Genomic DNA, 72,089 nt, shown 5'->3' on the forward strand with positions numbered 1-72,089 from the left:
TTTATTTCTATCTTCTTTGCTTCCACTTCCTCTGAAGTCTTTTTTGTTTCAACGATCTTCACCTCTTTTTCCTTCTTCTCTTCCACCACCTTAAGGGTCAGGATCTGTGCATGCTTGCGAACTTTCTTTTGTATATATTCCACCAATTTATGCGACTCCATTGTTCCTTGAACAGTTAAAGCTTGCGCTTGCAAGTCCGATCTAACGCCGTAAACATCTACACTTGTTGCATCATAAAAAAGAGAAAACATTATACATTTCCAAAATAAAAGTCATGGTCAAGCTCAAATTTCTCTTGCTTTCTCAAATGATTCGTGCATGAGTTATCGAGTGTGTGGATTTTTACCTTTGAGTTTTAATAACCTCGCCTTTAGATCATTTTCACATTTAGAACAATGCAAATGAACCTTCAGTGTTGTGGTTGTTGAAACTTTCGTCTCCCCTACTTTGGGTTGAAGAACTACCATTTCAACCTTTTTCTTGCTTATTCTAAGAACCTCCTCATGAAGTAGTTTTGGATTTATTTGACCCATCACCTTGATTTCACTGCTTTCGATATCGACATCAACTATCTGAACTCCTGCATGCTCATGTGTAGTATAAATAAGCATCATGTTTTAGTACTCTATTTTAAGCCTCTTATTATTTTTAGAGAAGAATCAAGAAATATCACCTTGGGTTCTTTGGAGACGCTTCTGGATTTCCCTTGCACATTGTACGCAATGAAGATTGACCTTGTACAAAACAGTGACCACTCCAACTCCTTCTGCAACCCCATTAGGCTGAACCATTTTAACCTTGGTAACACTTGAAAGATCGACGGAAGGAGACTACAAGAAATCTATCAAAATGGAATGTATAGCTAAATTTAGCACTATTTCTTCTGTTTTTGGACATAGTTTACTTTTAAGTTGGTGAGGTTGGATGAAAGTAGTTAAAGTTTGATGCATTAGCTTGGAATATTGAACACTACCATCCATCTTGTATATGCATGTGGCTCGGTATAGTTTTCTTTTAACCAAAACTTAGACCATTTCTTTGTTCACTTAATCAAACAAGATAAGAAAAACTCCAACCTTTTCCTACTATTAGTACCAGCTCTTGAATATGATACTGATGTTTTCTTGCATAAGGAAGCAAGTTTTTCTTCATTTGACTTAAATCTCACTTGAGCTGCATATCCATTAAGGACTTTTTTTTCCTTTTGTTTTGTATTTTCTTTGTTCAGTGCTTATTTAGGCCCATGTTATATGCAAACAACCGGCACTTGTTTCACCCTTGAGGGCCTCGAGCGTATGTATGTATGTTGCATTTTTTATATCATGTCAAACGGTGTAGGAGACTATACAAATTATCCGTTCAAGAGCGATTAGGATGTACACGTACTTACGAACATACATACGTAGAGTATCACGACTCAAGTTGGATGCAATAATGTCATAACACGCAATGGCACGAGATCAGAAAGAGATAGAAAGGAACTTAGTTTGTATTATACTGTTGATTAAAATTACAAGAAGACAAGTAAAGCTTTGCCTTACTCTTTCTTAGTTTTACATTGTTTTCATATATACAATACAACTTGGCGTCCTAAGAGCACAAGCAAGCAAAAACAAAACCCAAAAATTTTCAGTACCACAAGCATCAACATCCTCTCCACTCTGTAACTCTATCTATCCAACTCCTTTATATGGTGGGGTGTACATTGTCGAAGTTTTAGATTGGGGGATGAGCTTGGACTTGGCTTCATAACCTTAAAAATATTAAAAACCTTTAGCTGTAGTGTTAGATTTTTCAATAATCTTTAGCCATGGTTTCAAGGATGTGAGGCTGTGTGTGGTTTTAGGGTTCCATGACTGGATTGCTAATGTGGGTCTCCTAACTAACATGATATTAGAAGATTTCTGAAATGAAGTTTGTGGTGAACAGAAAGTAGGACAAAAGCAGGATTTGGCATGGGGTGCTGGAAAAAGTGAGAGACAGTGAATTTAGTGAGAGAGTGAGGAACCAAAATTCAAGAACAAGAATGACAATATAGCAGACACAACCAAAACAATGGCCTAGGAGTGGGGAAATTAAGCTTTCAGGCGGAGGACTCAATCACTACAAAAGAACAAAAAGTATGATGACATCAAGGATCTCTCAAAGCTTAACAGGAGGAGGGAGAGGGTACAAACTTATTTTGAGTATTTCCAATTTGTGAGAATTCACGGATTAGCCATTGTGGTGGAATATTATATTCGGTTGATAATTATGGAATTATCAAAACTCCAGCAAGAGTTATCAAATTGTCACGGGAATTACCAAATTCCATATGATTATAGGATTTTCTTTTATTGTTTAATAAGATAACACCTTTGTCGACGTAAAATTATGGGTTCGATTGTAAATGGGACTAGGATCCAAAATGTAATTTAAAATGGTTTTTTTTTTTTATTTCGGTTCGGGTAAATAAGAAGTTGCAAATGTGGTGGCCAAAAATAATACTCCATCCGTTTCTAAAAAACGGAGGTAATATTTGTTGCAGCTAGATGCATTAACATGCGACATGAATTTTGTTTATAGGTTGCAAAAATTTGAGGAAGAATGAAATGAGGGTACCAAATTACGTGGGGTTGTACCATATTACATACACGGAAAAATAGCAATTGCCCTTTGGGTTGGTACACCCCCAGCAATTTGGTACCCCATTAGCATTAGCAGCCTTGCAACTAACGTTGAAGACTAGATTATGCAGAATCCAGTCTATACCTTTTTGGACCCTTTTCCCCAAGTAATGCACGTTAGTTTGTTCATGTACTTTTGGTTGATGATTTGCTCAGATGAGCTTGATGTCTTATCTCAATCTGGTCCGGCTATTTCTGGCATTTGGAAATGCCATATAAGCTAAAATGTGGATATGAAAACCCATTTTGATTAATTAAACGTATACTCAAAAAAAAAAAAAAAAAAAAAAAAAAAAAAAAAAAAAAAAAAAAAAAAAAAACCACTGTGATAGTCTAAAGTCTAACCAGGGTACCATTTTTGGGACCAAATCACCAAAAAGAATTGTAAGAAAAGGCGGGAAGTATATATGTATTAATAATTGTGAATTGTACCAAGAAAGCGAGTCCAAGTAGGGTAACTCGCATCAACACCGTCCAATTCACATCCCGTGATAGACGTACGGTCATCAATGGGAGCATAACGTAAAAATAGGTATTTTTCCCAGTATAGTCGTGTATTCTACTCTCCTCCCATCTGAAGTTTAGAACCGGCCCATCCCATTTGAATTGACACAGTATTTTCAGATGCACCCATAAATATTGGGGTGTTAAAATACCCATTCCTCACATGTATGCACATTAATAGCCCTCTTTTAGACCACTAATCAAGGGAGCCACAACCACTATCATGGCACCATATTAGGTAAATCAAGAAAAGTGTCTTGTTCACACTCTTTCAACATGAATTATACACACCTGCCGGAATTATATTCTGTAATCCAATGCAAGTAAAATCTGATTCATTTGAGTGTTATTCGTCTGAGTGTTATTAATCGAAATCTGACTAAAAATTTCTAAACTATGGAGCTAAAATTTTATCGAATTCTTTCAGATATATGCCCAGCAAATCAGGTGTAAAATACTTCGAAACAAATTGTTTATGACTCATCCTTTGAATCGGATAAATAATCTGCATCAGATTTCGAGTCAGACATCAGAAAATTCTAAAACTAACAATCTAATACCGAATTAAATTCTGAGTCAGATCCAAACAAACAACATGCTAGATGACCCTTTAGTTAGTGTTTGCAATATACTATTACAGCTTGGATTTGTCCTAAGTTGATACTTCCTTGCAACAATTTCACTTGCTCTTTGGTTTCATCAGTGACAACTGTTTGTCTTAACGTACGGCAAACAATTTTATAATTCAAAAAAAAAAGTACAAGGCCATTTGGGGAAATTAATATTTAAATCGATGGTAATTTAGTCAAAGCACATGAGAAATCTCCCAACAACAACAACAAGAAGAAGATCCATCTTCTTCTCAAAACAAAACAAACAACACTTCTCCACTCTCCTCTCATCCTCCTCCTCTGTCTCTCTCTGCTACTCGCGAACTCCGCCGGCTTTCGCCGGACGGAAAACCCAAAGCTATCATCAGATTCCGGCACCACCCATGAGCAAATCCCACCAATAATTATGACCCAAACCCATTCCAAGCTTTCAAAAGAAGAACAAAACATTGGTGGTGGTGGAGGTGGTGGTGGCGGAAGAGTAACAACAGATATGAGAATCATAGTACCATTACAAGGTGTTGTACAAGGTAGAGGAGGTTTAGTCTTAGGTTCAATTATCCCTTGTGCTCTATTCTACTTCTTGCAGCTTTATCTCAAAAGAAACCGTTCTTCATCATCATCTCAACCTGATGATAATAATAATAATTCTTCACCGCCTAATACGTTATCACCGTCACCGTCCTCGGGACAACTATCTGAAGTTGGTGGTGGATTGAATCGTTCATTATCTCGTACACATTTGATGTCTCCTAGAAGTGGTGGTTCTGTTCATATATCTTCTAGGGCTAATTCAATTGTGAAATCTAATGATTCTGCTTATTATATTGGACTGAGTAAATCTAAAGAAGATCCTTATGATGCGGTTTTCAATCCTAATGGCTTTATTCAACTTGGGTTAGCTGAAAATAAGGTTAGTTTTGCTTAATTCTATGTTAATTTTATGTTTAATTGAAATTATATTTGTATTGATGGAATTGTGTTTAGTGAGGATTCTTGAATAATGGGTTTGTTTTGTTTGTGTAGTTGTCATTGGATTTGGTTAAAGATTGGCTTACTGAGAATGCCAAGGAGTTGGTAATGGGTGGAAATGAGGAATTGAGTATCAGTGGGATTGCTACATATCAGCCTTTTGATGGATTGACAGAGTTGAAAGTGGTAATGTCGGTTTCTTTTTTATGTTTTGATTTCTTTCTTGATTTGGTTATGGTTGGTGATAATTTGAATTTGCTCGGTGCATAAATTGTAATAGTAGGGCCGATAAAAGTAATAATCATGACGCGATAATAAATGAACTTTACTGATGGTGATTGTGTTAGTTAGCTGAAATAGTACTTGTAAAAATAAACCTCAGCCGAATTGATGAATATTGGTGGTCCCTGATCTGGTGAATGATTGGTTTTCGTATGCTCAATCTATGAATGATGGTGTGGTCGTCCTTAGTCTAAGCTTCTGGTGGGTTTGATTTGTGCTTGCGTTGTATACACAAATTTAGATGAGCATTTCTTTTCTGTATACAAACGTACTTCTTAGAGCTTGTATTGGAAGAAAGTCTTCTCCTACAGAATTGCAGTTTCTTTGGTGAAGGTTGATTCATTATGTAGGAAGTTGAGAACTTTTGAACCTTGAGGAGATAATGGCGTGAATAGTATACAGAACTTTCTTCAAAGCAATCATATTTCCGTGGCTTATTAACACTTACTATTAACCTCATTAAAAGGAAACTAATTGAAATTCAATATTGAACTGTACAATCTGAGGATTTTGTTCACTAACAAATTGCTGAGGACTTGCCCCAGTCAGCCTTGATTTATTTAATTTTCTTTTACCATTCTGTCTGATCTTAAGATGTACACTGTATGGTCCCAGAGAGTGTTCCCTTTTCATGACACGTGTTCCTGTTCACGCTGCAAGTTGTATCTCCATTCTTGATCTTATGAATATATCATGTGATTTATGACGAAATTTTTTAGTATGTTTCAGTTTTATCTTTCAAGCATAATTACGTTCCTTGGGTAAACAAGGAATGTAATTGCTAGTTTGTTTTTCGTGGCAGTGATTGTTATGACTCGTGGCTTAACTATGAGAATACCTAATAGCCTTCTGCCGTGTTTGGACAAAGTCACATGAATACACTTTTCTTTAGGTACTGTTTGTCTAATCATTTAACACCTGAGTTTGTGTGTATCCTTGTGGCAAAAGGATGTTTGGTTTTTATCTGGATACTGTGGCATACATTATTTCTTGCTCAAGAAAGTACATGTCCTCTCATCTGCTGTTATTAACATCTGCACCAATCATACCAATGCTGCAGGCTGTGGCAGGATTTATGTCTGAAGTCATGGATAGTTCAGTTTCATTTAGTCCGTCCCACATGGTATTAACTGCGGGTGCGACCCCTGCAGTTGAGATTCTTAGTTTCTGCCTGGCTGATACTGGAAATGCATTCCTTGTGCCTTCACCGTATTACCCGGGGTAAATTTCATATCTTCTTTTTCAGTTTCTTGATTTTGGATTTACTTGGAAAGAGTAGCATACTGTATACCACTTTCCATGGCATGGCAAATGTAACTTAATTTAGACTTTAATTGAAACACAATGCTTCACTTCATATTTAGCTTTGAACTCCTGTACGAAAAAAATCTTTAATGTGCACTAAATTTCTGCCATGTAACTGAAGCATGAAGACATTTTTGCAGGTTTGACAGGGATATAAAATATCGAACTGGAGTGGAGCTAATTCCTGTTCCTTGTCGTAGCACCGACAACTTCAGTTTAAGTATTAGTGCTCTAGATCGGGCATACAACCAGGCCAAGAAACGGGGGCTAAAGGTTCGTGGAGTTCTCTTCGCAAATCCAGCAAATCCAGTTGGCAATCTATTGAGTCGGGAAATGCTGTTCGACTTGGTAGATTTTGGTAGAGAGAAGAACATCCACATTATCTGTGATGAAATATTTGCTGGGTCGACCCATGGAGATGAAGAGTTTGTGAGCATGGTTGAGGTTCTTGATTCAGTAGATTTTGATAAGAGCAGGGTTCATGTAGTATATGGGCTATCTAAAGATCTATCTCTTCCTGGATTCAGAGTCGGGGTTATCTATTCCTACAATCAGAACGTTCTTGCTGCTGCAAAGAAGTTGGCTAGATTCTCTTCAATCTCAGTTCCTACACAGCGCCTTCTGATTCCAATGCTCTCGGATACCAAGTTCATTCGGCAGTTTATTGGAACCAATAAAGTAAGACTTAGGAAAATGTATTTAGAGTTCGTTGGTGGGTTAAAGGAAATGGGAATTGAGTGCGCAAAGGGCAGTGGTGGTTTTTACTGTTGGGCAGATATGAGTGGATTAATCCGCTCTTACAACGAGAAAGGAGAGCTCGAGCTGTGGGAAAAATTGTTGAATGTAGGTAAGATTAATGTAACTCCAGGTTCTTCCTGTCATTGTATAGAACCTGGATGGTTTAGGTGTTGTTTTACTACTTTGACAGAAAAGGATATTCCTGTAGTTATGGAACGAATTCGGAGAGTTTCCGAAATTTGTAAATCCCGCAGTTAATTGCAATTGGTTTATATTCACTTCATGCACAGGTTATAGTAGGGGAAAGCAAAATTTAATTCAAGAGTTACAGGAGTTCTTGAAATGGAAGCTTTTGAAGCTAACCGGCCAATATTTTATTAATTTTCGAAAGTTGGACGTCGTATTAAAAACCAAAACAAGAAAAAAGACAGAGACAGAGACATTATATGAGGTAATCTACTATGTTGGTTGTCCTTATTTCAGGGGCATGACCTGAGATATGAGAATCCCCCAACAGAATTGGATCCTCTATAACAGAAACAAACTTATATTCAAAAGATATAGAGGGCAATAAGAAATTTGGCACCATTGTTGCTTGTGAATTCCTTCATTCCTTGCCTTCTTTGCTAGTGCATCAACTTCTCTATTACTACCGTAGAAAACTTCTTGTCTACAGTGATTATTGCTTGATTTCTCGATTATATTGTGTTTGACTTGTTTTTTGTACAATCTATGATTCCTTCGATCCAAAAGTTTTGAAATTCTATGTATTTTGTATATTGTGAATTTGTGCACACATCTTGATCGGCTGGAATCCGACTTAGATTAGATTTATCTAATCAGAAAATCGTATTGATTGGCAACTAGCATTTGGTGGTAGTACTCTACCTGAATATGATAGTCTTGAGTCTGAAGCTAAGTTACTGATTCGGATTCATCATAACCGACAAAGGAGTTTATTAGATTAAACGCAAGAGCGTTTGTCAACAACTCAATACATCTTTTACCAAAGATAATTGAAGTGGTTACCAAACAGATTCATTCCTTTGTTGTTTGGGAATACAATCAAAATGAGTAAAGCAACTTGAGATAGTGACTTCTATCTCGAGATTCACGTGTGTGACCAAAAGGTCGAAGATCGCAGGGATACTAAGGAAACTAAGTAGATAGGGGTAGTCTACTTGGTCTCAACTATAGGAAGTTGGCATTAGATTTTGTATAGCGGCTTAGTTTTGAGTGTATTCAAAACTGGACTAGGTCCCGGGAGTTCTCTGCATTTTCTGTTTCCTCGTTACAAAATCTTGTGTTATGTTATTTATATTAGAGCATTGCTCGGTCGAACTCACGAATGTTGCTATCTCAAGCTTGTTGTCAAATTTAGTTGTCAAAACTATATCTTGATTTCTAGTCTACAAATACTTAAGTCTCGAATTAGGATAGAAGTGTAGTTGAGGTTCTAGTCTACATATAGTTAAGTCTCGAATTAGGATATAAGTATAGTTGAGAAACGAACATCACGGCAGTCATCATTGCGTTCTACCGTTTGAAAGCGAAGATCAACCGAAGATTTTGGAGAATTTGTCAACATAAGGTAAGTGAAGACTGAACCGCCTATTTGTCAAGTTATATTCATCGTTTTATCTATGAGACGATGTCCCATAACTAATTATACTATTGTAAGCATATCAAGAATTTCGAGTCAAGATTCATCTTGTAATTAGTTCTCGAAATATGACTAAGCTTAATGAACATTTGTTCATACTTGATGAATTTTGGTTAAAGAAAAGTTATTGTTTGCAATCAAAATCATGATTCAAGAATTATCATTCGAAAATAGCCTGGAACAGTCATATGTGTCATTGATGTTATTCAGGAATATTTTGAATCGATTTAGAGAGAAATATAAAAATATTGTAAGTTCGGATATAAGACAGTGTACATACCAGTCTTACAAACTGGAAAAACTGTTATAAGTCTGAAGCCGTAATACATGTGCAGTGTGCATGTAATGGAGTAGTTATATGTCGACGAACATATTTTTGGTACACATATTAGAATGCACACCTTTAAAAGTATGTGAACTCGTGAATCCGGATCGGTATGTAAACCATTACGTGTACTAGAAAAGAAGTGTTGGTTACGGAACCGGTTTGGTATCCATATGTACACATACCATAAAAGTTCTGTAGACTACGGAACTCGGTTATGTTTAAATGGTATTCATACCAACACGAATACCGAAAAAAATCTGTGAACTCCGGAACTCGATTATGTCTTAAGGTTTACATACCAGTCCACGTATCATGACATAACTGTTCACGAACAGGTTAAGTATTTGTGCCTTATACGGCTACTTACCATGTCGATTAAATTCATATATATGCACGTAAATTATTTCTCCGAGATAACTAGCATTTGAATAATCTCTAAAAACACCATAGACGTATTTGATCACTTAATTATGACTCGAGTTAAGTATTAAGTGTTATATAAGAATTCTCAAGCTTATAGTTCAGTTGGCTAGCTTCAGCTAACCATTCATGAGCGTGGTATTTTACACGGTTCGGTTACGATTCATCCTAACCAGAGTGTATATCTTGATTATGTTAATCAGATTCAAAGATTCATCTAACGGTGGATATTGTTTGCATGGTTCCAAAGCTATCTTAGCTTAAACCTAAAGCAACCTATGATTTGAATGTCTATAAGGGGAACCTCAAAAAACCGGGATGTTTGAATCCCGACACTACTTTTCTTAGTGTGTCCTAGTTGTAACTAGAGTCCTCCTCTTCCTAAAACCCTTTTAGGGTTTAGCGACTACAAAGACTTCATAGAGATTTATGAATCCTGGTCCATCTATTGTTTATCTTGATAGATCAAGTATCCTGATCTTGTTTGATTCTTCAGCTGCTCACTTGATTAGGATAGAGAGAAATCATCAAAGTTCTCTTCATCTGAGACTTTGTTGATTCCACAAGTTTAATACTTGCAAGGTGAATAATAATCTAGGCTGCACTTTGGGTCACATAAGTCCATATTTTGAGGTTAGATAGACTTTTTCTATGATATCGATTTTCATCACCTTGATCTAAAATCAAAAAGGAATCACATTTATAAGCTTATCTGTGGGAGGAAGATTGGTTTAAAGTCTTCAATCGAGTTGAAGCAACTCTTACTTGTTGTGACGTTAGCTAAGGGAATCAATTCCGCGGAGTCCTGTTGGGATTCAAGATGCGTAAGAAGTGCGACTGGAACTGAATTACTGTGAGGGTTTAATTCGGTCTCAACTATATTCCAGTCCTAAGTTAAGTGGTAGTAGGCTAGTGTCTGTAGCGGCTTAATAAAGTTTGGTGCTCAATCTGGACTAGGTCCCGGGGGTTTTCTGCATTTGCGGTTTGCTCGTTAACAAAACTTTTGGTTCCTGTGTTATTTATTTTCCGAATTATATTGTTTATTTCTATAATTGAAATATAACAAGTTCTGCGTTAATCAGTCAAAGTGGATACATCCATTCTTGTTTGTTGGATACGACTTGATTGATACTTGGAAATTGATATTTGGAATCACCAAGTACTCCCACCCGGAAATCAGGCTCACGGACTAGTCTCCGTAAACGTTCTGATTGTGAGAGATAGAGATATATAACTCTAAATATTATTCCTTGATTGATATTCATGAAGTTGAACTCTCGGAAAATTATATTTAAGTTTGTCCATACAGGTTTCCTAAGAAAAAGTTGGAGGTGTATTTTGGTATCCCCGCGTTTTCAATTGGTTCCAGAGCAGGCAAACACGTTTAAGACCTAACAAGTCTGTGTTTGAAGTAATCTTGTTATATGGACATGAGAAAAATATCTGATGAACGTCACACTAGTTTAAAATAAACTGTTCTTATGGATTCTGTAAAATAGTATGAGTTCTCAAACTCTCATATAGACGAACTTTTTGTTCCCATAAAACAATTGAATATTCATAAGTGTTATCCCTATTATCTTACTGATGAGTCTGACTCATAAATGGAACGGGAAGCAGCCAAAGAAAGTACTGAAATTTTCAAGTGTGTTGAGGTCCAGTCTTCTGAGGTTAATCGGCTGAAACACTAAGTCAACAATCTCATTGGTATAATTTTTGAATGTGAAACTAAAACAAGGATGCTTCTTGAGGAACATGCCGAAGTGAAATTGAAAGTTATTTCATTTTAGGCTAAACTTAAAGATAACACCTAGAACGATTGTCGAGTAAGAACACTACTCCACGTTGCGATAGTGAATCCGAATAAATTACCATGAAAAGATCTTCTGTATAAGGAAATGATTTGGTAAAAGTAAGAACACGTGTTGTTCATGATATGCCAACAAAATCACAGTCAGAAACTAATAAACAAAGTATTATTACTTTGACAGGTGATGATCAGTTAAAATTCTCTGACCAAGAAAAAATTGTGTCTCCAAGGAGGAAAAGTTCCTTACAAAATAAGTATGATAAAACTACCTACTCTGATTTCAATGAAACTCAGAAAGTGTGCTTTTACTGCAACACTAAAGGACATGTTTAGAGAAAGTGTAAGATGAGGTCGGAAACTATCAGTTTGGTCGTCTTCAGAACACCTTGGATCTAATTATGAAGGGTGTAACTGATGTTCAGATATCTAAACCTCTTGATGTGAAATCGCATTCAAAAAAATATGTTTCTAGGAATATCATTACTTCATGTTCCATGAATATTCGAACAAGTCAAAAAGGTAGTATGCAAAATCGGTTTAAGAAGAACTCGGTGAAACCGTCACAAATATGGCTTCAAAAGGATACACATACGCCTCCTAAGAAAGTTGATGTTTCCATCAATGAAAAATTCAACCAGCTAACATGAATTTGATTATTACATGATATAAGGATCGTATTGATAAACTGTCATTTTCATCAAGGCAAGCAATCTCAGGTAAGGGTTCTAATCATGTCTCTTATTATGAAGACAGTAATTTCTATGATCGTTTTTCGTGTTCTAAAAAGTTTTTCTTAGAAAAAAAAAGAGTTAAAAACAAAAGTAAACGACGGCATAATTCTTTTGGTGAGCGTACGGCTCACCCTTGTGCAAATTACGCAAAAGTCTTGGAACCTTATCCAGGAAAATCCTGTTGGATAAGGATTACTAAGTGACAGGTGTATTGTTTATCTCAAGTAGTACTGAGATGTGATGAGCTATAATATTTCTTTTTCATATTGCAACCTTTACGTATTCTCATATGAAAATTTCAATCAGACACGAATGTTAAAAATTCTTGTTGAGCCAAGCTCCAAAGGAAAAGCATTCTCTGATAAAAATATTTACATGAATAATAATTTTCTTATGATCGAAACTCAAGTGTTTATCGCGCTAAGAGTGCATTGATATTCAAATAAGAATAACTGTCATAGAAAAGGTAGAAAATTGCAGTATTAAAAATTATTATGTGCTCTCGAATTATTATTTTTCGATCCTCCAAGGTTTAAGTCTTATACTCTTTGGGAACGACGGGTACCGTACCATGAGAAGGCACACGTACTCGTCTTTTGTGTCTGTACGAAAACCATAATGTCTAGTTAGATCACGAACCAACCGCCACCCTAGAGAAGTTTTTCTTACAAAGTCCTTTATATACCTTAACTTGTGATTGAGAATTCTTATCCACGGAGTTCTGCAACCAAGCATGTATTATATGTCACGAATCTTCGAAATCATGGAGAAAGCTCTTAATTGAGATGGAATTGAAACAAGAGGAAATAAAAGAACTCTGGTTGATGACGAAGTTGTTGAATCATCTGAAGATCTTCCTGGCGTGAATTTCTATTTCGCATATGATCATCAAGACGTTGAGCGTGAAGAGATGATTTTAGCTAATATTGTTTATGATTTTCTTAAACAATTTAAGGAAGCAAAACTAGAACTTGTTGAAACACTTAAAGGTCTAGACATGTTAAAGACTGAGCTGAAAAATGTTTATGCTGACCTTGTTCTCATGAAATCTCATGTTCGTGATCTTCTCAATGGGGATATCTTCTCTGAAGATCTCGTGGATACAGTTGATGACAAATTCAAGGGTCTCAATACCGATGAAGAGTCTGGAAAAATCTAGTTTAATTTGCTTTCCTTTATTTTCATTTTTTTCCCTGGAAACTTCTTGTGAGAATCTATTCCTACTTTTGAGAAGGATAACTAGGGTTTGGTATAGAAAAATTTGTGATTACACAAGCTATTTACAACATTTTTATCTCGCATGTTTTAGATTTATTTATTTAATTTCTAGAGTTTTTGGAAGATGAACTTGCACTATGTAGTCATTATTGGTTTAATTATTGCAAAATTCTTATGAAATATATGTGCATTTATGTTTTCGTGAATCGAGCTGATATTTCATATATGATCAGAAGTTAAATCTATTATATTTTTAATAAACTGAAAATAAAACAAACTCTTTGAGAAATTTTATTGCAGTATTGATCTACTCGTGATCACATTTCTGTGTTATTACTGCAACATACACTCCGTAATATTTTCTTATGTTGAGTCATACAAATTAAAATTATCTCTTTGTTCGTAACTGGCGTTGAGATTAATTTAAGTCGATATTCAGGATACAAATCCATGTGATTTGTTGTTGTCCGTAAAAATCCTTCTTTTTCATAAAGTAAGGTCACTCGTGTTGTTCTCTTGGGAATGACATCAAATGGGGGAGAGTTCTTAAATGAACTTGTGCTTAATTGTTATATCTTTGTGGGGTGTGTGTTTGTGGAATTTAAACAAGATGCTTGTATCTGAAATCTCCTAGATGAGCGCTAAATATTTTCTTACTATGTGATATCATCTAAATAAAGTTGATGTGTAACTCTCTTTAAATCCTGATGTATCTTTTGGTTGAATTCATTATGATCCCATGATTTTCGTACCTTTTCCAATTTTTATAGACAAAAAAGGGGAGAATTATGTGGTAGTTTCGCGCTACATACATATGGTTTACGGATCATTATGTAAGGGGGGAGGGGATGAATCAATAATCTATAGGTTTCACCTATTATGCAAAAGATGTAAATATTGATTAAGAGGGAGAAACATATATATCACTTTAGTATTACTTCAAAGTTGGGATACAATTGAACTTTGAAGAAGATAATAATACTATCTATCTGCATAACAACGATTGAGAATTTTTTTTCTTCTATGGATACGGATCTTCAACAACAACGATGATGAGTTGAACACATTCAGAATCATTGCAACTTGAAGTAACGGATAATTCAAGGAGTTGAAGAAACCATTGAAATCAATATGGATTCAGGGAGTTTTACACCTTTATTTTTTACAACGTATGTATTGAAACTTTTGTCACTAAAATTGAAAAAGGGGGGAGATTGTTAAATCATTTCTCGGTCAAACTCACAAGTGTTTCTATCTCAAGCTTGTTTTCAAATTTAGTTGTCAAAACTATATCTTGATTTCTAGTCTATAATGAGTTAAATATCGGATTAGGATAAAAGTGTAGTTGAGAAACGGACATCACGACAGTCATTATTGCGTTCAACCGTTTGAACGCGAAGATCAACCGGAGATTTTGGAGTAATTCTTCAACAAAAGGTATAAGTGGAGACTGAACCACCTATTTTTGAAGTTATATTCATCTTTCTATCTATGAGACGATGTCTCGTTTCTAATTAGACTATTATGGACATATCAAGAATTTTGAGTCAAGATTCATCTTGTAATTAGTCCTCGAAATATGACTAAGCTTAATGAATATTTGTTCTTACTTGATGAATTTCGATTAAGGACAAGTTATTTTTCGCAATCAAAATCATGATTCAAGAATTATCATTTGAAAATAGCCCGGAACAGTGATATGTGTCATTGATGTTATTCGGATGTTTCGAATCGATTTAGAGAGAAATATGGAACTACTGTAGATTCGAATATAAGACAGTATACATACCTGTCTTACAAACTGGGAAAATAGTTATAAGTCTGAAGACGTAATACATGTGTTTTGTGCATGTAACAGAGTAGTTATACATCGACAAACAGATTTTTGGTACGCATATTAGTATGCACATCTTTAAAAGTTTGTGAACTCCTGAATCTGTGTCGTTACGTAAACCATTACGCGTACTAGAAAATAACTGTTGGTTATGGAACCGGTTTGTTATCCATACCGGTACAAGTACCAGAATAGTTTTGTGAACTCCGGAACTCGTTTATGTTTAAATGGTATCTATACCAGTATGCATATCAAAAAAATATGTGAACTCCGAAACTCGGTTATGTCTTAAGCTTTACATACCGGTACACATACCATGACAAAACAGGTTAAGTATTTGTACCTTGTACGCCTACTTACCATGTCGATTAAATTCATATGCACGTAAATTATTTCTCCGAGATAATTAGCATTTGAATAATCTCTAAAAACACCATAGACGTTTTTGATCACTTAATTGTGACTCGAGTTAAGTCTTAAATGTTATATGAAAATTCTCAAGATTATAGTTCAGTTGGCTAGCTTCGGCTAACCATTCATGAGCGTGGTCTTGTACATGGTTTGGTTACGGTTCATCCTAACTTGAGTGTATATCTTGTTTATGTTAATTAGATTCAAAGATTCATATAACAATGGATATTGTTTGATTGGTTCCAAATCTATCTTAGCTTAAACCTCAAGCAACCTATGCTTTGAATGTCTATAAAAGGGGAACCTCAAACAACTGGTATTTTTGAATCCCGACACTACTTTTCTTGGCTTGTCCTAGTTGTAGCTAGAGTCGTCCTCTTCCTAAAACCCTTTTAGGGTTTAGCGACTACAAATACTTCATAGGGATTCGTGAAGTTAGGTTCATCTATTGTTTATCTTGATAGCTCGAGTATACTGATTTTGTTTGATTGTTGAGATGCTCACTTGAACAAGATAGATAAAAATCATCAAATTTCTCTTCGTCTCAGACTTTTTTGATTCCAAAAGTTTCATACTTGTGAGGTGAGTAATAATCTAGGCTGCACTTCGATTTGCATAAGTATGGATTTTGAGGTTAGCTAGAATTTGTCTATTGCTTTGGATTTCCATCACTTTGATCTACGATGAAAAAGGAAATTACACATATATGCTTATCCGTGGGAGGCAGATTGGTTAAAGTATTCCATTGAGTTGAAGCAACTCTTAGTCCTAAGTATTCAATTGGTTTAAAGTATTCAATTGCGCGGAGTCCTGCGGGGATTCAAGAGGCGTAAGGAGCACGACTGTAACTGAATTGTTGTGAGGATTTAATTCAGTCTCAACTACAGTCTAGTCCTAAGTTAATTGGTAGTAGGCTAGTGTCTGTAACGGCAGGTCCCGGGGGTTTTCTGCATTTGCGATTTCCTCATTAACAAAATTTCTGGTGTCTGTATTATTTCTTTTCCGCATTATATTGTTTATCTCTATAATTGAAATATCACAAGTTGTGCGTTAATCAATCAAACTAGATACATCCATCCTTGTTTTTTGGATTCGACTTGATTGATACTTGGAAATTGATCATTGGAATCACCAAGTACTCCCACCCGGAAATAAGACTCACGGACTTGTCTCTGTAAACGTTCTAATTGTGAGAGATAGAGATATATAACTCTAAATATTATTCCTTGATTGAGATTCATTAAGTTAAACTCTCAGGATCATGTTTAAGTTTGTCCATACAAGTTGCCTAATAAAAATTTGGTGGTGTATTTTGGTACTCTCGTTGAAAAGACGAGGTACCCAAATATACTACAATCTTTTATTTTGATCGCAACCAATTCAATACCCACCGTGTATAAACCTCTTTAAGCAACAATCACTAAAGGAATATTTCAACACTGTGTCCACTTGGAACAGGGTTAGTCCGGACTGGCCTAAAAATGTGAGAAATCAAATCCAAGTCTCGAATCACAATACACCTTGTGTGATCGTCTATGGATACAAGATCGATACAATACAACAACAAGATGTTCACTTGATAATAGTTACGATACAAGACCGCCTAGTTAACGTACAAGTGTATTTACTTTTAGATATAATATAAAGACAATTATAATGCGGATATAAAGTAGCGCACACACCAAAATTTTGTTAATGAGGAAAACTACAATCTTGTAGAAGAACCCCGGGACCTAGTCCAGTTTTGAATACTCAATGAATTAAGACGCTACAAAAAGTAAACCTGCAACTTCGTATAGACGAGACCAAGCAAACTAAAATCCTAGTTACTCGGCTTCAAAATTATTCTTGTTTTGTTAACATATAGCAGAACCGAAGTTCTCAATAGACGTTTGATACTAGATATCCTAGCAGAACATGCGTTCTTTTTAGGACTAAATATAGTATATCTTCTTAATGGTTCACAATAACTTTTTCTACCAATATTTCAACTGGAAAGACAATATTCCTTTGGATCGTGTTCCAAACAGTGAAGGATCAAAACTGTTTGGTAACCAAGCTCACTTTCTAATCAGAATACCGAAATATATGATAAAAGCACAGTATACGGATCTTCTATTTTTAAGATCCGTTACCAGATCCGAAGCTCCTAAGTTACGAGATCAAACAAGAAAATGATTACCTAAATAATCAATCTTGATTACAGGGTTTATGATAAAATCAGAAACAACTTGTTAATCTCAAAAGGCTTATATTTATCGGAAATCAACCACCTTTTTATCCCGGAAAATCAAGTCACAGAAAGTCACACTAAGATAAAAACATAAGAATAAAGTCTTCAAATCTGCAAAGTCTTCAATCTTCGATTAATCTTCAAAGTAACAACGTGCAAAAAAATACTTGGTTCTTTATTGATTTGTCGCAAAAAACGGAGTCTGTTAACAATGGAAAATCAACGAATCTATATTACAGATCTAGAAAAACTTAGATCCGTAGAAACGTTAAATCTTTGATCAAGTTTGAGTGTTCTTATATCATAATACAAGGAACCTGGAATAAACAAACTAGGTTCAATCAAAGATTCAATAACTGTTAGTCAATCAAATCAATAATCGAAAACTAAAATAACAATGCAATTATCTAGTTTCCCACCAACGGTACTTGTAGAGCTTCTTGATCCCATAAAAGTCTTTAAACGAGTGGTCGTAAGAGACTTCTCCTAATTAGGTTACTTTCCTCTCTGGATAGACGACTCTACCAGAAACAACAAAAAGTGAAGTTTTCCTGGCTCTTCTGACCGTTTGCTAGAAATGCAAACTTATGTATTTATAGACCAAGGATGTTTGACACCAAGGAATTTCCGAAACGAAAATATTCTCAAGATATGCAATGAATGCTCAAATTCGGTTTTCCTAATTCCAATAAATGTATCTCAATACTACTTTTCTTTTATAGATTATTGTGTGATAATTAATGACAAGGAGAAATAATCTTCTTTCTTAATCAAAACCTTTATTTTATTATCAATTGTAGGGGATTGTTCTCTAAATCAAGGTTTTATCAACGATGATAATGATAATAATCAAAAATACATTCTTTTTATTGTTTTTTTATTCATAAGATCTTCCTGTTATTTGGACTACATAGTTATTTTCATCATGCAACAAAAATGCGAATTTTTATTTTGATAAAATTCCAATAACTGATGTGTATAATTTGTTTGATATATGCTAAAAAAACATGTTGTTTTGGTGTGTTGACGTATAAAAAGATTGAGTCTAATAATATGAGACCATCTCTTCTTACTCAGTTTGTATTCTTTCAATTTTGTAGATTACCATTATTAAATACTAAGATTATTTTTGCAATGGGAACAATGGGAAACTAAGATTACCTGTGCAATTAAAGCATAATTTTATTATAGTTGTGAACATCTTGTCAATTTTTTAAAATTTTCTAATGAAGATAATAGTTGATGGTTAGGTTTTTCATATTTTCAACTTTCTTCTAAATTGATTGAATATAAAATCGATTTGACCAAGATCCATCTTTCTTTGTAATAAACTCCGATGACCTTTTATCATATTTCTTCATTTTATGTTGTTTGATAGATGGACGACTATATTGTTCATATAAATCTCACGGTTAATGAACTGGTAAAGGCTCTTTTAGATGGCGACTTATTGTTTGAAGCAGAAGGAACTCCTAATCCTTAGCAGTATAAAGAATTAATAACATCAATGGAATATCTTTTTATTATAAAATGGTTTTTATTCTCTCTCGCACTCATTATCTCTTTTTATCTCTTCGTTTGTGTTGATCAATGATTAATTAATTCAGTACTGATTTTTTTTATTATCGTCGCAGATTTACTAATAATAAATATGTTGAAATGATCAAGCATATATCATTTACCAGCACCATCTAGTTATTGGATTTTCCAATTTCTTTCCCAAGTCACACATAATGATTATAAATCTCCAAGAGATAAAAAATGAAGAAAATATTGTTGTTGAGAAATTCATTGACTATTCAGACAATGAAGAAGAAGAGTCACTTTTTTCGGTGGCTAGGTTTGATATCTTGATTGATTTATGGGATGACGTCGAGGAAAAGCTTAAAGGAGATTCAGATAGGTTATTGTTGTGTAGAAAAGTTATTGAGGACTTTGGGAAGTCCTAGATTCCCGGCGGTCATTTTAAAAAAACTGGTAATATTTTTGAAATGTTATTTTGAGCAGAAAACTTATTGAGGACTTGGATAAGAATATCACTGTCTTCTTTATCTCTCTCTCTTTTCTTTTTCTTTTTATTTTGGGGTAGGGGGTGGGATGGGTTAATGGTGGCCTCTTGGAACTATCTCACCTTAGTCAGAGTCTGAACATAGGCGGACATTGTTAAAGTTTCTTTTCTCCGAAATGCTGCGTGAAACCGAGACAACAACCTGTTCTCTAGTTCTAAAAAAGAGGCAGCAACATGTCAATATTAAGTATATATCTCCAAGAAGGAGCAATGGATACACCAAAAACCATCATTAGTATAGTCTTGAAGATTCGCAGCCGCATCTTTTAAAAGAAAACAATGTAAAAAAGACTTCAGAAAAGAATTTTGAAAACAAAACTTTGTAGAAGAAGAAACAATAAGAAATTCATATGAAAAATATAAATAGGGTCACATGAGTAAAATTTGGGGAGAGTAATAAGAATTCAAGAAAATAATTATGAAAAAAAATTTGAATGGATGGAATTGAAGAAGAAGAAGAAGAAGAAGTAATAAATGGGCATGAACTTACCAGAATAAAATGATAATGAAGAAGAAAAATGGAGGTCTGAGAGAGAGGCTTTCGTTTTAAAGAGTAATTTTTCTGCTTATATAGAGACTTGCTCATAAATACACAAATAGTACATCAATTACCGATAGGTAAAAGGAGGAAAGTAACACAAGCATGAAGGGTACCTTGTATAGTTGAATGTGTTAGAGCATTTCTCGGTTGAACCCACTAAGCATTGGTATGTCAAGGTTGGTTGTCGTATTTTAGTATCAAAACTTAAAGTCGCTTGATTAGATTACTAGAATCAACTTCATTAGGTTGGACTGGGAAGTATAGAAATATTGGGACATACAAGTATTACTCTAAAGAACTTGCACAATCTGAAGACATATCGACATAAACGAAGACATCATCCTCTACTAAAACCTCAATTAATGTTGTACAAAACACAAAACCGCTCATAAGACAATCAAGAAAATATATTCTAAAAAAATACATAAATAATAAGAATTTGTACATCAAAACCTACAGATTTAAAATAACAAAAGATAGTTAAAAAATGATAATAAAACTGATAAAAATATAATCATAGAATGTCAAAAAGACGGAATGGGATTACCAATTACAAATAAGCAAGGAAAAAAATTTAGGGTTTTTTCTTTTTGCACTTTAAAATGATGAAGGTTTTATGGATAATTAATACAGTAAGTGAAATGATAAATATTAGAGTTTTACGGTTGTTGATGCATTTGGAAATATGTCTTGTCCCTTAATATCCTCATATGTCACAAGATTTAATTTGAATTACCCATCTACTAACTTTAATAGATTTTTTTTTTGTTTTGAACTTTTATAACCATCAATAATAAAGCATTTTCATTAAATATCCATCGAATGAAATATGTATAGCACAATTGTATTTCGTGAAAACTATAAGTAATTATTTAGTATTACATGAAGGTACGTAGAATTAACTTGGAAATGCTATGGAATAATGAGCATGTGAAAGAAAAAAATCAACGTTGAGAAAGAGAAGGACAAGGTTGTAGTGTTGCTCCTGATTCTCATGATATCATGCATCACCATTACTTTGTCCTTCCTTAATTATGCATGACCATTACTTTCTTTCTTATGCATCACCATTACTTTGTCCATCCTTATGTTGTTATGCATCACCATTCTCATTCGTGGAGAAGGAAGGACAAGGTTGTAGTGTTTCTCTTGATTCTCTTGCCATCCTTATGCATCACCATTAATTTTTCCTTCCTTCTCCACGCATCTACAATTTGGCCTGACTTGTATTTCTTGATGCATTATGCATTCTGGACATGCTCAAACTCCATTTGGCGCATGTTACTGTTGCATATTTTTCATGATTGTTAACACCCAAATTTTAACACAAACTTGTGCACCTTTGCACAACTGAATTGGACTTAACTTGGTGTTTCTGAGCATCACCATAGAGCACAGTAAAGTCATATCCATCAATGACTTTTGCGGATAAATTCCCTTGGAAAATCTCAAACAAGGCTACAATCCTTGCAAATGAGGCACCTACTGTCTACGTTCCTTGAAGCAAGCCGTATTCTTCTTCAGTTTAAAACTCATTTTTATTATCCATGTACATCTGGTTACTCTTGTCTTTCCCCTTCTCCAAAATCATCTTAGTAGCAATATTAATTTGTAGTCGACAAGAACATCCTCTTGTGGTTATGATCGAATGCAGGTCTTTGAACACCCTTGTCCAAGCATATCGACCACACTTTCATGAACCAGGTGCAAACACACTCCTTTTGTGCATCTAGCATCAACGAAGAATTCTTTGCAAACGCAAGACCGTGGTGTATCAGTTCTTCCCTAACTTACATATCTTTCTTAAGCCTTTCCATAAAATTTATGCTAGATAAGAATTAACGATCCAATTCTTCTTTCATGGCATCACATTTCCACGAAAATGCGGGTTCACAACCAGACTTTGCATTACCACCAAGGTACATGAATTCGAGAGAGATAATTTTAATCTTCCATCAAACTTGATACAATGAGACACCTTCATCGCATAGAAAAGATCTCAATTATCTTTTCCACTTCAAAAGCCAATAACATCTTCGTATTCAGGAATTTTTCGCAAAATGAAAAATCTGAAAACACTATATATACATTCATTACAAATGCAAAATCTTTGCATACTTGTGAGAAACATGGACTTTAACAACTGACTTGCACCATAGAAGTAAGCATACTCTTGAGTTTTGTCATGAAATCACTTGAAAACCCGGTTTTCAATGATTCTCGCATATTCGTCTAACACTTTGGGCAGGAATTTGGACACCTTTGTCATAAAACTTCATAGCATGTTGCTGTTTCAAGCTTTAAATTTCATTCCAATTTATCTTTCTACATAAGACCAACTTTTTATAGTCTCAATATTAACGAAACCATACTTCATCACTGAATTCGACAAACAAATGACACCAACGTAAGTAAAAGAGAGAAACCCCAATAATTGTATCCCCAGACACAACTCTGATACCAGCTGTCACATGCCCATTTTAGGGCCTAAAATTTTCCATGGGACATGACCGAAAATACTTTATGGTTCATTGAATCAACTTCACACTCAAGTACTTATCCTTGCACACTTGCATCAAAGTATGCATCTGCCTTCACTCTTAAGGCTTTACGCAACTGAAGTCTTTCTTCTTACTCTCTAACTCTTTATACCCCATAAGTGAAAAAGCGGGGGTACAACAACCACACCCAATAATTCCTTCGACAATCTGTATGGACAAACTCCAATATAATTCCGAGAGCACCAGCTTATAAAGCGAACTGTTAGAGCATTGCACAGTCGAACTCGCATGCTTTTCTATCTCAAGCATGTTTTTCAGTGTTAGTGATCAGAACTATAAGCCTTGATTTCTAGTCTATTATAGCTAAATCTCGGACTAGGATATAAAGTGTAGTTGAGCTAAAGGACTTCATGGAGATTTATCATACAAGTAGAAGAACTACTTAAGAACCGATGGAAATTATCGACAAAAAGGTATGTGAAGACTTGAACTTATCTATCACTCAAAAGTATATCTACTCTATCTCCTACTCTTTGAGACAAGAAGTCGTATGCTATATATATAGACTTTGATTATATACATTTGGTATTTCGAGCGGAGTATACCTCGCCTATCTATATTTCGAAATATGAGTTGGTAAGCTTTTCGCTTTAACCAAGTTTATCTTTACCATGTGAAGAAAGTCATGATATGTTTCAATCATCTTGAAAATTGCTTTGACGAGAAATGGTGTAACAACTATATAACGTCCTCTAAGAATATTTCAATGATTGAAATGAGAGTTTAGATTACATAACCAATGGTGGAGCATTGTTGTGGAAACACATTTATTTATAAGTCTTATTCCTTGAACCAAAGTTTGCGAACTTTGTTGATCAAGAAAACCGGAAGAATGGCGTGATCCAAGTCCGGGAACTGCCGAAGTTCTGAAACCCGAGAATTTATGCTGGAGTTGACAAACTACTTGCATGAAACTAAGTCCGCGAACTCAGTCTTTGAACCCAGTGCGCGAACCGGCGAAGTTCTCATACCCGAGAATTTCTGCTGGAGTTTGTAAACTCTGCCCGGTAACTTAAGTCCGCGAACCTAGTCTTCGAACTTGAGAAGGTTATATATCTGAATATGATTTCTGAACTTAAACTTATAAACACTAAGGAATGTAATTTTCAAACCGTGGCTATAAAGTTCATGAACCGATTCGAATGACTCAAATCATCTTTTCTTCAGTTGTGTCTTGTATAGTACATAGCATTTCCTTGCAATTGAACAATTCTCTAACTAGTTCATTTAAAGTCATTTGAACTAGTTATGGTAAAGAAGAATATAGTTTGTATGAAATGCTCATATGACTAACCATTTGGTTAACTATTGTTGAACCAACAAATGTACACGTTTGGGTACGGTTAACAAACCTAAAAGCGTGCATTTCATTTGTGTATAAAAAGATAAGTTTTCGATCTAACAGTTGAGAAATATTAGCTTCAATCTAAATCAGGTTTTCATCTAACGGTGGATATTGATTGCTTTGTTACCAAGGTAACTTAATTGCAAACCCTGATTTGAAAGATTATATAAGGGGAACTCTAGTATCTGTGCAAAACTAATCCCCACACCTCACGTGTGATACCATTTTGCATACTAGAGTCGGTTATCCTTTAACCTTTGGTTTTCTTCTTCTAAAACCAGGTTAACGACTTAAAGACTTCATTGGGATTGTGAAGCCAGACCGAGACTACTTTTATCGTAGTTGTGTGATCTGATCTTGCATCTTCTATCATACGAGTACAATCAGATTGATATCTCCGATAGGCAAGATATAAAAAGTAATCACAAACATCTTCGTCTCATTGTTTGTGATTCCACAACATCTTGTTTCGCTACCATACGATTAAGATTGTTGTGAGGTGATTGATAACTCTAGGATGTTCTTCGGGAATATAAGACCGGATTATCAATTGGTTTGTGTTCACCTTGATTATTATCAAAAGACAGAACAAAACCTTTTAGGGTTTATCTGTGGGAGACGGATTGATCCTTTGATAGACTTGTCTGTGTGATACAGATTTGTTTATTGTCAAGTCTTCGACTTTGGGTCGTAGCAACTCTTAGTTGTGGGTGAGATCAGATAAGGGAATCAAATGCGCAGTATCCTGCTGGGATCAGAGGCGTAGGTAGTACAACTGTACCTTGGATCAGTGGGAGACTGATTGTGGTTCAACTACGGTCCAGTACGAAGTTAACTTGGAGTAGGCTAGTGTCTGTAGCGGCTGAATACAGTGTGTGTTCAATCTGTACTAGGTCCCGGGGTTCTTCTGCATTTGTGGTTTCCTCGTTAACAAAATTCTGATGTCTGTGTTATTTTTTTTCCGCATTATATTTTGTTATATAATTGAAATATCACAGGTTGTGCGTTTTTCAATCAATTAGAATATCCGACCTTTTGGTTGTTGATTTAAATTGATTGACACTTGGATATTGGTCTTTGGTACCATCCAAGTTATCTCTCTAGTATTTGATAAAGACTCGCAGATTTTTATTTACTTGAGTATATATCAAATCGAGAGATTAAGATAAAAACTCTTTGATATACTTTTTATCTAGATTGAGTCTGACTGTCTAGTTGATTCTCTAAAAAGTATATTGTCAGTTTGTACATACATATTGCTAAGCGAAATATTGGGTGTGGTTGTTCGACTCCCGCTTTTTCAATTGGTATCAGAGCAGGAAAACACGTTGAAGACCTTATAAGTCTGTGTTTTTAGCGATCTGATTATGGACGAGTATATCTCTAATAACGTACCAGTTCAGAAATTACCAAATGATTCTAAAAGCTTGAATTCACCTGAGAGAACTATCGCATCTAAGTCAATATCTAAACATTCTCTTGATGTAAAAACTGTTGATTGGGAAACACTCTTAGAAGAACAGTTGGATGAACTTTCTGATGAAGGTGATTCAAATATTGATAGAGATGTTGATGAGGAAGTCTCAGAGTATGTTAAGTTTTTGGATTCGCGGAAAATGAAGAAGATTACAACTTCTCATGTCACACCTCTTCTGACTCTTCTCTGTCGAGAAAACAAGAAATTGAGAAGATGTGCAGGTGTTTATTTTTCGAATCGTTCTAACGAATCGATCCTCAGGGATTCTGAGAAAAACCTACGTATGAAGTCACTTGAATGTGATAATATTTATAAAAAGTAATTTTTGTTGGAAGAGAAAATTGCAGAATCTGAAGCAAGGTGTAACTCTAAAATAAATTAGTTTTGATGACATAGAAAGTGCTTATCTCGTTCGAGGCTGATTTAACTGCTGCTCTTGATAAAATCAAGATGTTGGAAGATGACTTGAAAAAGTTCAACACTAGTTCAAGCAAATTAACCATTATGCTAGGAGCAAGTTAAAATCATCGTGATACACGAGGATTGGGTTATAAGGGAATATATGCTCCAAATATTAGCAAAGAGGTAAAATTTGTCAAGGCTAGTGATTCTTCTCAACAAAAGGTTTCCACTGATGGCAAAAATGAAATACCTTCACCGGCAGTTAAGGTTCAAAAGGGCAAAGTATATCAACCTCCAAAACCAGCACACATGAATCTGGGTAAGAACGTTCCTTATATTTGTCATTATTATGGAAACAAAGGTCACCTGGAAAGGAGATGTCGTTTTCGTATAAGGAATGAAAAACTTCATGATATTCTTGTTTGGATGTCAAAAGAAGTTATTAAACCGAGATCATATGTTAAGGCTAACACTCTTGACATTACGAGTTGTAAACGTCCAACCTTTATAGGCAAAGGAATCAGTGCTGTGATAATCCTAGATTTTCCCATAAACGTCATACGAAGTCTTTTCACAATTGTAATGATTATCAAAAGAATAACTTTGTAAATACGAAGACAAGATCCGATGCTCCCAATTGTAGAAAGACTAACTTGCAAAAGAATAGTCAATCCAATTCTCTTTCTACAAATCTAGAAGAGAGCAATGCGCAGAAGGTTCCAATTATTCCTAAACGAACTCAGAAGTGGGTACCAAAGAAAGTCAAGGATGCTTTGAGTGTGAAAAGGAATGATCTCCCTGAAAATTCCATGACTATGGAGAAGGAAGTATCCATGATGTTGGAACTTAAAAAGTTCTTTGAAAAATTGGATTTGGATATGGAAGGTTCTAAAAGCGATATCTTTCATGATAATCCAAAGGTCACTTGTGGTGAGCAAGACGTTATTCACCCCAACACAACTTGATTATGTTGTAAGTGCATCGTCATCAAGGAATGCCCTGCTATGTATACGGTGAGGGAAGCACGAGAATTGGGGGAACACAGATTATGTTCGGTAAGGCTGTAGAATTCAACTGGATTCTTCTAAAAATGTATGTCTATAAACCTGAGCAAGATTTGTGTTTTTATAATGATCTATGCACCTTTCTTATTGTTCATTTCTACCTAACTTTATATGTGTTTAAAGTTCTTAAACGTTTAGGTTTGAAAAATAGTAGTTCGGGATATTTGGACTTCATGGTACACCTACCAGATATGCATAACATCTTTTAAAAACAAAATCCATGGGTTTAAGTTCACGGACTTGAAAATTCGTTTGCAAACCCGTTATGCATATTTGCCTGTAGACGTCAATATTCGATCGACTTGTTTTGGAAGTAACTTCTTCGTCCGAACTCGGAATGAACTCATTCTTTTTGCATTACCTTCTTCTTTAAATTATATTCAAAATGGAGATGAGAATTATTGATTTTGGATGAGTTAAAATTTGTATTTTTCTTGTCTCTTGTTTTGAGTGTTTTGCTCCGTTTCGTCGCACTTGTTCCAATTCTCTTGGACTTGGGAACTTTGATTCTTGGAGTACTACTCTTCTAAGATCATTAGTAGCCTTAAGAAGAATTTTTTTGGTGAATCACAAAGAAGGAAGTTCAAGAATGGGCTGTAGTACGCATTGTTATGGGATTCTTAAATGTTCACAATCCTTTTATGTGAACTATGGTGCATAGTCGTTAATGGCTTTGTATGTTCTTCTTTGTTAAGAAAATCTTTTATACGCCTTTGGTAGCTATTCTTGGTGTAAATTCGGGCGAAAAAGGTTGATTCTACCCTCTAAGAACTAATCATCTTATATGTGCATTACGAGTTTGTCTTGATGCCTAGTAGATCTTCGGATGAGAATTTATTTCTTTTTTTGTTTAGAAGAATAACTAGAATTTGGAATAGACATTATTGTGATTACACATAGCTATGTCCAACGTTTTCATCTTCAGGTTTTTAGATTTATTTGTTTAAATTCTAAAACTGTTTGGAAGATGATTTTTGCAGTATTAATCTTTATGGTTTTATATATTGCAATTTGTTATGGGATATGTGTGTTTGCGTCCGTGAACTATGATTGTCCCATACCTTGTCAAAAGTAAAGTCCTTCGTAAGTCGATATGCATGTATTGATAAATGAATGAATGGACTTTTGACAAAATAAAATTTTTTGAAGCCTATTATGTCATTATTGATGGAGGATAGGATGGACTTTTGATTACAAGGATTATGTCTATTGAATGTCGTTATGCAAATAGTGATTGAAAAATAGAATGAATCATTGTGTATTCCGCAGTATTGATCATCCCTGATCCATATTTTATGTATTACTGTGAGGCTCCGTAATGTATCTTATGTTGAGCATTATACAACCAAGTTGATTATTTCTACCTTAGTTGTTGTTCCGTGAGATATTTTATGTCGAGCATATTGAACTAAATTAATCATCTTGTTTGGTTATTTAGTTATTGCTCCGTAAGTTTTCTTATGTCGAGCAAAACAAATGACAATTAAATTGATTACTTTTGTGATTAGTTGGTTGTGTATTTCAATTACATTAATTATGGGTTCTCTTGTAATTAATCTAGTTGAGTATTTTCGTGTCTCCATAAGTTCTCTTATGCTGAGCATAACCAATTGATTTGATCACTTTTTGTGTTTAATTCGATTGCGTATTCCGATTAAGTTAATCATGGGTTTACTTGTGATTAATTTGATTGAGTTTTTGGATATAGGAAATCATTCTCATGGTTTTTTGTGTCCAATAAAAATCCTTCTTTTCTTTCGAAATTAAGGTCGCTCTTATTGTTCCTTCGGGAATGACATCAAATGGGGGAGAGTTCTTTTGAACTTGTGCTTAATGGTCATATCTTGAGGGGTGTGCGGCTGTGGAATTTTAGAGGGGTTATCTTGTATCTTTAAACTCCTTGATGAATGCATTTATCTTCGGCTTTATGATTGCATCTAAATTAGTCAGTATGTATTTTTTTCTTTTTTTCATGAAATGTCTCTCTCAGAAATTTTATTATGATCTCGTTCTTGTACCTTTGCCAATTTTATTGACAAAAAGTGGGAGAATTAATATGTAGTTCACACTACAAATACATATGGTTTTAGGATCATTGTGTAAGGGGGAGTGGTTTCCATGTGAGATGGAGTATTGACTAAGGGGGAGTGATACATATCACCATAGTATTATTATTGAAGTTGTGATACAATTGAACTTTGAAATTGTGTAATAATACTATGACACTGTATAACAATGATCGAGAACTATATTTTCTTATTGTTATAACTACGGATCTTCAACAACGGTGATGCTAAACTTACAACCTTTGGGATCATTGGAGTACTTGGAAGTGACGAAGATTTCGAGGAATGTTTACGATTAGACATGTGGAATAGGAGCTAACAAAGTTTCTTTATCTTTTTTGTATTCCATATGTATTGATAGTTTTGTCACTAAATTGACAAAGGGGGAGATTGTTAGAACATTGCTCGGTCGAACTCGCATGCGTTGCTATCTCAAGCATGTTTGTCAATGTTAGTGATCAAAACTATAATCCTTGATTTCTAGTCTATTATAGCTAAGTCTCGGACTAGGATAGAAAATGTAGTTGAGATCAAAGACTTCATGGCGATTCATCATACAAGTAGAAGAACTACTCAAGGAACCGGTGGAACTTCTCGATAAAAATGTATGTGAAGACTTGAACTTATCTATCACTCAAAAGTCTATCTACTCTATCTCCTACTCTTTGAGACAAGAAGTCGTATGCTATATATATAGACTTTGATTATACACATTTGGTATTTCGAGCCGAGTATACCTCGCCTATCTATATCTCGAAATATGAGTTGGTAAGCTTTTCATTTTAACCAAGTTTATCTTTACCATGTGACGAAAGTCATGATATGTTTCAATCATCTTAAAAATTTATTTGACGAGAAATGGTGTAACAGCTACATAACGTCCTCTAAGAATGTTTCAATGATTGAAATGAGAGTTTAGATTACATAACCAATGGTGGACATAAGCATTGTTGTGGAAACACATTTATGTATAACTCCTATTCCTTGAACCAAAGTTTGCGAACTTTGTTGATCAAGAAAACCGGAAGAATGGCGTGAGCCAAGTCCGCGAACTCAGTCCGCGAACTTCCAAAGTTCTCAAACCCGAGAATTTATGCTGGAGTTGACAAACTACTTGCGTGAAACTAAGTTCGCGAACTCAGCCCGCCAACTCAGTCCGCGAACCGGCGAAGTTCCCAAACCCGAGAATTTCTGCTGGAGTTCGTAAACTCTGCCCGGTAACTTAAGTCTGCGAACCTAGTCTGCGAAATTGAGAAGGTTATATATCTGAAGATGATTTCTGAACTTAAACTTAAAAAGACCAAGGAATGCAGTTTGCAAACCGTGGCTATAAAAGTTCATGAACCGATTCAAGTGAATCAAATCATTGCTTCAATTGTGTCTTCTGTAGTACATGAGATTTCCTTGCAATTGAACAACTTTCTAACTAGTTCATTTGAAATCATTTGAACTAGTTATGGTGAAGAAGATTGTGGTTAATATGGAATGCTCGTATGGATAACCTTTTGGTTAACTATTGTTGAACCAACAAGTGCATACGTTTGGGTACGGTTAACAAACCTAGAAGCGTGTATTGTCAAGTGTGTGTAACAAGCTAAGTTTTCGATCTAACGGTTGAGAAATATTAGCTTGAATCTAAATCAGGTTTTCATATAACGGTGGATATTGATTTCTTTGTTACCAAGGTAACTTAATTGCAAACCTTGATTTGAAAGACTATATAAGAGGAACTCTAGTATCTGTGCAAAACTAATCCCCACACCTCACGTGTGATACTAGTTTTCATACTAGAGTTGGTTCTCCTTTAACCTTTGGTTTTCTTCTTCTAAAACTAGGTTAACGACTTAAAGACTTCATTGGGATTGTGAAACCAGACCGATACTACTTTTATTGTAGTTGTGTGATCTGATCTTGCATCTTCTATCATACGAGTACAATCAGATTGATTGGCTTGAGATTGATATCTCCGATAGGTAAAATATAAAAAGTAATCACAAACATCTTCGTCTCATTGTTTGTGATTCCACAACATCTTTTTTACCTACCATACGATTAAGATTGTTGTGAGGTGATTGATAACTCTAGGCTGTTCTTCGGGAATGTAAGACCGGATTATCAATTTGTTCCTGTTCACCTTGATTATTATCAAAAGACGGAAAAAACATTTTAGGGTTTATCTGTGGGAGACAGATTGATCCTTTGATAGACTTGTCTGTGTGAGACAGATTGGTTTATTGTCAAGTCCTCGACTTTGGGTCGTAGCAACTCTTAGTTGTGGGTGAGATCAGATAAGGGAATCAAGTGCGCAGTATCCTGCTGGGATCAGAGGCGTAGGGAGTACAACTGTACCTTGGATCAGTGGGAGACTGATTGGGGTTCAACTACAGTCCAGTCTGAAGTTATATTGGAGTAGGCTAGTGTCTGTAGCGGCTTAATGCAGTGTGTGTTAAATATGGACTAGGTCCCGAGGTTTTTCTGCATTTGCGGTTTCCTCGTTAAGAAAATTCTGGTGTCTGTGTTATTTCTTTTCCGCATTATATTTTGTTATATAATTGAAATATCACAGGTTGTGCGTTATTCAATCAATTAGAATATCCGAGCTTTTGGTTGTTGATTTAAATTGATTGAAACTTGGATATTGGTCTTTGGTACCATCCAAGTTATCGATCTAGTATTTGATAAAGACTCGCAGATTTCTATTTGCTTGAGTATATATCAAATCGAGAGATTGAGATATAAACTCTTTGATATACTTTTTATCTAGATTGAGTCTGACTGTCTAGTTGATTCTCTATAAAGTATATTGAAGTTTGTCCATACAGATTTCTAAGCGAAATATTGGGTGTGGTTGGTAGACCCCCGCTTTTTCACGAACTCAATCAAGAAATATATCAAAGAGTTATATCTAAATTTCTCAATACAGTATGCAATCGAACAGATAGAAATATGTGAGCGCTATTGATATGGGAGATAACTTGGATGGTACCAAATACCAATGCCCAAGTGCCAATCAATTCCTATCCAACAAACAAGGTCAGATTTACCAATTGATTGAACTACGCACAACTTGTGATATTTCAATTGTATAAACAAATATAATGCGGAAAAGAAATAACACAGACACCAGAAGTTTTGTTAACGAGGAAACCGAAAATGCGGAAAAACCCTAGGACCTAGTCCAGATTTGAACACCACACTGGATTAAGCCGATACAGACACAAGCCTACTACAAGTTAACTTCGGACTGGAATGTAGTTGATCCTTAACCAAGTCACACGCCGATTATGGTACAGTCGTGTTCCTTACGCCTTTAGAACCACGCAGGATTTTGCGCATTTGATTCCTTTAGCTTATCCTACCCGCAACTAATAGTTGCTACGACCCAAAGTCGAAGACTTATATACAAATCTATCTCCCACAGATAAGTCTATTCTGATTGATAAATCTGTCTCCCGCATAAGTACCTATGAAGTTTTGTTCCGTCTTTTGATAAATCCAAGTGAACAGGAACCAATTGATAATCCGGTTTTATACTCCCGAAGAGCAACCTAGAAATATCAATCACCTCACAATAACTTAATTAAAAGGTAGTAGAAGAAGTTATTGTGGAATCACAAAGAATGAGATGAGCATCTTTTTGATTACTTTTTATATCTTACCTAACAGAGATAAATCTCGAGCAAATCTTAGAGAAGATGTAACTCAATAGGATAGAACAAGTAAGATCAGAACACGCAACTACAGAGAAAATAGTTGGGTCTGGCTTCACGAATCCCAAATGAAGTCTTCAAGTCATTAACCTATAATGGTTTTGGAAAAACCTATGTTAAAGGAGAATAGAATCTAGTCGCAACTAGGACACAGGAAAGTTCTGGGATTAGGTTTTCCAGTTTCGAGAGTTATCTCTTATATAGTCTTCCAAATCGGGGTTTTCTTTCAATCAAAGCTAAGATAGATTAGTCACGAAGCATTCAATATTCACCGTCATATGAAAACCTAATTTAAGATTCAAGCTAAGTTTTCTTAAAACCAAAGCAATATCTCTCCACCGTTAGTTGGTCTTAGCTTGTTACACACAAATGAAATATACCTTCATTTAGATATGGGTAACTGTACCTAAACGTGTATATTGAGTTGGCTCAATAACAGTTAACCGGAATTAGCCATATGGACACTTTTGACTTAACCACATTCATCTAACACTTTCAGATCAACTATGGTGATCAATCAATCATAAAAGATAATCAACTGAATCTTTTTTTCCACATAGAGTTGTTCAATTGTTCACTATCTCATAGAAATATACATGAAACAATTGAATCAAAAACGGATTGATTCGTAAGAATCAATTCATGAATATTAAGCCACGGTTTGCAAAGATTGCATTCCTTAAGTCATAAATGTATTTGTTCATGAGTATGAAAACATACTTAACCGATTTTCGTACTTAAACCACTAAGTTTGAAAATAGGTACGTTAACTATAGCATCCGGACTTTGGTCTTGTCCAGCAGTTTGCAAACAGGTATGCATACTGTTCTCCCGGACCTTAACTCAGGTAGAACCGTTCGCATACTGGTATGCAAACTTGGTTCCCGGGCTTTAACGGTTAAAACCGTTTGCATACTAGGTATGCAAACAAGATTCCCCGACCTGAATCATACCAAAATAATTTGCATACTAGGTACCGCATACTATTTTGTATCCAGACAAAGGTTTTTGTTCTAAACTCTCATTTCAATCATTAAAACATCCTTAGAAGACGACAATAGCTGTCTCACACAAACTATTAGCTTATAAGTAGTTTAGTGATCGAATGATCAATATAAAACTTTCCGAGTCGACATCAAATAATTGTCTCACATAGATCATGTAAGATGTTTCAAGGAAATTTTCACATGATCATCTCTTGAATTATCATTTAGTTTCCAACAAATAAATTGTTTCCAACTAAACTCGTAAAGAATATGATGAACGTAGCTAAAACAAAAATCTTCCAACACATATTTCGAGAAATAAATAACCTAGTTAAACTCAGCTCGAAATATCAAATGTGTATAATATAAAAGTTTATATAGCTATACGACTTAGTCTCATTAGGTATAGAATAGAAAATACTTCCGAGTGATAGATAAGTTTTAGTCTCCACATACCTTTTGTTGATGAAGTTCCTCCAAGCTCTCCTTAGTATATCTTCGTCTTCAATCGATGAACGTCGTGAAGTCTAAAGCTCAACTAAACATTCTATCCTAATCCGAGGCATATCTATAAGTAGATTAGAAATCAAGACTTATAGTTTTGATCACCTAAACTTGACAAACAAGCTTGAGATAGCAATGCTTGCGAGTTCGACCAAGAAATGCTCTAACAATCTCCCCCTTTGTCAATTTTAGTGAGAAAACTATCAATACATATGGATTACAAAATAAATAAACTTTGTATCTTCCCATACATCATGTTTGGTTTCCTTGGTTCTTCAACATTCCTTGAATTATTCGCCACTCCAAGTACTTCAGTGATTCTGAACGTGTTCAACTCAACATCATTGCTGTTGAAGATCCGTAGCCATAACAATAAGAAAACATATGAAAAATATATGTTCTCAATCATTGTTTTACAGTGTCATAGTATTATGACATAGCATCAACGTCCAATTGTATCACAACTTTGACAATAATACTACGGTGATATGTATCACTCCCTCTTAGTCAATGCTTCCATCTCACAATGAAAACTACTCTCCCTTACATAATGATCCGTAAAGCATATGTATGTAGTGTGAACTACCAAATAATTCTCCTCCTTTTTGTCAATATAAATTGGCAAAGGTACGAAAATTATGGGATCATAATGAAATCTCAAAGAGATAATTCATGACTAAAAGAGAAAATATCAACTTTGTTTAGATGCAATCACATAGCCGAAACTAAATGCTTCCATCAAGGAGTTTATAAAGATACAAGATAACTCCTACAATATTCCACAGCCGTACTCCCCAAAAAGATTTGGAAATTAAGCATAAGTTCAATTAAGAACTCTCCCCCATAAAATGTCATTCCCGAAAGAACAACAAGAGTGACCTTAGGCTTACAAGAAAATAAGGATTTATTTGGACATTAAAAAATTACATGAAACATGAATTTGTATCCAGAAAACTCGAATAAATTAATCACAAGAAGACATTATACATTAATTTAGTCGGAAATGCTCAACATAGGAAAACTTACAGAGTCATACAATATATTCACATAAAAGTGGATCAGGGAAAGATCAACAATGCGGAATATTCAAAAATTCATTCTATCTTTTATCAATATTTGCATAAAGACAAAATAGACTTAACTTTTCATATGAGATATGAGATATAATCATAGTTTACGAACGTAAACACACATATCCCATATTTTTACAATATATAAAACCAATAAAGATTAATACTGCAAAATCATATTCCAAATAATTTAGAATCTAAATAAATAAATCTAAAACATTGCAAGATGAAAACCGTTGACAATAGATATGTGTAATCACAATATTTTCTATTCTAAACCCTAGTTATCCTTCTTAAACACAAGAATAAATTCTCATAAGAAGTTTTCTAGACATTAAGATTCTTGAAAAATTCTTTACCGTCCCGGAACTCCTTGTCGTCAACAGACATTAGAACATAACGTTCATGAAGAAAGGAGTCAATTCTAACAAACTTTCTTGATTGATGCCGAACCAGGGCCTTCTGAATTTCAAGAGATCTTAGAACAATAGCCTTTATTTTCTGCATCTCCATCATTGTTTCTTTCAACTCTTTAAGAACACCATAAAATTTCCAAAGATTTGAGGGGTTATCCCTTGGTTTCTTCATATTCTTCCTATTTCTTTTCAAAGTTGTATAGGAATGAGATTTACATTTTTCCTTCATGATTGACGGCTTAACAATCATGTTAACATCTTTTCCATCAGAAGATATGATGCTTGGAGTCTCCATTCAAATATGGGATTGTGGGAGAAATACACAAAACTAGCTCCACAAGCATCCTTTTGATAAAAAAAGTTTTCAGGGCAGGAAAAGGAATGTACGGTTACAGAACCTATATACAGAATAAGTAGGATTCATGTACGAACAACTCTCAACCCTAAAAATAGGTTGAATTTTCAATTTTAACCCTCTTTTAAAGATCAAGTGGGGTGAACCTTTTCAATACCATTTGAGGATATGAAAAGATCAACATAATTCCATATAACAAAAACGAAAAATAAAACTTTTTTTCCTAAAACCCAATTGTGCATAATTCTTGTTTCTTTGAATTTGAGTACATGAGACAAGATGCACCTTCGACACAATTAGGTTGTGTTGGGGTGAACAATAATCTGTTCACAATGTGATTCCTGTATGGAATTCTCAGTTCCCCTTTTCATAGGTCGTTTAGACCTAGTTCTTTTCTGTAGAGGTCTAACTTTTTCTTTAGAAATTAACTTCTTCCAAGATGAGTTAAATTCACATATAAGTTTAAGTTTGTTTGCTAATCGACTTTCTCCCCATTGAAGTTTGTTGACATATCTTATTTTATGTATGTACTTCAAACAATTTGAGAGTTCACGACCCTTAAAAGTACAATAAGAACATGTCAATATGGAGGACGGTTCAGATACCATGGACGAGCAAGCTGCTAAACAAATTGAAATACCTGAAACATGTGAGGTAGAATTTTCAGTAGATAGAGTAAAATTCATTTTATCCTCCAAAGTGGTCGAAGAAGTTTCTCCCAGAAGAATATCAAGATTGATGTATGTATTACTACAATTATCAAGGTTAATATTTTTTCCAAGAAGTGCAACACTTGATTTTTCATCTTCATTTGAGTCATAGTAATCAGACATTTCATCAAGAGTTGCAGCAAGACCTTTGTTTCCAGTGTATTTTTTACGATTTGGACACACATTAGAAAAATGACCAAAACCTTTACACTTGAAGCACTGTGGCATATCCTCATCATCAGTGTTGACAGTGCCCCTATTTTTAAGAGGGGCACGATCATGAGTTTTAACTGATGATCTAGGTTTATATTTGGTGAACCGTTTACATCTCTTCAAAATAAGATCTCTAAATTGTCTTGTGATCAGAGAGACTGAATTTTCAAGATCTTCATCTGATGAATCAGTCTCAATAGGATCAACCACAGAGTTGCCAACACTTTTACTTTTATCAAGTAATTTAGTGTTCTTTTGTGCTTTAAAAGCAATATCCTTTCCAGATTTGGATATATGCTCATGGTCAAAAATATTTAACTTCCAAACAAGAGTATTTCTATAAAGAGTATCAAGGTTATTTCCCTCAACGATGGCATGTTTCTTCGAATCGTATCTAGCTGGTAGAGACCTGAGAATTTTCATCATAATGTCCTTTTTAGGAATAGTATTACCCAATTCAAAAGATGCATTAACAATTTCAGACACTTTGTGATTGAACTCATCAAATGAATCTTCTTCATCCATACGAAGGTTTTCCCAATCGGAATTTAGGTTTTGAAGCCTAGCTTCTTTCTCTGAGGTATTTCCTTCAAATACGGTTTCTAAGATATCCCAAGCATATTTAGACTTATTGCATATGGTCACATGGTGCTGAAGATCTGGGGTAATGGCATGGATGATAGCATTCAATATGTCGATATTTTTCTTTGCAGCAAGAATCTCGACAGGATCATACTCACCAATATCCTTTGGAACAGTTACACCGTCTACTGTAACCATTGGAGGATTATAGCCATTAACAACGCTAACCCATGATTGAAAATCACGTACTTGGAGAAAGGCACGCATAGCAATTTTTCACCGTAAGTAATTCGAGCCATCAAAGACTGGCGGTACGTTTATAGAGATACAATTTATGTCCGTAGAGTCAGATTGCTACAAATACAGACTTATGAGGTCTTTGACGTGTTTTCCTTCTCTGATACCAATTGAAAAAGCGTGTATACAACAAACACACCCAATGATTCTTTCGGTAATCTGTATGGAAAAACTCCAATATAATTTTGAGCGCACCAGCTTATAAAGCGAGCTCAATCAAGAAATATATCAAAGAGTTATATCTCAGTTTCTCAATACAATCTGCAGTCAAACGGATAGAAATTTGTGAGCCCGATTGATATGAAAAATAACTTGGACGGTACCAAAGACTAATGCTTAAGTGTCAATCGATTCATATCCAACAAAAAAGGTCAGGTTTACCAACTGATTGAACTACGCACAACCTGTGATATATTTCAATTATATAAACAAATATAATGCGGAAAAGGAATAACATAGACACCAGAAGTTTTGTTAACGAGGAAACCGCAAATACATAAAAACATGGGACCTAGTCCAGATTTGAACACCACACTGTATTATGCCACTGCAGACACTAGCCTACTACAAGTTAACTTCGGACTGGAATGTAGTTGAGACCTAACCAAGTCTCAGACCGACTAAGGTATAGTCGCGTTCCTTACGCCTCTAAAACCACGTCGGATTATGCGCACTTGATTCCCTTAGACGATCTCACCCACAACTAAGAGTTGATACGACCCAAAGTCGAAGACTTATAAACAAACATGTGTTCTACAGATAAGTCTATTCTGATTGATAAATCTTTCTCCCACAGAAGTACTTATGAAGTTTTGTTCCGTGTTTTGATAAATCAAGGTGAACAGGAACCAATTGATAATCCGGTCTTATACTCCCGAAGAGCAGTCTACAAATATAAATCACCTCACAATAACTTAACTATATGGTATTATAAGAAGTTATTACGGAATCACAAAGAATGAGACAAAAAGATTTTTGATTACTTTTTATATCTTACCTGTCGGAGATAAATCTCGAACAAATCTTAGAGAAGATATAACTCAATATGATAGAACAAGTAAGATTAGAACACGCAATTACAGAGCAAATAGTTGGGTTTGGCTTCACGAATCCCAAATGAAGTCTTCAAGTCGTTAACCTATAATGGTTTTAGAAAAACCAAGGTTAAAATAGAATCGACTCTAGTCGCAACTAGGATATAGGAAAGTGACGAGATTAGGTTTATAGTTCCTAGAGTTCTCCCGTATATATTTTTTCAAATCAGGGTTTGCTTTCAATCAAAGCCAAGATAGCTTAGTAACAAAGCATGCAATATTCACTGTTAGATGAAAACTTAATTTAAGATTCAATCTAAGTTTGCTTAAAACCAAAGCAATATCTCTCCACCGTTATATGGTCTTAGCTTGTTACACACAAATGAAATATACTTTAATTTAGATATGGGTAACCGTACCTAAACGTGTATATTGAGTTGTCTCAATAACAGTTAACCGAAGTTAGCCATATGAACACTTTTGACTTAACCACATTCATCTAACACTTCCATATCAACTATGATGATCAATCAATCATGAAAGATAATTAAATGAATCTAATTGTGTTCCACATAGAGTTGTTCAATTGTTCACTATCTCATAGAAATATACATGAACCAATTAAATCAAAATCGGATTGATTCGTAAGAATCAATTCATAAACATTAAGCCACGGTTTGCAAAGGTTGCATTCCTTAATTTATAAATGTATTTGTTCATGAGTGTGAAAACATGAAAACATAATTAACCGATTTTAGAACTTAAACCACTAAGTTTGAAAACAGGTACGCAATCTATAGCATCCGGACTTTGGTCTTGTCCAGCAGTTTGCAAACAGGTATGCATACTGCTCTCCCAGACCTTAACTCAGGTAGAACCGTTCGCATACTGGTGTGCACCTTGGTTCCTAGACTTTAACAATTAAAACCATTCGCATACTAGGTATGCAAACAAGGTTCCCGGACCCGAATCATGCCAAAACAGTTTGCATACTAGGTACGCACACTATATTGTATCCAGACAAAGATTTTTGTTCTAAACTCCAATTTTTATCCTTGAAACATCCTTAGAAGACGACAATAGCTGTCTCACACAAACTATTAGTTTATAAGTAATTTTCAAGTGATCGAATGATCAATACGAAACTTTCCGAGTCGACATCAAATGATTGTCTCACACAGATCATTCAAGATGTTTCAAGCAAATTTTCACATGATCATTTTTTGACTTATTATTTAGTTTCCAACAAATAAATTATTTCCAGCTAAACTCGTCAAGAATATGATGAACGTAGCTAAATAAAAAAGCTTCCAACACACATTTCGAGAAATAGGTAACCTAGTTAAACTCAGCTCGAAATATCAAATGCGTATAATATAAAATTCTATATAGCTATACGACTTAGTCTCATTAGGAAATAAAATAGAATAGACTTCTGAGTGATAGATAAGTTCTAGTTTCCACATACCTTTTGTTGATGAAGTTCCTCCAAGCTCTCCTTAGTAGATCTTCGTCTTCAATCGATGAACGTCGTGAAGTCTAAAGCTCAACTAGACATTCTATCCTAATCCGAGACATAGCTATAAGTAGACTAGAAATCAAGTCTCATATTTTTGATCACCTAAACTTGAAAAACAAGCTTGAGATAGCAATGCTTGCGAGTTCGACCGAGCTATGCTCTAATTATAAGCATAAGAGGTTTGCCATGCATCCCATTTGACAATCTCACAACATCTTAAACACAAATACATGACACAATTAACCATTTTATTGTATCAAAGGGAGATTACAAAACTTCCGTCCAACCAATGGACTAAACAGACATCACCCTCTTGGTGATGTCTTATTCTCTCAAACATGAGATACATCTCTACAAACTCTCCTACTGATTTACAATGTCTTTCACATTATTTACACAGTAGTTAGATAGCCGAAAACCATGCACGACACTTGTACACGCATGGAACAACCATCTGCCCCATAAGGTAGTTTGATAACCGCGAATAATTATGCATACTTGGACAAACTCTTGCCAACCTACAAGTACAACACATGTTCCAAAGTAGTTATGAACGCTCTTACATGGTTATAAACTCCTTCTATAATTGTTCTCCCTTGTCTCACACTTTTGGCACACTCATAACCGTCACCTGAGCTGTAACGCACCAATTTTGCGCATTACTGATCTTGGCCTTCCGTCAATACTCATCCAACATGGCCCAATAATCTTGTCGGCCTAATCCAATGTACTGACAGCATTGCGCTACAAACATCTCATCTAATTCTTATATCATTCTGGTTATTCATGCGTCATATGCTTCACTTAGCCAACTTGCACTATTCAAGATTTAGCCAGCCTTTGACCAATGCATAGGCCAACTCTTGGCCTATTCTACACTCTCACATCATCCTTGAGTTTTACTTTGAGACAACTCAATTCAATGGATATGCCTCAATGCCAACATCGCATATTGCATTTGCCACTTTGGCCTTGTCTTGTCTTCCTCAATGAAGCTTCATTGTGTCGGCCAATAAGCTTCATCACTTGGCTACTGACTTTACAGTGTAGGGCCATCTTTGCGCTTTACCCTGCAGGCAGTGACGGAGCCAAGACTTTGAATTGGTGGGGTCAAACTAATTTTTTTTTCTCAGAGACTTCTCAGCCACAGAATGAACTACAATTGCAAATGTCCATCTATATTTTCCCCCGCCAAATAGAGAATTCACTAGGAAACCCAAGCATATTTACACCCACTTGTCTCTATATCCCTCTGTCACTTCCTGCAGGGTACCACTATCTTGGCGCTTCATGTTCTATGCAGAGTAGTGCCATTATGGCTGAACACTGACTAGGCCGGCTATACTGTAATGCTCAATCTTTGCGCTTCACTGGCCATGCATGTTATACTTCACCGTATTACCCGGGGTAAATTTCATATCTTCTATTTTCATCTTCTTTCTAATTCCTTGCTTTTGGATCAACTTAAATACAGTATTATACCACTTACCACAGCATGACAACTGTTACCTAATGTAGGCTTAAATTCAGTTTTGAACTTCTGTTTTTGTCAAAGAACGAAAAGAAGTTTCAGCAATGTAACCGAAGCATGAAAACATTTTTGCAGGTCTGACAGGGATATTAAATATCGAACTGGAGTGGAGCCACCCACGACTTCAGTTTAATTATCAGCGCTCTAGATTGGGCATACATCCAGGCAAAGAAACGAGGAAGAGTTCTCTTTGCATATCCAGTTGGCAATCTATTGAGTCGTGAAATACTATTCAGACTCTCAAATCCCGCAGTTAAATTACAGTTGGTGTATATTCATTTTATGCACATGCTATCGTGGAGAAAAACAGATTTTAATTCAAGGCTTGCAGAGTTACAGATAGAACTAGCACAGTTCTTTGAATGGAAGCTTTTGAAGCTAACCGGCCAATATAAAACATGGTATAAATTTGTACATTCCGATGAGTGATGATCAGATGAAAGCAGGACTCTCAAGGGCATACAGAGAAAAAGATTTTTGGAAACAATCTTGCAAAGTAAAATAGAAAAGGAAATCTATGCTGCACCAGTTGCCATCTTTTCCTGAATGCAACATTCTGGTCCGCAACCAGCTCAAGCAATGAAGCACCCAAACAAGCTTCTCTTCATGAATTCCTACCAAGTCACAGTCAGGTAATAAGTAGCTATCAGTGAAACTAGTGCAAATGAAGATAAAAAAAGTATCAAGTAGCTAAGGCCAGATATATACCATAGGAATGTCGCGTTTACTCATCTGAACTTCTTTCCTCCGGCAACTTAACTTGCGGCTCATCTCTATCAACTGTTGAAGTGTTAGTGTTCTTCTCGCGACAATGCTGTTATCACTTTTGCTCTGGAACCCAATTATGATTTTCTGATCCGAGAAAGTAACACATGATTTTTTCTCATGCTGGCCAACCTTGTCTAGGACACCAGAATCTTGTGAATACACTGGGAAGAGGCTGTCCAGGAAAGAATCTCCAATGAGACTTGTACTCTCAGTTGCATAACTACTCAAATCACTTTCTGTTTCGGAAACTGTCGAGGTGTTCTCATCGAGCTCTTCACTATCCTCCTCTGTCGATGTAGAATTTGCATTCACCTTTGCTTGATCTACTGGAAATGGATTAAAGTTTGGAACAGTTGACATTAGACCATTTGGTATGAGAGAAGGCGAAGAAATGAACATCTCTTGTTCATCGCCACTCTCCTCCTCGTCTTCATATTCGCTATGATTATCACCTCTGTAACTTCCTCTCCTCCGGAAAACATTGCTCAACTTCGAACGTATCGTGACTGGAGATGACATCGAAGTGTGCATCAAAGGGGAAGGAAAACCAATGAGTTTTCCTGGTGGAAGCGGGAGATGTGGGGAAGCAAGTTGTTGTGGTGGTGGTGTTATGCATTCCAATTGCTCTAAAGGTTCCTCACCAGCGGGCAGTGATTGCGCAAAACATGCGAATGGTTTTCCAGGTTTTTCTTCCCACTCAAATGGAACAGAAGTAATGAGTTTCAACGGAGGCACACCAGCAGTTGCTGGTACATTTTCACGCTTCCACCCTTTCTTGGGTGTCCCTGGTTTTTCTTCCCAGAGAAATGGTATTGAAACTTTCTGTACCTGTTTCCCTGCTTGGGTTACGCCGAATTCTCCCTCTGCCATTTTTACAATTGAAAGCTTACTCTGATCTGCTAATCTCATTTTCATGCCTATACATATAGTGGGAGAAAAGAAGTAGTTTAGCATATCCAACTACTTCAACATGTTTTGGTGCACCTGAAACATTCGTGTGCAGATTAAGCTCACCTGCTTTACAATGTTGTACCAAGAAAAAGTTATATAAACTATATAGAATAATTGAATGATATTATTACAGAAACTACAGATTTACCTTAACAATTAATTGATAAATAGTAAACTCAAAAAAAGAATGGAAAAGAATTTTTTGTTCTGAATTTGAACAATTTTTTTTTTATGTTCCTGATCTCAGTTACTGAATACACGCCAACTAACCCACAACTAGAGCACAAGTTCTTTCTTCAGCTGTGGCGAGACTTTTGTATCGCGGTGTGCCATTACGGTATGTACGGGTTTCACCAAATGATGAAATACCTTGAACTTTTAAACCTGTTTCTCTGCAATTTTAATGTGAAACTCTCAGCCAGATCTAATAGTCTCCAGTACCTGAACAACTTCAGCCATGCTTGGTCTTCTTGAAGGCATTTCAGAAGTGCAAATTAATCCCAGCTTCATTACTTGAATTAACTCACTCTCTACAAACCCCTGCAAGCTTCGATCGAAACAAAGTGAAGCTGAACCTTCCTCTAACAAACCCCTAACATAATCACAAAGAACCACCACCTCGCTTGCTGCCGGACTCTCCACAGGTTTCTTTCCGGTAACAAGCTCCAACAAAATTATTCCAAAACTATAAACATCACACTTGTCGCTGAATGTCAGACTTTGACAAGCTAACTCTGGTGCAACGTACCCTACAGCAGTATGAAACTTGGCTAAACCATAACTATCTAACAACGGTAGTAATTTCAACAATCCGTAGTCTGATAATTTTGGTTCATATCTTTCATCTAAAAGTATGTTGGTAGATTTAATGTTCAAATGCAGAACTTGTGGTTTGCAATCATGGTGTAGGTAAGCAAGCGCTCGTGCAGTTCCAACAGCAATCTGAAACCTTCTAGACCAGTTAAGTTGTCCACTGCTAGTGCTGGTGCTGGTACTAGCACCGGGATGAATATATCCATGAAGATGTTGATAAAGATTTCCGTTCGAAACGAATTCAGATAGAATTAACTGCATTGTAGACGACCAATAGTAGCCTTGAAAAGCAACCAAATTTGGATGGTGAAGATTACCCAGTCTCCCAATCTCTTGTTCAAATTCATCTTGGTTTCTAATCCTTCCCAAAGTTTCGAGTTTCTTCACTGCAATGGAAATCCCACCTTCGAAATTGGTTTTGTAAACTGTCCCTATTGCACCACCACCAATCAAACAGTCTTTATCTAGCAAAGCTTTGGTACCTGCTTCCCAATCTTCATATTTCGAAGGCAAGCTCTTGCTGAAGAGAACCAACTTACCAATGATGAGATTCGAATCTGTTGATGCCGGTGGAGTACTTTCCAAAGCAAAACTCTCATCCTTTTTCCTTTTTCGAGCTCTAATGTTCATGACACATATGATACAAACTCCACAAAGAATAACTACAGCAGCTACAATCGCTACTATTGCAGAAACACTCAACACTCTTGTTTTTCGGGACCTCGTGGTACCGCCATCACCAGTCATAGAGCAGGGAGTATCTAGAGGAACTCCGCATAACGAAGGATTCTTGGAGTAAGCTGTGGAACCAAATTTCTGAATTATGGGACTAAGAGGAATTGAACCAGACAGATCATTGGATGAGAGATTGAAATGAGTTAACAAAGTCAAATTTCCAAGTGAAGGCGGAATAGGTCCTGCTAAAGAATTCTCTGACAAATCAAGATACTGAAGTCGAAGCAATTCACCAAGACTCATTGGTATAGTTCCATTAAGACGATTACGGTGTAGATCAAGGATCGTCAAGTATGTCATGTTGTTCAATGTCTGAGGTATTTCTCCTTGTAAATTGTTGCTAGACAAATCCCTGCAACAAAAAAGCTTATATAAAAAACTCAACACTCTCATTTCAATCCAATACCAAAACAGTGTCTATCTACACATTAACATAGAAGCAAGTATTATAAGCACTTACAATTCGAGAAGAAACCGGCATTTGCTCAAATCACCAGAGATACCACCAGAAAGTTTGAGATTATGCAAGTCAAGCACTTGAAGAAACTCAATACTGCTAATCTCATCTGGAATGGTTCCTTGAATCACATTATCACCCAATCTTAAAACAGACAGTTTCTTCAAATTTCCAATCTCAACTGGAATTCTACCATCCAACTTGTTAAACCCTAAATCCAAAACCCTCATATTCCTACAATTTGATATACTCACTGGGATCTCCCCTACTAACCCATTCCCAGAAACATCGAAAACCTCCATTCTGTCACTACACATCCCAATATCAGGAATTTCCCCAACAAATTGATTAAATGATGCATTAAAATAACTCAAATTCTGAAATGAGACAACATCAAATGGAACAAACCCATCAAATGCATTACTCCCTAAATCCAACAGTTGCAAATTTTGACACTTCAAAACCTGTTCTTGCACAATCCCAACCAATGAATTCCTCCTCAAAGAAATATACACAAGACCCAAAATCCCCCCACAAATTTCTTCAGGAAAAGCCCCACTTAAATCATTAAAACTAAAATCAAATCCAATGAGACTCGAACAATTAGACATTGAAGCTGGAATAGACCCAGTTAGATTATTATTCGAAAGCGAAATGAACTTCATTTTGAGACAATTTGTGAATAAATTATCAGGTATTTCATCAGTAAAACCATTCCTTGATAGATCCAATAACCTAAGATTCTTATATGTACCTAGAAACTCAGGGATTGTTCCAACTAAACCATTACTACTCAAATTAAGCTTCCACAGATTCTGAAACTCACCAAATTCCAATGGAATATTACCAGTAAATCTATTACCATACAAAGATAAAATCCTAAGTGATTTCAATTTTGATAAACTTGGTGATAATACTCCTTCTAAACTCATATTCCATAACACAATCTTCTCTACATTACCTTCTGAATTACAGAGAACCCCATTGTAATCACCACATTGATTCCTATCCAAACCCCATGAATTCAAACTGTTGTATGGATCATTTGAAATGTTCCCTTTGAATTGTAACAAAATTTCTTTCTCTGATTGAGAAAATGTGGATCTAAAACATAATTCCATGAATATTAGAAGAATCATATGAAAAGTACACACCTTTAACTTGAATCTTCTCATGTTAGAAAAAGGGGCCTTTCCAGAAATTGAAAAAAAGAATCTTAATTTCTCAACATTATAGTATATTCACAGAAGAATCAGTACTAAGAAGAACCCATGATCAACATTGAAAAATAATAACATCTTCTTCTATTCATCAGAATCACTGTTTAAGAGAGTACTGTTACTGTATGAAGAAGAAGAATCAAAGATCATAAGTTGAGTGAAGAAGAAATTGGTGTATTGATCTCTTCTTCTCATGGCAGTAATCTTTGACTGCATGCAAATGGATCTCCACTTACTCACTAGCTAACACCAAGCTAGTAGAAATAGTGGCTTGAAGGGTTCAAGAGAAGAAGTAGGTTGGAGAAAAATGGAGTGACAGATTGAGAGTAGAAGGAGAAGGAAAAGCAGGTGAGGAATTCAATAGATGCTTTTAATGTTGTCTGTCTGCTACTCTCTCATATTGCTGCGTGTATGATAGGGAAGAAACTGAAGAAAGCACGTGCAGCTCTTTCTTTCTCACTCGCTGCTCTGTCTTTCTGAGTTTTTACACCACCATTGATGATGTCCAACAACCCCAAACATACCAAACCAGTTCAATTAAATATTATAAGAAAATAAATTGAATTTTTTAGATTAGTCACTCTTTAGGTCTAATTTTGTACTACTATTGTTTTGGGTTGGCCGTTTGGGACTGTGATATTTGGAGAGAAGACAAATAGAAGAATCAAAAAGTGGAACATATGAGTGAAGAAGCTATTAGGATCTGATGCTACTACTTTGGGGCCTATAGGACATACCTTTTGTGTGTTGCTAACCGTTCATGTGAGCTGAGCTTGAGCTTATGCTTGTTAGAAAATTAGCAACGCTTGGCATTTGCCTAAAATTGCATCAGGATACTATTATTATTATTTGACTGTGTGGTATCGATTGGAGTAAATTATCATAATCTACATGCTTTCTACCCGTTGATAGCATATTATTTTTATACTTGCAAATTTGCAATGTCTATGAGGTTTTTTTACTTACAGATCCCTGAATATTGGAAAGTGGACCGACTCACAAGAGAGTAGTAGTAGTACACTGAGAGTGAATTTGGTAGTGGGAATCCTTGCTGTTGTGGATGTTTGTCATGTATCTCTCTTATTTATAAGATGAACAGAATCTTTGTTGTACAAACAGTGGGTCTCTCTCTCTTTTCATAGTCTCTTGCTTGCTCAGACCACATAAACACAAACCCATGTTGGTGGTGTTGGGGTCAGGGCCTGATGACTTTACAGGCAGCAGCTTTACCAATACTTCCAAGGTATTTTTGTTTATTCACGACCAACACGACACAGAGTTTTACTAGTACTATATTGTGATGATGCAGAATCTGACATCCATTATTAATTAACTAGTTGCTTTTCTTCATTCTCTTTTTCTTATGGTGATACCTAAAAAATACTTCAAATGAATGCTACAGAGTACAAACACCTTGCAAGCCTAAATGCACAGTGCGGTCAGTGCCTGTTTGACTCGTATACTGGTTCGGGTTTTTAGATGTTGAAAGGGGAAAAAGTTGGCAACGGGAACAAAATTGAGAGTGACAGAATGGATTAATGCTGCTTAATTCTTTTCTTGAAAGAGCTTTTCGATATGTTTTATGCACTCGAATTGCTTAAAGTCCAACTCAACATAACGTATAAAATCTTTGTGAAAGAGCAAGTCAAAAGGTATCTAGAGTTGACAGAAGACGAGAGTGATGCATACCCACAGGCCAAAACCGTGTAAAGACTTTGTAGGGACAGATTGTGCTAGTCCAGGCTTTTGGTGTTATCATCAACCATAAGAAGACTTGAAGTCAATAAAAATGATTAACCCACGAGAGAAAGGCCAAGATTTTGCGGCCAACTTAAAACCACGCCTGTATAAGAGTTCCGAGAGTAGTTGCTCTCTGTCGGTGTAGATCTACTCCAAGAAATTAGATTCTATTGATTGACAATCTTATTGTACGGGTTCATATTGATGAATTTAGACAAACATAATTAATTAGGTGAGTAGACACGCTAAACTTCATAGGCATCCATAATCCTCCTACTTGAGGAAAATGATTATGAAAGTGTGCTCAAAATTCCCACATAGGTAGATTAGTTCTCAAGTTAACATCAAGCAGTTGAACCATCATCATGATGGGTATTAGAGACCTCAGCAAGCTTTAATTACAACCATTTACTTTTTCGTTTGGGCAAGGATGCAGCTTTGGCAAGAAAACATTAATGAGAGAGTATAATCTATCAGAAGAAAATCTGTCAATTTAAAGATATGAGAAGTTCATGAAGGATAAAGATCCTAGTTGTATTTGACCATCAATAAAATTTGTTGTTTCAACCTTCCTATGAGTCTGGACCATCAAAAAGTTAAGAGAGGGGAACCAAAACGGATAAGAAACTGAGCCAAGAGTCCGAATGTGACTCTTGAACTGAAGCTAAGATATTAACACTTGGGGAAAGTTTCAGTCATAGGTCTAGTAGTATGGATTACAGACTATAATTTACTGATGGTGGGTTTCGTAAGTATATATTCAAAATCCCAAAGTCACAAAATTCGCGTTACCCTGCAATTTTTATTGTATGACCTTTTAAGAACTGCCAACCATGATTTATAGTGGCATTGGATCATAGATATCCTAGACCTTGGATAACATAACAAGGTTTATAAGAAAACCTACTGTAGGAGGGTTTTACCACGATCTTATCAACTTGCTGTAAGAGAAAACATTGTCAGTGGCCCTCATAGTTGTTTCAGTCTTTCTATTTCTTTGTCTCAATTAGAGACGATGAAACCTATAAACCATCATGTACAAATTCCTTTCATCACTTGCACCAAAATAACATATACACATTACACACTGGTTAATATAAATCAATGTTCAATCAGGACGTGGTTCAAGTGACATACCATTTGACCCTTTTATGCGCCAAGCGTGTTGCAGGCAAATATATGTAGCAGGTTGGCACACTTTAAACATCATTCAGGTTATAAAGGCGCAGAGTCCGAAAACTTTGGGGATTCCACCACCACCCAAATGCAGGTGTGTGTCGCACTTCGAGAGAAGTTGCAGACCCCGGCAGTGAAATTGCTGCATATAATAATCCAAACTCCCATCAGTCAAAAATTAACCCTACATCAGCATTCTTCATCTTAACAGCGTCTCTTCTTCATCTTGTAGTTTCTTGAGCGTCTTCTTTGCATAGAGTGTGATAAAAACTGTTGCACCAACTGTTAAAACGAATCCAATGGCGTTGTAGATAATTTGAGATGTCGAAAGATACTGGTGACCTTGTGTGGCATCTGCCAAGCTTGCAACTAAAATCCCACTGTTAAGACACAAATTTACCCACAATTTTAGAAGATAACTACGACAACACAGATGCATTCAAGGAAAAAGAAAAGCCGTTATATTCTACTGCCTCAAATAAAGTACAGGATTCATCTTAGGCAAAGAAGAAAAAAGAAAATGTCAATACTTTTCACACTCAAATCTTCAGCGATTTAAACTTAGATATATATAAGAAAAACCAAAACAACAACGTAAAATCATATAAAGGGATATTGAACTAATTCTTCTGCCAGAATATGGAAGAGAAAGATATATACAAATCGAATGACATGGTTCCATCTTGTCTCCCAAAAATTCCTTGGTCGGATGCCCTTGTCCAAGTCATGCTTATGCTATTACCAAACAGTAGGCTGCTAGAAGTTGCACCCTATGTCTTTCTAAAACATTCAAGAAACAAAATTGTGGCCAGGGCCGCCAGGCAACATGCACGCAAGCACATATAACAGCCACAAGCTGTGGACCTCATTGAATAGGTGATCATAATTCCAGTCACATGTGAAACAAAACTCTCCGGCTCTAATAGTTGTGAAGTGGAGTGAACTTCATAAACAGACCACCATAGGTAAGGAGTAAGGTTCACTAACGAGGCATTGCTGTCACAACAGCATAGCTCCATACTGCACTTTTATGTCTCCGTCTTATCCAAAAAGTTACCTTACACGTTACATGGCAAAGAACAATAGGATGGAAGACTAACAAAGCTTTATAGAGTCTTTGTTCACTAATGGTTCAATTACAATCCCAGCGTACAATTATGTAGCACACTAATCAAACTAAGAGACGCACAATGAGTATCTATTGTACTATATACATTGCCAACGTCATGCAAAGTGTTAAATGCAATAGCCTCATGCACATTTGAGATAGGGAGAGAAAGAAAACCTGTAGATTGAAACAAAGATTTCCGGCACCACTCCTACCAGCGACCCAAGTATATACGGACAATATTTAACACCAGTGGCAACAGAAGCGTAATTGAATATGATAAATGGAAAAGGTGAAATTCTAAGTAAGGCGACAGCTCGAAATTGATGAAACCAATCTCCTTCACCGGCTAATCTTATGATAGCAGCTTTGTCTGGCCATTTTGCCAACCACACCTGCATATAATCGAGGTTTTAAATAATTCATAACACAAACTCCTTTCCAGTGAAAGATATATGGTCAATGAGAAATACAAAAAGTAACAGTCACTGACCTGGATTTTATGATGAAAGAGAGAACCAATGAAGAACGGAATTGACATGCCGATACTAAACCCAGCTAGAATTAACAGAAATCCATATCCATAACCAAAACTAATGCCAGCTACCCACATAGAAGGGGAAGATGGAATGCACAGGGCAGGGAATAATGTCATAGAAGCAAACAATAGAGCCGCCAGCACCTTAGGACTGAATGTTCTCATTTCCCAGTCCAGGATTGGAACAATCTCCTGCCAAACCACAAGGCAACGATCAGCACCAAATTCAAAGTGCAGTTGATAACAAAAAAATCCAAATGAAACTGAAAAAGCTAGACACAAATGTTCAGTCAGTCGGTCATATCTTGAACTTCCTGCTCCAAGCATATGCTGACTAAAACTTTCTAGTACAAAAAGCATTTATCTTTAGTTAATAGCTCAATATTTAATTGTTATCATATTACATTTCAAAAAAACTTCTTGCAACGCAGTTTAAGATGAATTGGCACTCTACTCACTCCACATGCTACTGGTAATTGTTTACCAACACATCAACCTAATAAAAACTTCATCAGAAACTAATGGCACATCATGACACGATCATTAAAATACCGACCGACAAACACAAGCAAAAACACAAATCCTTTCAAAATCAGCAAGCTGCAAATTACAGAAACTGCCAACTAAATATTGTAGCTTGAAACTTCAAAGCCACCTTTTATGCTAGTTCACGTATTCCCGAAAGCAGGATTTTAATCGCATGATCAGTAGCAAAACACACCATCATCTTTCTTTTGTCTGTGTAACATCTATCTATCCTTGCATGTGAGAACAGAACAACCATAAACACTCCAGTACCCACCAAACAGATGACTTCCAATCTATATAAAGAAACAATTATCCACAACAACAAAAAACTCCTTATAAGGAGCTGCATTAGTGTAATAGACAATCTACGATACCCCTCAATAAAATGCATGATCAGTAGCTAAATTAATGATCAGAAATCTCAAAAAGCAGCATAACTCCATATCAATTCACAAAACTGCATGTATCAGGAAACCCCAAAATTGAGATAAATAAAAAACACAAACCTTATTGAGAAGGAAAGGTCCAACCCAGATGAGAAAAACAACAGCAACAGTAGCAATAACAATCCCTAATAAACCCATCTTGAACCACCAACACCAATTAACCCCTTTCCTAGGTGATAATGGTGGTTTCAAAATCTCTTCAACTTCATTATCAGAACTTCTCAGCGTCACATAATCTTCATCTTCTCGATCCATTTTCACTTTTATTAACAATGGTGTTACCACTTCATCCTTACCATCATAATATGTCATCACTCTTACAATAAAATCAATCAATTTCGATTAAGATCCCAAACCCAAACACAATTTAGAAAAAAGCAAAGAATAATTAAAGTTTAAAAAAAAAACAGTGTGATTGAAGAAAACCCCTAAATCCAAAAAAGTATAAATAACCAAACTTTATCCTCCTACCCACCAAATAACAATTATTATTATTTATAACCCTAAATTCAAAATTCGAAAATCAGAAACCCTAGAAATCTAAATTGAGAGTGGTTTCTTCTTCTTTTTGTAACGGAAAAGAAAACAACCGGCTTCAGATAAGAATTACGAAATTGCCATAAGATGAAGCCTTCTGTTTCTTTCCTTCTTTCTGTCTGTCGATCGGCCCCGCAGAGAGAAAGTCTGTGAGTTCTTCTTCTGTTGGTTGAAATCTATTTAACCATTAAAAAATATATGCCAGGTGGAAACTATTTTATTATTACGTGGCGGGAAGTTGTTAGAATTTGACAACTAGGATCACGGTTCGGTTTGGTGACGTTATTAGCGTGTTTGGGCCGTTAAGTTATTTGGTGGAGTGCAAGACAGATGCTTTCTACTTCACTCTACCGTTAAGTTGTGGTGTAGAAGTTTAGGTTTTGTTTGAGAAAAATATCTTTTGAAAGGTCGGTAATAGAATAAGACATGGACATCTCACTGGCCACTGTTGTAAAAAAAATTTAAGGCTGCCTTTTTTTGTTTTTAATTTTCGGAAATGTCAAAATCAGTGGGCTATGATGATTCCTGATGGAGGACTATTGCTACAGGAAAGAAAGAAAACTCTTACTGAGGTTAGATAGTTTACGGACTGTTGGCCAGGGTCGAAATCTCAAATTGTTGGGTCAGACGTCCAAATTCCGCCGCAGAAAAGTTAATTTTTTGTGAAGCAGAATGTTTTTGTTTCTGATTTCTGAATTTGACTTCTATTTCTGGAAAAGCAGAAGTCAGAAACAAAACTATTTTGTTTCACAAAAAGCTGATTTTTTTGTTTTTAGAAGTCGTTCTGAAATATTATTGTCAAATTGATTTCTGATTTTTTAACTTCCGAAAATCGAAAAGTAACTTCTCAGTGTGCATTCAAACATGCTTAATTCCTTATAACTTTTCTAACTTAAATTAAGCCCAATAATGTTATCTGAATACCTTAACCTAAAAAAGGAAGGAAAAATGAGGCAAACAAAAACCCGAGTAAACCAGCTGGAATAGATTCATATCCATGAGGAGTATTAGAGGAAGGTATTTTTGGGGTTTTGTTTGCTTTATTATTTGGGAAAAATACTTTTGGGTCATTTTTAGGTGGGCCCATATTAGTTTAGTCCTTTGGTCAAACGACTTTACTGTTTGGTCCATAATTATTTAAAAATATTAAATGGACAAAATTACCCTTCCGTGTTAATTTCTACTTATTTTTTGTAGCGGTTCATTCGTCAAAATAAATTCCTGTTAATTTCTACTTATTTTTTTAAAAATCACCTATATAAACCAGAGTTCATTCCAGAAATGAACTCCATATAAAAACGTAAAAAAAACAGAATTCATTTCAGAAATGAACTCCATATAAAAACCTCAAAAAACAGAGTTCATTCCAGAAATGAACTCCATATAAAAACCTAAAAAAGCAGAGTTCATTCCAGAAATGAACTCCATATAATAACCTAAAAAACCAGAGTTTATTTCAGAAATGAAATCCATATAATAACCTAAAAAAATAGAGTTCATTCCAGAAATGAACTCCATATAAAAACCAAAAAAAACAGAGTTCATTGGAAGGCATCTCCAATGGCATATCTCACCTATGGTTTTGAAATATTAAAAAATCTTAATCAGTGGGAGTTGGATCGTAGGGATTAAGCAATCCAACTGGGTGATTCTCTTGTTTTCCAGGGGAGACCACTGAAGAACGAGATACTTTGTGTAACACCTGGTTTACACTCTATTAGTGGTTAGTTGAACATTAGTGCATACTTTAATACATTACGGATAATAATTTAACCAATTATTAGGAATCATTTAGGGATCATTAGAAACTAGTACATTCCCTTTTTAATGCGGAACAGATAAGGATACATCTTGTTTTAAAGTTGTGTCAATTATGATGGAATTATTGGCGATGGTTTGTCAGCTGGTGGACTTTCGGTTTCTCCTATGAGGACATGACCATAGTATACATGGAACAATGCTCAAACAACAACAATAATAATACAAAATGCAATAGTAGTTTTCTAAGTTCTAGTGGGATCAACTGTTCAAGTTATGAAAATTTTAGGTACTGCAAAGGGTCTTTGAAAGAGGAACTGTTCTAGCAAATTCGGATACTTCTGGGTTGAGCATCTTGAATTTAATGATGTGGTTCATAATTCCTGGACTTCAAACACCTTGAGCATTGTTGATAAACTTAGTACTGTGGGCATAGACCTATATAAATGGAGCAAAAAGGACTTTAGAAATATATTTAGAGCTGTTGAAGATTCAAAACAGCAACTGCTCAGAGTGCAAATGGACTCTCATATGAGAGACACGAGACAGGAGGAAAAAGAATTACGTCAAAGAATAGATTATTTAAATCTTCTACAACAGAGATATTTTGAGCAGAGAAGCAAGGTAAATTGGATCCCCAATATAGACAAGAATACTCGTATTTTTCACCTCTGTGTCATCCAAAGAAGGCGTAAAAACCAAATTGCAGTTGTGAAGTCTGCTGATGGCAAATGGATTACGGACAATGATGAGGTGGTAATTTGTCTCGTGGGTCATTTCACAAATCTATTCAAGCGAGACCCTGATGAAGATAATTTCTGTATACAACTCCAAGCTGCTACCAAGATTGATATTTCTCAAAGCAATAACATCTCCAGAGCCCCTACTAATGAAGAAGTGTGGAGTACCATTAAGCGGATGAAAAGCTTGAAATCCCCTGGACCAGATGGCATGCCTGTTGGAGGCTAGATGGATTACAGGGCACAGTTTTGTGTGAGAGTCCAAAACTTGTGGAACTCCAAAACTGTGTGAGAAAATCTTGGTCGGTGGTTTTGTGTTTATCACAAACACAATCGGTCATTGAGTCCTAGTTTGTAGGATCTCAATTGGAGTCGGTCACTTGGAGGTTAAGCAAACCGTGAATTAAACCTAGGTAGCTAACTAGTATAAATAGTGGTTCTTGGTAGTGTTTGATTGATATCTCATAGGGTTCTTCTAAGAGTGGAAAAGCTAGGGTTTTCGGTCTTTTTGTGAGCTTCTTGTTTTTGGGGAAGGGTGAGAGCTGTGTGAGAAGGTAAGAGTTCTCTTTGTAATCACCTTTACGGTTAATTGAATAAATCGTGTTCTTGTCCGTGGTTTTTACCCAGTTTGGGGTTTTCCACGTAAATCCTTGTCTTGTGATTGTTTATCGTTTATCGTTATTCTCTTGGTACTTTGTTTTCTTCTTCGTTTAATCCCAAAGTCAAAGCGTTGTGGTGAAAATCCCAACAATTGGTATCAGAGCTAGGTTTAGGGAAAAACAAGATGACAAAGGTTTCTGCGGGTTTGACGCGGTTCGAGGTAGAGAAGTTTGATGGTTCTATTAACTTTAGTTTGTGGCAAATCCAAGTTAAAGATGTTTTGATACAATCGGGATTATTCAAGGCGCTGAAAGGACAAGCTGAAAGCGGTGTCAAACCTGGAGACTGGGTAGATGTTGATTTAAGAGCTGCTAATCAAATACGACTATTATTAGCAAAGGATGTTTTGGATAATGTCTCAAAGATTACTACAGCAAAGGATTTGTGGAGTAAACTTGAAGAGTTATATATGAAAAACACTCGTTCGAATAGATTATACTTGAGAGAGTAATTTCATACGTTGAAGATGGCTGAAGGTACGTCTATTGCTAATCATCTCAGTGTTTTGAATTCAATTGTTTCTGAACTGGAAGCGTTAGAAGTAACTGTTAATGATGAGGATAAGGCACTTCGTCTCATCTTCTCACTTCCACCATCTTATAAACACATGGTAACATACTGAAAGCATGGAAAAGATGCTTTGAGTCTTTCCGAAGTTACAAGTGCTCTCTTGTCTGAAAAAAAGGAGATGAAGAGTAGTATGGGTAATTCGTTGGAAGATGATGTTTTATATGCTGGCGAGAAGAGGAAACACGGTAAGAGTGTTTGTTGGAAGTGTCGCAAACCAGGATATTTTAGGCGTGATTGCAAGTGGAAAGGCAATGGGACTGGTCCAGCAAAAGGTCCTGAAGGTCAAGCTAACCATGTCGACGATGCTAGTTATGAAAGCGATTTCTCTCTTTTGGTTGCTGCTGATTTTAATCAAGAGAAGGGTTGGATTTTGGATAGCGTGCCGCGACACATATGTGTGCACACCGGTCATATTTCGATAGGTATGTGCGGTGTAGTGGAAAAGTGTTTACTGGCGATGGCTCGGAACTATCGGTTAATGGAGTCGGTGATATTCGCATTAGGATGTTTGATGGTAAATTTCGAACAATCCGGGGAGTTAAACACGTGTCGGAGTTAAGGTGGAATCTAATAAGTCTTTCCCAATTAGATTCTGCAGGTTTTGGTTATTCCTATTATGGTGGAGTAATTAAGGTTATCAAGGGTCTACTATGATCATGAAAGGAAGTCGTAGCAGCGGCTTGTATACTCTGAAGCAGTCAGGGGTAGGTGGAGCTAAGGATGTACCTGAGTCAACTTTTGAGAATGTAAAGTCTCATGGAAATTTGGCATTAGGTGGAGTTCCAAAGGATCGTATGGTCAAGAAGTGGGTTCCAAAGATTGGCAAGTCCAAGGATAACTTGGACTTTGTTGGTCATCAACATTGATGATTAACGGCCTGTAAGGGCAGGTAGACAAGAACACGGTGGAGGTCAGTTGTTTGAAGAAGCAAAAAGAATTAGAGAGAACTACGGTCGTTTTGATTCCCTGCAGAGGATACGTAGGTAGCCTATGGAGCAATCGACGTTGGAAGACGAATGAGATTTCATGTATTGATCGTCTCACGCATGAATGCATGATCCGAGGTGGAGAATTGTTGGAAACTAGCTGGATTACAGGGCACAGTTTTGTGTGAGAGTACAAAACTTGTGGAACTCCAAAACCGTGTGAGAAAATCTTGGTCGGTGGTTTTGTGTTTACCACAAACACAGTCGGTCATTGAGTCCTAGTTTGTAGGATCTCAATTGGAGTCGGTCACTTGGAGGTTAATCAAACCGTGAATTAAACCTAGGTAGCTAACTAGTATAAATAGTGGTCCTTGGTAGTGTTTGATTGATATCTCATAGGGTTCTTCTAAGAGTGGAAAAGCTAGGGTTTTCGGTCTTTTTGTGAGCTTCTTGTTTTTGGGGAAGGGTGAGAGCTGTGTGAGAAGGTAAGAGTTCTCTTTGTAATCACCTTTACGGTTAATTAAATAAATAGTGTTCTTGTCCGTGGTTTTTACCCAGTTTGGGGTTTTCCACGTAAATCTTTGTTTTGTGATTGTTTATCGTTTATCGTTATTCTCTTGGTACTTTGTTTTCTTCTTCGTTTAATCCCAAAGATCAAAGCGTTATGGTGAAAATCCCAACAATGTCTGCTCTCCTCTACAAAAGATGCTGGGAATTTATTGGTGATGAGGTTATCAATACAGTCAAGGATTGCTTCAACTCTGCCATCTTACCCACATGTTTGAATCACACCAATATAGTATTGATTCCCAAAGTTAAGAACCCTATGCTTCCTTCATATTATAGACCTATTGCTCTCACAAACATTCTATACAAAGTTATCACCAAGATTATATCCCAACGTCTAAAACCTTATTTGAATGATTTAGTTGATAGAGCCCAATCTGCATTCATTCCTGGGAGGTTGATTGTTGATAATATTGTAACAACGAAGGAAATTCTCCACTCCATGTCTCATTCTAGATCAATAATTGGTGCTTTTGCATTAACGTTAGATATCAGTAAGGCGTATGATAAGATAAGCTGGATATTTCTAAGCCATTGTCTTAGAAGTTTGGTATTGTTGGTAAAACCCTTGAGATGATTATGAAATGAATATCTACTCCTTCATTTTCTATTGTCGTAAATGGCCAGGCGGAGGGCTACTTTGTCAGTGAGAGAGGGTTAAGAAAAGACTGCCCCTTGTCCCCCTACTTATTCATCATATGCTTTCAGGGTCTCTTGGATGATGAGAACGATGGAAAACAATGCCTTGTATAATGGTTATAGATTGTGTTGAAATGCCCCTGCAATATCTTATCTTATGTCCGCAGATGATCTTTTGTTGTTTGGTACTCTCGACAACAAGACAGTATAGACTCTAATGAACATTTTGCATACCTATGCGGGCTGGTCTGGACAGAAGGAAAACATGCAAAAATCTGTTGTTCTTTTTAGTAAAGGAGTCAATGAAGACAGAATAATTGAAGTAGCTGGAGTGCTGGGTGTTAAACAAATGGAGATTAGCGACAAATATCTGGGGCACCAACTTCTAAAACCAGGTCACCAGTCTTCTTCTTTTGATTTCTAAAATGATAAATTTGATGACAAACTAGTAGGGTGGAAGGGAACTCACTTCATTCATGCAGGAAGAAAAATTATGATCAAGCATGTATTAGGACTTATCCCTCCTTTTTACATGGCTACCTCAATCATTCCAAAGAAGAATCTGGTTATCATGACAAGAACGATGAGGAACTTCTGGTGGGGTCACTCGAGAGATACCAAGAAGACTCACTTTATCAACTGGAGCCAATTGGAACTCACAAAAGAGCAAGGTAGCTTAGGAATTAGACCTCTGCAGAACTTAAATAAGGCTATGATTGCTAAGTTAGTGTGGAAATTTTTAGCATATCTTGAATGCCCTTGGGACCAAGCTCATGCATGCCAAATACTTGAAGAATGGTACCTTTGGGAGGCAAAAAGACCAGAAATTTGCTCTTCTACATGGAGTGCTATGCTTAAGTGAAGAGATGAGATGCGAAATGGATGTTGTTGGAAGGTTGGGACTGGAACGAACATCAACATTTGGGAAGATCCCTGGGTCCCTAATCTACCATCGAAATCCCCTGCACGCAGTACCAATGTCTCAGCTAATATAAGTAAAGCGGAAGATCTGATAATCAAAGATGAACACAGATGGAATGAAGAAAAGATGCAGCAGTTATTCACCCATGCTGAGGTCATGAAGATTAAGGAGATCCATATTTCCTCAGCTGAGATAACTCCTAGGGATAAATTGCTATGGACACCTCATCCTACTAGTGAGTTTTCTGCTAAATCTTACTTAAGAATGTTAGCTGATAGACAACCAACTACTTCGGAAAGCTATGAATTCTCATGTAAGAAGTTATGGAAGTTGAGGAATATAGCACCAAAGATCCAACTGTTCATTTGGAGAATACTTAAAAATAGCTTAACGGTAGCAGGTAATCTGATGAAACACATCAAAGGAATTAATGGTGACTGTAGACTATGCAATAGCGAAATCGAAACAGTTGACCATCTCTTTATTCACTGTCAAGATACCCAAGTTGTCCTCTTTGCATCTCCCATGACTCTCAGAACTGGCTTGAGGCTAACGATATTGTCCAAAACTGCATTTCCAGCTGGCTTAATGAAGGTGGTGATTGCTTAAGAATGAAGATGGGAGATTGCTTATTTTGAGCTATATGGAAGGCCAGAAACAACATTGTCTTCAACAAGGGTAAATTCGATATACAGATCATCATTAAAGACGCAACCTATTGGTTTTACCAGGAAGCTATTATCGAAGAGTCCAATCTGATACCCTCTGAAGCTGTGTATTTAGAAGCGCAAAAGAATGTATGGGAACCTCCTATGATCAATGCAATCAAGATTAACTTTGACGGTGTTGCTGGGGTTAAAGGTTATGCTTGCAGTGTTATTTCGAGAGACAACAAGGCTGGATTTCAAGGGTGTCAAAGTCGTGATCTCAGTTTTACTATTGCAGTAGAGGCAGAGGATTTTGTAGTTTTAATGAGTACAGAGCTAGCTATTAGACAGGGCTGGAGGAATCTGGTAATTGAAGGATAAGCTTTAAATGTAATTAACACGCTAAAGTACACACATATTCCAGTCTCATGGGTCATGGCGCATCCATTACACAGTCAACAGAATCAGAGATTGCTTACATAAGTTCAACTCCATCGAATTCAGATTTATCAAAAAGGAGGCCAACAATGTGGCTCACTCCTTAGCAGTTCATGTTGTATCTACACACACTTCGAATGTGTGGTTATCCTCCCCTCCTTCTTGTATTGCTCCTCTCATTGAGAGTGAAGCTTCTCTCTTTCTGTAATTTTTTTCTTTTTGTTGTCTCGCCTTTCAAAAAAAAAAAAGTTACACCAAAGGGAAGCCAGAGTGTACCTTCATCCATACTATATGGGAAAAATCAGATTGGGACTATTCTTGAGAGCAGTGTAGTCAAAACTGCTTTCCAAGGCCGATTACTTGGCTGTATGACCGAGGCGATTTCCGATTCCAAGCCATTTCTGATTTCGATTAAGACGGTCAATTTGGACCGATTGTTTTTTTTTTATCGGTAAAGAAAGTTTATTGATCAAAAAAACAAAGGGTACAAAAGGCTTGTACCACCCTCAAGGAGAACCAAAACAAAGAAAACAGAAAGAGAGACTATATAGGTAACAGACTACCACATAACATAAATTCAAAATACATCTTTGGTCAGTTTGCCATGACATCTCTAAAAGTAGACGACTCTAAGTTCTTAAAAATGAGACACCAAGTGAAGATTGTATACATGATCTTGTGCTGCACAGTTTCCTGCGTATTCTGCGTATCAGAAAAAGTTCTTGTGTTTCTTTCAATCCATATACACCAAATGATAGCCACTGAGATCATACCCCAAATATGATTTTGTTGTGTGGAGTTAAGAGGAATATTCCAAGAAAAAAACATTGAAAATAAATCTGCAGGCATTGTGAATTTCCAGTTCATCTTTTCTTGGAAAAAAGACCAAATCTTCCTGGCGAAATTGCAGTGCAAGAAAACATGGCTTACAGTTTTATTCTCATCACAGAACATGCAAGTTGAAGTTACAGTCATACCTCTTCTTAAAAGTAGATCTTTAGTAGGAAGACTGTTGTGAGCCAGTAGCCAAAGAAAGAAACCAATATTAGGGGGAACCTTCTGTTTCCAAATGAATTTTAAAAACTGCATCTGAGCATGACTAACATCATCATTAGCCAACAATTCATAAGTGGATTTTACTGAAAAATTACCTTTCTTATTCAAAGACCAAAGAATCTCATACTCAACATCTGTATTAATGATAACTGCACTCAAAAGATTTTGCAGATTAACAAGCTCACATCTTGTGACTGAATTCATTCTTCTAGGCACAGCTAGATTCCAGCTATTATCTTCTTCCACAAAAATCTCTTTAACTGTCTTGTATTTATGTCTAGACACCGTAAAAAGGTTTGGAAACTTATGTTGCAAAGAGACATCACCAAGCCACACATCCTTCCAAAAACTAACAACACTGCCAAAATTTATTGTGAAGTGAATATTTCTTTTAAATATGCTGTCATACTTCATAATACCCTTCCATAAAGACCTTCCATAAGCAATTTTTGGAATTTTAGTCATCCACCCATCTGCATCAATGCCATACTTATCTTCAATGATCTCTCTCCATAAAGCTTCCTTTTCATTTGCAAATCACCATAGTCATTTACTTAAAAGAGCTTTATTCATTTTCTTCAAACATTTGATACCAAAACCTCCGGCCTTTTTCTTTCTGTATAATTTGGACCATTTCACTATATTGAGCTTCCTTTTATTATTGTTGTCATTCCAAAGAAAATTCTTCATTATGCTCTCTAATCTCTTGGCAACTGAAGCAGGTATTACAAACAAAGACATGTAATACACAGGCAAGCTTGCAAGAACACTTTTGATTAAAGTAATCTTACCTGCTCTACTTAAGAGGATTTCTGCCATCCAGCTAGCCTCTTGATAAAACTATCTATAACTTTGTCCCACTTAGCCAATTTGGACCGATTGTTGAGCAAAACGAGTTAACGGTTTTTCCATGTTGGCCTTGCATGCACTAAAACCTGAAAAAAATTGTAACCTCTCATATGGGAGTTATCGAAAAAAAAAACCTCTACATACATGACAAATACGTTCGATATAACAATATTGCACACTTAGCTACATGATAGTATCAAATTCTAATTTTAATTAGGTACAAATCATGACTTGTGAGTAGCAATATATAAGTCTCTAATAAATAGGTTCCGAGTATTAGACTGAGTTTTGGCGATTTCCAAGTCCGGATTTATTGCTCCAAGCTCCCCAGTCGAGTAGGACCGGGGAACGATTTCAACTACTTTGCTTGAGAGATCGTCTCACCGCAATCGATAGATCTTAAAAAGAAAATGCAAGTGCAGGACTAAAGTATAGTATGTCATAGTCCATCGAATTTCCAAGCCAACTCCAATATACAAGAGCATCTCGAATGAATCTTGAATGTTACTCCCATGTGGATGTCTTGAAAATCAAAAAGAAAAAAAAAATATCTCTTGGAGCAAGCCTTGTGGGATTTGGCTAAAAAATCCATCCACGTGGATGCGCAAATTCATCACCATCCGAAAACAGTTTATCTATGATGGTTAAGACGATCGTTCAAGGTTGGACAGGTCGTCCCAAATTGAGTTGATGTTCGATTCAACTTGGGTTCGTCTCTGGGTAATTGGTCGATAGCGGATACACTTTTAACGTTATATGACGACTATATATCCCTTCTGCCTATATAAATCTCCTTACGTCTACCGATTAACACAAACAACTTCTATAATATTTTGTTTTCACAAATATTCATACAATTTTTTCAATATATTACTTGTTTGCATTCGTTTCAATTAAGATTTGTTTTTTCTTATGGATCCTAGTTTAGAAAATGAGGCACATTCACACGTGTTAATCTTTCTCCAGTAACAACAAGATTTATGCAGCAGTTGGGTCAAATAGATGAAGATTCAAAAGATAAGAGAATGATGATCGAAACCACGATACAATTATACACGGGGCAAATATCGTGGGGTCCAAAACCAAGAGCAGTATTGACAAGGAGATACACGTGGAAATTTCGAAAGCAAGGACATCAATAAATGATGTGTGATTATTTTAACAATGGATGTGTATACTCTGATAAAGATTTTCAACGTCGCTTCTGTATGCCACATCACTTGATCATTAGGATTATTGGAGTGCATTGTTGGGTAAATCCTAAATTCAATTTGATGCACGAAATGTATGAGGACATATTCCTGAACATGAGTCACTGCATCCCTAAGAATTCTAGGTAGATGATGCCTGTGATGACTACATTCGTATTAGAAAAACAACAGTATACAGAAAATCCCGGTATGTTTTATGAAACTGTAGTCGACCATTTTGATCCACGTTTTTTACGATAACCAACACAAGATGATGTCGAACAACTAATAGTTGAAAATGCAAAGAGGGCGGAATACTAGGTATCCTTGATTTCATGCACTGGGTGTGGCATGGATGTCCTTATGTTTGATAAGGTCAATATAGGAGACACTGCTAAAAACCAACTATTTTTCTGGAACCGACGGCTTCTTATGATTGTTAGATATGGAAAGTTTTTTATTAACCCCGGGTTCAAATAACGACATCAATATTGCATGAATCGCCTTTTTTTGAAGAACTAAATTATTGATCTGCTCCAACTGCGAATTTTACAGTCAACTAACTATAACATTGGATATTTTCTGGCGGATGGAATTTATCTAGCGTGGTCAGCTTTAGTTCAAGCTTACGCTGACATACCCGAACATGAGGGGAACCGTGATAGAAGGTGTTATAACAAGAAGCATATATGGTGTAGAAAGGATGTCGAACGAGAATTTGAAATTTTGAAGAGGAAGTTCCACATAATTGTGGACCATGTCATTCCTTTAAACGAATATAAATGAACAGGATTATGCTAACCTGCATCAATTTGCATGATATGGTAATCCAGGAAAGTCGACGAGATGCCAGTTGGACAAGTTATCCAGATAAATATTTGAGGAAAGAGTTCAACCCCTCTAGGGTGTGTCCGCAAGAAATTACATATTGACTGAAGAGAGAATTCAAAACCGACGTTTATATTTAAGACTAATGGAGGATCTCAATGCGCACAATTGGTATGAATTCGTAAGAAAAAACACTCACGGGATTTAGTTTCATTTTTTACTTTTTAGTTGTCATTTTAATTATTTTAGTTTTATTAGTATAATTTAATTTTTGTAATTTGTGTAATTTAAATCAAACAAACATTGAAATTCAAACTAAGGATCGCATTGGAGGAAAAACAACAAATTAAAGGCTACATTGAATTTGAAACTAAATATTTTTGAATTCATAACTAATGATTACATTGAAATTCAAACTAATAATTACGTCCAAAATTTAAAATTAATAACTAAACCAGTTGAATGGCATTATTGTTCCTCCTCATCAGAATTAATGTCAACTCTTGTTGTCTTGTTGGGTGTTGTCGTGTCTTCTTGCTTGATTTCATCAAATTCATCTTGCAAGAGTCGTAGTTGTTCATAATTCAAATCGTTGACGTGTCCATTCCTAGGATTTCTCTCATGTGCGCATTAAACAAATTCTTTTCAACCGCCTTACAACCTTTCTTCATTTCTGCGACCATTTTCTTATGCTTTACTATTTTTAAAATATAGTTACTTTCTTGTATTTAAAAAAAAAATCTTGAATGTTGACTTTCGAAGTTGATGATTGCACGACATCTTAAGTTGTCTTTTTTTTTTTCCTTTTTGCTCTTTTGACACACGATCCATCATATGTTGCTCCATTTATATTGACATTAAGATTAGAATTACCATATTAGGATCCGCCAATGTTGAATTGGGGGTTAAAGTTTGTTTTTGGTGAAGAACAAGGATACCCAGGTTGTTGAGAAATATTTATAGTCTCGAACGGTTACTCATTTGGTATTTGATGTCCATTCAAAGTATTAGGGTTGTATCGGTTACTCGTAATTATTGTTGTTTTTTCGTTCCTCTCGAGTTTTTCGTTGTTGCAATTTGAACATTTATAAATTAGTTATAACAATAAACTTAATACATAAATCAATTAAACAATTTGAAACGGGACTTGCCACATCAACTTCAGTATCATCTCTCGTTTTGCAATAATTCATTTGCATCATCAAAGCTACCTGTTAATACCCAAAAATTACTCCTAGGTAAAACAATGTACTATCGAAGTACTTTCTTTAGGTTCGAAAATAGAATATCATACAAAACGATCCTAAACCAAGAAATTGGTCTTTCACATTTTGCTTCGGTTACAAAGAGAGGAGATGGGCTGAGCTTAGAGGAGGAAAAGTAAAGAAAGTTGAGGAAATCAGTGGTGATTGAATTTTTGAGCGTGAGGTTATCGAACTATGAAAGAAGCAGAGCTTGAGAATGATAAGTCTTTTTTTTTTTGAATAGACAAAAATACATATTTATAATTGTAGGGAACACTCATTGTTTCCTCATAATTAGTGGAGGTCGAGAATAGATGGAGATAATCGAGGTAATGATAATATTACGCGCATTATGCTAGGGAAGCTTCCAGAAACCTGTAAACCATTACTCAATTACTTTACCACTTCCTTTAACCGTTCTTAACTGTCAAAACTACTTGTTACTTCCTTATCATAGGGTGTTTGCCACGCCGCATGTTGCTGTAAACCATCAGACCAATACCTATAAATAATTCCCCCATGTAACATGTTTTTTATTTCTCGCAGTAATTAGTAGAGTCATGGGTCGTCTCTTGTCTTGACCAGGTTTCCACGATGCATTTGACTGAGTAATCAGCCTAAGATGGCAATACCTTATCGAAGTGACATAGCTTGAAGAGATAAAAGAGATAAATCAGATCCAAGGTTATGTGTGACTAATAAGAAGTTTTGTCATAAGATGGCATCTTTTACAGGCTCATGAAAATATAGCATGGCCATAGCCTGGGAGACACAACCAAGTTAGTCAAGGTGACTTTGGAAGTTGGCCTAGGTGACTTGGGAGGTTTAGTGGAGCAGTACATCATCCAGTATTATCTTGGGTTGTTTAGTGGAGCGGGACCCATCCAAGTAGGTAGCTAGTCGATATGGCGTAAAACGGCCAAGTTGATAGCTATCCAAAATTGCGACATGGGACGACCAAGTTGATATCAAACCAAAGTCGTGGTATGGGACGATCAAGTTGGTGGCATTGGGAGTTTGGTGGTGCGGGACACCATCCAAGTTGGTAGCTGGCCAATGTGGCATGGGGCATCGGCCAAGTTGGTCTGTCCATTGGATGTTGGCCATGTTTCCTGGGACGCTGGCCATGTTGTCCTGGCTATGGAATGTTGGCCTGGTTATGGGACGCGAGCCATGTTGTCCCGGGATGTTGGCTATGTTGATTTGGCAACTTATCTTAGCTATTTGGTATGGCAGCTTGGCATGGCCAAGCGTAGTTGGCGTTGGGACTTTGTTTGTATCATATAAAACATATTCAGGGAATCCATCCGTGGGAGTTCTGGAACTCGAAGTGATGTTCAATGTAATTCTGTACTAAATAGTATTCTTCTTATAGTACTTTTATCCAAAAATGGCATAGAAGCTCATTCTAAATATTTACGATTCGTTTCATCAATATAAACTGATTGATACATGACAATTTGTATGGACGTGCATAAAATAATGAGAGTTCGATTAAGTGAAACTCTAAAATCTTGCAGGCATATTCAAGGACAATGTAGCCATTAGATGGATACACATTCTCAATTCTCTTGCGGAATATAATGTAGAAGTACGAATCCATAATTCTGATGCAGGGTCAGGAATTTATACATATTTTATTTCATGTTTCTGCAGCAGGGCAGAAGCAATATTACAATTTTCTCCCTTATCAAAATCCATCATCAATACTACCCAATTGTCCATGTCTTTGTTGATTGTGTTAAAACGTCTTGACAATCCAAGAATATCACGGCTTTTTATATTCCCAGTTTCCTGACAAAAATTTTTAAAAATATTTCCCCAAAGCGTATTACATTATTTTTTAACACCATTATAGGATCAAGTGTAAATGTTACATAACCTCTGAAAATAGCTTTATCTCCGTCCAAACTATAGTTTGGACCGTGAACTTCTACTAATTAAGTATTTTCTGTTGAAGTATTTGTGTTTGTGATGAAATATCCATTTTTTGGCGATTTTTATTTCCTTCTGATTTGGAGATTAAGAGTTTGAGATTGAAAGTGAAAGTGAAAGTAAAATTATAAGAAATTTTGGGTGTAGAAGGCGTGATTTTAGAGTTGAAAATAATTGATTTTATGGGAAATGAAAATAGAGTCATTGGATGAACTAGCCGTTGTCCACTTAAGGAAGGTCGGTAAAATCAATCTAAGACGATGGTCATCTCAAGAAGAGCTGAGCCTCGGTCTTTCCTTGGACAATCAACTGAAATTGATTCGATCGACTCAACTTGACATGTGATGGGAAAGCGCTCAAAGTTGAGCCTTTGACTTTGTTGTTTGTATGTTTTCCGGTCCCACTATAAGGGGGAAATGGGAAAATATAACCATTTGCCCACCCCCTAGACTTTCTCTAACTGTTCAAAGTTGTAAATAAATGTAAATGTACTTGTCATAACTTTATAATATAAATAAAAGAATCCCTACTTTAAATTCTTCTCAAGTAGATGAACAAAATTTATATCTCACTCATTAAGAGCAAACCTACTACTCCATTTGACTTTAGACCAATATCTCTTTGTAATGCTTCTTCCAAGATTATATCTAAGATATTAGTCAATATATAATGAATCCACTTATGAAAAGAATTGTCTCTCCTTATCAAGCTGCTTATGTCAGGAGGATTGATTAATGACAATACTATTATTTCTCATGAATTAATTCACTATATGAAAAGAAAAGGAAGTAAAAGTAGGTGGTCAGTTCTCAAACTTGATATATATGTCAAAAGCATTTGATAGGTTTGAAAGGCACTTTCTCATTAAATTTCTAAAGAGTTTTGGTTTCTGAGATGATTGGTGTTAGTTAAGCACTACTTCTTTATCATTGTTTTCCAATGGCTCTCCTTGTCAAGTCTTTAACCCCTCTAAAGGTATTAGACAAAGAGATCCATTATCTCCATATCTTTTTATTCTAGGCATGGAATTGTTTATAGGTCTTTACTGAAGCTTATCACTCTAAAAAGATCAAAGATATCAAGGATGCAAGAGGTGCTCCTCTTATTAATCATCCGCTTTTTGCTGATGATTGTCTCATCTTCACTCAAGCAAATTTTACCTATGAGAATAATCTTATTCATATTTTGCAGGATTTTATTTCACAATTTGGTTAAGTCATTAAGTTTGACAAGTCTTTTATTTCTTTCAGCAATAACATGGATCCTGATATTTGCAGCACCTTAAGTCATATCTCAGGAGTCGAACCTATGAAAAAGAAATAAAAGTATCTAGGTTCTGTTCTTTTAGGTAAGTTTAAAATGTTTTCTTTTGAGTAGGTTCAAACAGCTTTGAGAGAAGGTTAGCTGGATAGCAAGAAATTACTCTCAATCAAGCAGGAAGAATAATTATGGTGAAAGAAATTCTCAAATCATCTCCAATATATCAGGTGAGTACATTCAAGATGCCTAAGAAGCTTATCAAAAAACTTAATACTTTACAAAGGCAATTATTATGGGGTTATAAATCTAATAAAGTACCAATTTTGTTTCTTGGCAGAACCTTTGTTTATCTAAAGATCTAGGGGGTTTCTTTTAGAGATTTAGAAATGTCGAATCATGCCTTGCTCACTAAATTAGCCTGGAGAATATGCTTTCGGTCTAATCAATTGTGGGTTCAAATTCTTAGTGGTAAATACTTTAAGAATGGGAACTTCCTGCACATCAGTTCTGAAGAAAGCAACTGTTCATGGGTTTTGAAATCCATTAAATTGGGTTTATTTCTCCAACAATATTATTGTATGGAGATAAACGATGGCAAGAATACTAAAATATGGTTGATATCTGGATTATAGGTATGGAAGTTAAAGTGGAACCTCTTATACCTAAACATCTGTAATACGAGTATGTTGGTGAACTTATTATCTCGAGTCTAATAGCTGGAATGCCCCCCCTGCTTAACACTCTTTTCAGGCCTGGGGTGGTGGAAAAAAATAAAGAGAATGAATATTTATCCATGAAGATGATATAATAATATGGAGACCTATTAATAAAGATGGTGTGTTCTCAGTAAAAAGTGCTTACAACAAGCTGACTGAAGCAAGAGTTAGAATCAGGTGGCTCTAAGCACAATTCCAAAATGTGCATGGAAATCTCTATGGAAATTGAAATTGCCATACATAATGAAGTTTTTTATATGGAAGTGCTTAAAGGATATTGTCCCTATTAGGCAGAGACTATCTCAGTTTAACAGAAATATATAAACCCATTTGAAAATGCGGGGGTCTAACAACCACACCCAACAATTCGTTTGGCAATATGAGAGGACTTACTCCAATACACTTTCTACAGAATCAACTAGATAATCAGACTCAATATAAAATAAAGTATATCAAGGAATTTAACATCTCTAACTCTTAATTCAATCCGCAATCAGCAAATAGAAATTTGCGAGCCCGATTGAGTATATGAGGAATTACTTGAACACTACCAAAGACCAATTTTCAAGTGTCAATCAATGTAAATAAATAACCGAAGGTTGTATATTCTAATTGATTGATCTTAACGCACAATCTATGATATTTCAATAATATAACAAAATATAATGCGGAAAAGAAATAACACAGATACCAGAATTTTGTTAACGAGGAAACCGCAAATGCAGAAAACCCCGGGACCTAGTCCAGATTGAACATACACTGTATTAAGCCGCTACAGACACTAGCCTACTTCAAACTAACTTCAGTCTGGACTGTAGTTGAACCCCAATCAATTTCACAATGATCCAAGGTACAGTTGCGCTCCTTACGTCTCTGATCCCAGAAGGATACTACACACTTGATTCCCTTAGCTGATCTCACCCATAACTAAGAGTTGCTACGACCTAAATTCGAAGACTTGATAAACAAATCCATCCCACACAGAAAAGTCTATAGGATTGAATAAATTTGTCTCCCACAGAAATACCCAAGAGTTTTTGTCCTGTCTTTTGATAAATCAAGGTGAACGGGAACCAATTGACAGACCGGACTTATATTCCCGAAGAACAACCTAGTATTATCAATCACCTCACAATAAACTTAATCGACTAGCGAAACAAGTTATTGTGGAATCACAAACGATGAGACGAAGGTGTTTGTGACTACTTTTCTATCTTGCCTATCGGGGATATAACTCTCAAGTCAATTTTACAATTGAACTCAATCACGATAGAAACAGCAAGATCAGATCACACAACTACAAAGAGAATAGTTGGGTCTGGCTTCACAATCCCAATGAAGTCTTCAAGTCGTTAACCTACAGGGTCTCGAGAAGAAACCTAAGGTTAAAGGAGAATCGATTCTAGTTATGCAACTAATAACACACATGAGGTGTGGGGATTAGGTTTCCTATTTCCTAGAGTTTTCCTTTATATAGTTACCAAATTAGGGTTTTCAATCCAAGTTACCTTGGTAACGAAGCATTCAGTATTCACCGTTAGATGAAAAACCTGATTCAACCAAGATAATATCTTTCAACCGTTAAACTTAGCTTGTTACACATAAATGAAATGTACCCTCATTTAGGTTTATGTAACCGTACCCAAACGTGTACACCGTGTTGGTTCACAAATAGTTAACCGAGGTTAGCCATATGATTACTCTCATATCAACCTTATTAATATTAACCAAAACTAGTTAAAATGACTCAAATGAAAATAGTTAAAGAGTTGTTCAATTGTTATATTCTCATAGAATTATACAAGAACACAATTGAAGCAAAATTGGTTTGATTCACTCGAATCAATACATGAACATTATAGCCACGGCTTGCAAAGATTGCATTCCTGATTGATAAATGTTTAGGTTCATGTACAACCAATTTTAGAAAGTAACCTACTTAAGTATGCG

At 35.8% G+C, this 72,089-nt stretch overlaps 5 protein-coding genes across 5 annotated transcripts in view; 1 reads left to right on the forward strand and 4 right to left on the reverse strand.

Annotated features, from left to right (window-relative positions):
• Positions 1 to 1,162, reverse strand: part of LOC113301898 (heavy metal-associated isoprenylated plant protein 4-like) — a 1,527-nt gene extending 365 nt beyond the window's left edge. Inside the window, exons 1-3 of the mRNA XM_026550737.1 lie at positions 674 to 1,162; positions 347 to 580; positions 1 to 217 (exon numbers count right to left, since the gene is read on the reverse strand). The exon at positions 1 to 217 is cut by the window's left edge and continues 365 nt beyond it. Of these exons, the coding sequence (XP_026406522.1) occupies positions 1 to 217; positions 347 to 580; positions 674 to 791 (569 nt within the window). The 5' untranslated portion in view covers positions 792 to 1,162. The remainder of the gene's footprint in view (positions 218 to 346; positions 581 to 673) is intronic.
• Positions 1,163 to 4,020: 2,858 nt separating this feature from the next.
• Positions 4,021 to 7,361, forward strand: LOC113304686 (probable aminotransferase ACS12). The gene is made up of 4 exons (XM_026553827.1): positions 4,021 to 4,694; positions 4,808 to 4,939; positions 6,096 to 6,256; positions 6,481 to 7,361. Exons 1-4 carry the CDS (start codon positions 4,188 to 4,190, stop codon positions 7,334 to 7,336), a joined length of 1,656 nt encoding a protein of 551 aa, XP_026409612.1. The 5' UTR covers positions 4,021 to 4,187; the 3' UTR covers positions 7,337 to 7,361.
• Positions 7,362 to 42,474: 35,113 nt separating this feature from the next.
• Positions 42,475 to 43,823, reverse strand: LOC113302401. Its single transcript, XM_026551309.1, has 2 exons — positions 42,886 to 43,823; positions 42,475 to 42,791 (listed from the first exon to the last, which is right to left on the reverse strand). The coding sequence occupies exons 1-2, from the start codon at positions 43,813 to 43,815 to the stop codon at positions 42,750 to 42,752; spliced, it is 972 nt and encodes a 323-aa protein (XP_026407094.1). The 5' UTR covers positions 43,816 to 43,823; the 3' UTR covers positions 42,475 to 42,749.
• A 258-nt stretch (positions 43,824 to 44,081) lies between these two features.
• On the reverse strand, positions 44,082 to 47,658 carry LOC113306792 (probable LRR receptor-like serine/threonine-protein kinase At1g12460). Its single transcript, XM_026555713.1, has 2 exons — positions 45,905 to 47,658; positions 44,082 to 45,796 (listed from the first exon to the last, which is right to left on the reverse strand). Exons 1-2 carry the CDS (start codon positions 47,074 to 47,076, stop codon positions 44,311 to 44,313), a joined length of 2,658 nt encoding a protein of 885 aa, XP_026411498.1. The 5' UTR covers positions 47,077 to 47,658; the 3' UTR covers positions 44,082 to 44,310.
• Positions 47,659 to 49,799: 2,141 nt separating this feature from the next.
• On the reverse strand, positions 49,800 to 53,337 carry LOC113304688. Its single transcript, XM_026553830.1, has 4 exons — positions 52,718 to 53,337; positions 51,639 to 51,875; positions 51,323 to 51,540; positions 49,800 to 50,417 (listed from the first exon to the last, which is right to left on the reverse strand). The coding sequence occupies exons 1-4, from the start codon at positions 52,967 to 52,969 to the stop codon at positions 50,237 to 50,239; spliced, it is 888 nt and encodes a 295-aa protein (XP_026409615.1). The 5' UTR covers positions 52,970 to 53,337; the 3' UTR covers positions 49,800 to 50,236.
• Between the last annotated feature and the right edge of the window lie 18,752 nt (positions 53,338 to 72,089).

This window comes from Papaver somniferum, chromosome 8 (genome assembly GCF_003573695.1).
Source record: "Papaver somniferum cultivar HN1 chromosome 8, ASM357369v1, whole genome shotgun sequence".
Classification (NCBI taxonomy): domain Eukaryota; kingdom Viridiplantae; phylum Streptophyta; class Magnoliopsida; order Ranunculales; family Papaveraceae; genus Papaver; species Papaver somniferum.

Bases quoted from the DNA above. Each gene is read 5' to 3' on its own strand.
- LOC113306792 (XM_026555713.1), bottom strand. From the start codon at position 47,076: ATGAGAAGATTCAAGTTAAAGGTGTGTACTTTTCATATGATTCTTCTA. The intron at 45,797-45,904 runs GTAAGTGCTTAT...TTTTTGTTGCAG, and splicing joins TGCCGGTTTCTTCTCGAATT to GGATTTGTCTAGCAACAATT.
- LOC113304688 (XM_026553830.1), bottom strand. From the start codon at position 52,969: ATGACATATTATGATGGTAAGGATGAAGTGGTAACACCATTGTTAATA. The intron at 51,876-52,717 runs GTTTGTGTTTTT...GTGGTTTGGCAG, and splicing joins GACCTTTCCTTCTCAATAAG to GAGATTGTTCCAATCCTGGA. The intron at 50,418-51,322 runs GTTTTCTTTCTC...GTGTCTTAACAG, and splicing joins ATCTTTGTTTCAATCTACAG to TGGGATTTTAGTTGCAAGCT.
- LOC113302401 (XM_026551309.1), bottom strand. From the start codon at position 43,815: ATGGCAGAGGGAGAATTCGGCGTAACCCAAGCAGGGAAACAGGTACAG. The intron at 42,792-42,885 runs GTATATATCTGG...GTGACTTGGTAG, and splicing joins GTAAACGCGACATTCCTATG to GAATTCATGAAGAGAAGCTT.
- LOC113304686 (XM_026553827.1), top strand. From the start codon at position 4,188: ATGACCCAAACCCATTCCAAGCTTTCAAAAGAAGAACAAAACATTGGT. The intron at 4,940-6,095 runs GTAATGTCGGTT...CCAATGCTGCAG, and splicing joins GATTGACAGAGTTGAAAGTG to GCTGTGGCAGGATTTATGTC. The intron at 6,257-6,480 runs GTAAATTTCATA...ACATTTTTGCAG, and splicing joins CCTTCACCGTATTACCCGGG to GTTTGACAGGGATATAAAAT.